The sequence below is a fragment of the Glycine soja genome, chromosome 10 (genome assembly GCF_004193775.1).
Source record: "Glycine soja cultivar W05 chromosome 10, ASM419377v2, whole genome shotgun sequence".
NCBI lineage: Eukaryota > Viridiplantae > Streptophyta > Magnoliopsida > Fabales > Fabaceae > Glycine > Glycine soja.
In genome coordinates this window covers 1734037-1804187 of record NC_041011.1, presented here as the reverse complement: position 1 = coordinate 1804187, position 70151 = coordinate 1734037, and the positions used below count along the sequence as shown (strand labels likewise).

The window sequence follows — 70151 nt, the reverse complement described above, 5'->3', positions numbered from 1 at the left end:
GAATACCACATTGTTTAACAATGACGAGAGAAAGACAATAAAGATTGAATCCAAATGGAGAGTTTTTTTTTAGCACAAAGTTTGCATCTTGGCATGAAAAAAGTCTTTGAATTTCCTGATTCAAATGTTAACTATGCTTTGTTTTGAGCATGTTTATAAATTGATTACAATGTGAACGTGACAATTGTAAATTTTTGTAAATTGAACAGTAATTTGATGTCATGCTTTTGCTACAATATTTTTAACATTATGACTTTGTTATTTTCATTTTGATATATAATATTATTTTCTTTTGCTTCATCTTCAAATTAGTTTATATGTAATGATGATTCATTTTTTTCTTATATTAATTTTTTTTCTCATAAACTTGCTTTCAAATTTTATAAATAACAATATTGTACAATATTATAATTATATAATCCACATATATATTATAATTTTTATTTGTCAGTTTATCCATGAGTACTGAACTAGTTGTATTATGTGTCACTATGCTTAACATTTTGTTAGAAAGAGATTAATTATAAATGCTACTATGCTTAACATTTTGTTGAGATTAATTATGTGTCACTTACATTGTACATGGTCCTTCTGAGTGTAGGCATTCAAGAATCAACTAAGGACGTGGTCACTATTGTGTTATGCCTCGACTATTTTTAAAGTTAGAATATATGCACTCATAAGATACTTATGGAATTAGAATAATCATTATATTATTATTAATATTATATGTATTGGGATGGACCAAGTTTAGCAAATTTGAAACTACCTATCCCAATTATAATTGGGGGCAACCAAAATAAATTCAAATCAACTCAACAACCTAACCTATTTGACTAAAATATAATTAGATGGAATTGATCGGATTTGTTGATGGATCGCAAACACACTTACATTCTTAATAAATTTCAATTTTTTTTTTGTTTAAATTCATAATTGGGCATATACTACATTCATATATATTATTTATTAAATTGATGCGGATATATATATGTTTAGAACTTCTTGGTACCAGAGCCTTAAAATGTTTCTGCTTTTCCTTACAGAAAAGATTATGAGTACAAATTATCAATTAACCAGCCAGAGCCAAATTCTTTTACAACTACCAATCACTTGAGGTTTGAGGCAATCAATAAGACACCATACATAATAATCCTCAAGTTGAACACATCTTAGGGGACCATTTGGGATCCCTAGGGCTGAAGAAAGACGCTGTAACTTTAGACTTGAGTAACTTGAGTGCTTTCTTAGACTTGATGCACCTTGGAGTCTTGTACTGATTGATGGAAGCACCTTGGCTAATAAACAAGTCCATCAATGCATCAAACGTCCCTGGCTCCACCACACGTATCTCAAGTGGCCCCACAGACTTGTCATAGCTACGGCATCGTCTATATACGTAGTCCAATTGTTCCTCCACCGCAATGCAACATTCCTCAAGCACGTTTGCGTCAAGAAGTTGAAGTTGTTGTGATGACTCTGTCGTCTTTATCCCGCAATGAAGAATTTCCCAGTACAATACGTAGTGTCCTGGTATCGAAGAAGTGTCGGGGTAGCTTGTGTACTCCACTAAGAGAGCATCGTAGGGCTCCAGCAACTTTTTTGCCATTGTCACGCCCCTGTGCAAGTCCTCCTCGTTGGTCTTCTCGGTGTCGACGCTGATCACAACGTTTCTCCTGCAGATGAAACGGACTTGTGGGGCGTTGTTGTAAAATCCTACCACCTGAAGCACGTCACCAACGCGGTATCGATACAGCCCTAGATGTTGGATTCATGGTAGTTTGTGTGGAAGAAGAAGAAGATGACATAAAGTTGCATTAGTAATAAATGGATGTTATCATGATAATAGCAAAAGGGTTACTCCTCGCTCCCAAAATGACATGTTTAAGATAGTACAAGAAAACAAATATTTCAAGATTTATTAGGGAATTATTTCAATAAATATAGTATTAAGTCTTTTAAGATAATATTATTTTTTATAAAGGTAAATTAAAATAAATATTTAAATATTTCATTAAAAAGTAAAAATATTAATTAATTTTAAATTTTTTTATAAAAATTAAAACTACAATTATTTGGAGATGTAGGGAAACTATTATTTGAAATCCACTTTTTTCTACTTCCTATAAAATGGTCTGATGACAAGGATACATCATCATTTTGAGGTGTAAATATAATATATATTTTGAATTTTTACTGTATATGAAGTAGACTATTTTTGTTTAGGAACAACAAGAGGAAGTACAATGATTAACCTTTACATGAATAACTAAGATCAAAATGTACAATTTATAATTATATAATTGTGTTTTGCTCTTTTTGCTCTCAAGTAAAACTAATCATCTCACACACCTAACTCATTAATAATAAATATGAGTTCAAATATATTAAAATAATCAATTTTAATGGTACAATTATACAATAAAATTAATTAGTGAATAAAAGGATAATTAATCGAGTAAAATATGTGAACATTTTTTGATAATTCAATTTTCACATATAAAAAAATATTTATTAGTGTATGTGAAAAAATATCTATTAGAGTCAATTTCTTTAACATGAATTCTAGTTCCTCTTCAATAATTAGTTATTGACTTCCCACAAAGAGATACTTCGGCTTCAACAAAAAAATTAATTATTTATTTATATTTAATTGTATAATTAAAATTATTTACTCTCTTTTCTCGCTGTCTCACTGTCTCACCACATGTACCCGTTATGAGTACAACACCTGGCTGCTTTAAGTCCAATTAATACACCAACACAGATAATTAGTGTGTTTAAGTACATCATTAGGAAAAAGGCTTCTAAAAGTAACGGTTGTGTTAGTTAAATAACTTCATTAACTATTTGGCAATACCCTTATGTGCATGCATGGACTAGCTAGCTAAGAAATGGATCAGTTAATCGGGGAACTCACCAGCAAAAGTAGTGACCACAGGCTCATAAAAGCAACCAAGCTTAACATGCACCAAATCCACAAGCTTATCATTGGGAACCTGCTCCCCTTCATCAAAGTCCATCAACAGCGTCCCGTTATGTCCAAGAGGAAGGAACTCAAAGTAACCCATGTTAGGCAAGAGCGTAAAAGCAACATCACCAGGATCACAAAGAGGCTTCAGATTAACCCCAAAGTAGCACTCAGAAGAAGCATACATGGTACAAACCAAAGGCAATTTCCCATCACTGTAGTGCTTAAGAGCAGGAACATACTGAGCCATGGAGCCAGTAACCACAGCCTCAATGAACTTTGCCTTAGGCCAAAGCTGGCACAGAATTCCCTTCCAAGACTTCTGGCTACAGATTCTCGTGATTTCATCAGCGAGACGAGGGTCAGGGGATGAAAGCAATGTGGACATGCATGAACGGCATGAAGGGTCTGTTATGAAGGAACTGAGTTGGCCAGTTCGAATGTCCTCACAAAGGTGCCTCCAGTTTCGTTCCAGGAAGGAAATGGCTCTCAGAAGTGCGGAGGCGAAGACGGCACCGAGGCGTAGGACGTGGCGGCGGTGGACCAAACCTGAGAGAAGCTGGCAATGCATGCTTTGGTTGCTGTCATTGCATAGAATGGTTTGGTCAGGGCTTGTGTAGTCGTTCCAAGGATCGTGTGTGCGGCACTTGAAGTGCTTGCTCTTGTAGTAGCTTGTTAACACTGTTCTGGCTGGTAGGCCACATGGAGTGCACATTTCTGCTTTTACAAAGTACAGATACATTGCCTTGCCCTCGTCAAGATCAGAAACGTACCTGAAATTAATTAATTACTAATTGAATCATAACTCAAGTTGGAGATATGGTTGGAAAAATGGATTGATATAATTGATTATGTGATGTGATAAGAAAAAAAATATATATCAATAGAGTGTTTGATGGAATGCAGGCATAGTACTACTTAGTACCAGCATGCTAGTTTAATAGAACGGGTAGGCATGCTAATACTACTTAGTACCACCAGGAAGAACACAAATGACATATTATCTGATAAACGAGGTAATAGTGCGAATTTAACTAGAGTTAGATAGATGTGTTTTGGCGTTCTGGTATTGGCATGGTAAATGATAGCTTGGTAAGATTAATGAGATTTGAATATATGCATATAAATGAAATACATGTCAAGATGCACTAGCTAGGTAGCATGCACTATATGTGATCCTTTTGTACAACGCAAATATAGCAAGCAAAGAATCATCTTATAGATATAATATCATCATCAGTTTTTTTTATTAAAAAAAATAAATATAAACGTAATCGATGCATGGTAATGGGCCCTCCACCCGCCTACACTTATGAATAGTTGTCACGTCATATCTTTTTCATCTTATCTTTTTCATTTGGCCGTATACTTAGAATGGAGAATCATCATAACCCAAGCGTATTGATGACATCAAACACAACAAAGAATCAAGTTGCTAAACAAAAAAATCAAGCGAGTTCTCTAACCTTCAACCATGTTGAAATTTTAGATAACTGCTGATAAACATTGAAATATTAATTCAAATGCAACAAAAAAAAGGGTGTGACAAATTAATAGGAGTCTAAGGGCATAATCAAGGCCAAGAAGAAATAAAAAAAGATGTGGAGATGTTACTATTATTATTAACTGATTTATGATTGGCGTGATAAGATTGTACACAAAGGTACGGCGTTCTAGATCTTCCACAATCGATGGCATCATTTTAGGCTCTCCAGCTGATGTCCCTGAACTGCACATACCATAAAATATATATATATATATATATGATTAAGATTGTTAATATAAATACTAGAAATTAACTTATAATAAAGGAATGAATGAACCAATTATATACTAGTGGTTGCAGAGAGTTATAGTACCTGCATAACATTTCTGTTATTGGGTGACTGGTGATGAGAGTAGAGTCTTCCCCATTTGCAATCCTCTGGATATAAGGGAAGATTCTTTCATAAGTGATTACTGGAACACACCTCTTAAACTCTGCTACGTCTGTTATATTTTTTTCTCCCCTCATATACTTACTCAAATACTCAGTTTCCCTGTTCTGAGTTAAGATCTGTTTCAAAAGGCCTTCTTGAACTTCAGCAGCCTTCATTGTCAGCCTCTCTATCTCCTTTAGTGCTTCCTCACCTTTGTACTCTAATTTCTTTCCATCCATGGCCACAGAAAGGAACAGAAGAAGAACTCACGCAAGAGTAGTGTATAACACTTAATGTTCACTTGGTGTGAAATGCATTTAGTGTGTTTATTTATAGATAGGTATGTGTATATTATAGCATAAAGTTTGTTTGATGCTTGTAATGTTATTTTTCAATAAAAACATGTGTATTATTTTTTTAGTCAATGTCCTTCATTTTAATGGTCCTAAATTGAGGTAAATAAAATAATACACGTATTATTATTTTTTATTGGAGTATAATACCTTAAGTACTTTTTTTTAGATAATGCCATAAATACCTTAAAATCTTTTTTTGCAAGTTTTGTCCTATTGTTGATATGGCCAGATACAACTCTTCTTAAAAAAATCTTCTCTCTCTTTTTTGTTTAATTTATCTATCCTCTCTTGTTGTCACTAAATCAGTGCAACCCAATTGGAAACAAACAATTAATGCTGATGCCATTCATTGTGTGGCCCCCATAAAACATTTACTTGATTTCAGCTTAATGATTTCAGAATTGAGGTTCTACGAAAACAAAAATTTTATAGGGTACATTCTATGGAAACAATCATGCAAAAGGTTGCATAATGGATAACAAAACTTCCAAAAGCTTAGCTGTGCTAAGTAACAATGAGAATTAGACAGAGCACATGATCTGAAAAATTTTATGGTTTTATGATTAAGATGCTCCCCTACATCACTCGTTTCCATTGGCGTGTGAAAACATCTTGTACACGGTACTATTGTCCTCCTAGATTAGAATAAACACCTTAGCTGGTTCAATAGAATAATTTCATTGGTACAGTATCATAACTGACACTCACAACTATGTGAGGGACTTTTGTAACTTTGCATAATTTGAGTGAAAGACAAATACAATGCAAAGAATAAGCTAAAGCATTAGCCAACAGTATTCTCATTTCTGAATAATCAATCTACAGTACAAGGATGCGAGGTTCGATTTTATATCTTTGATACTGCATTGGTGGTTAAACAAGGAAGTTATTATGTCTATTCTTCAGATTTGCTAGCAGAAACATCAGACACCGAAGATGGTGGTGTGTATGTATTACAAAAGTATCTGGTTCTAGTTCATGATTGGACATGTATATATTCTTCTCTGCACTTTTAAAATTGTGATATATTCGTGTTCTCTCCGTGTTTGAAATTGAAGCTTGGTCTACCTGAAATTGAAACCATTAAGTAATTTTCTTTCTATAACCAAGCCTGTACTTAACTTGATGCTAGTCCTAAAAATATCACTGAGGCAAAATAAGTTGCAAGCATCATAAGATCTTTGATAGCGTCCATTAATTAAAAAATAAAAAAAGTTATTCTTCATAGCTTTCAAAGATATACAGAGGGAAATTTCAACTTTCTGAGTAGTAATGAGTTTGATTTCGATGTTGGACTTGAGTATTGTGAATAGAAAAAAGATATGATTAAAAGAGAAGAGATCAAAGAAGCGAACGGTATCTAATAAATATTAATTATCAGTGAAATTGGTAAACAATGTACACACTGATAAACAATGTACATCAATATCATAGGAAAAAAAAAGATAAAGTGAAACGTTAGATTTGTTAGGGATGGATTAAACATCACAAAGAAATATAGAGCACCAAACATAGCTAGCCGACTAGAATGAAGCACGCACATATCCTTATCCACAAGGAGAACAACTAATGTGACTGTCCAAGATGTCATCAAGGAAAAGTGTCACAACACTCTTTGCACGTCATGTCAATGCCTTTACTCATTTGTGTTTTTAGTTGCTTAATGAGTGTATAGGTGTTCTGCTTGTTATCCACATGAAAATTCTAGCGTGACAATAATGGTAAGGTGGTAAAATTTTCTTTCCTATTTCTAGGAAGTGTTGATGGTGCAAGGGAAAGTGATGGGGTTTAGGGGTCGGTTTTGCATGACTAGGTGAGCACATAGCTTTACCATCACAAAGGATTTGTGTGTCCTCCAAAAGCTTAGTAGAAATATTCTATTTGACAAACGTTTCATAATGCAAAATGAAAAAAAAATAAAAATCCGTAACCTGATGAGTGGGTTAGCATTCTTGTCCACAACTAACTTAGTGGATTAAACCTTTAGGACAGAGTGATGGAAGGGAAACATGTGCCAAATGAGGAGTGTGGTATGGCCATCTTTAATGAGAAAAGTAAGGCATCTTTAATTTGTTTTTGAATTATGGGTGTCATGTGACGTATACCATTACTTAATATGTGATACATATATGCTTACTCTTTCCTCTATCATGGAAGGTGTTTGATATTGTTGGTAAAACATGAAATGCTACGGTGTATCTTTAACATCTATGACTATGATATCATATGGTCTTAGTGGAATTCATTATTTTGGGTGAAGTCTTGTGAAAATACCTCTCTAGCCTTCTTCACCAATAAATGCGGCGAATAAAGACTGCCACACCTATACAACTTGTAGGGACTATGGAGGCCTTTTTCATCATGATATCAGTATAAAATAATTTTTTTAATAAATAATGACTAATTTTTATCAAAAATAGTAAATATACATATAAAATAAATATTTTTCTATTAACATAATTTATTTCATACTCAAAATCAAATTCAAACCCTAAAATAAGAATGTTTATATTATATCATATAAAATATTATATTATATAGATAAGATGGAATATCAGAAACAAAAATTAAGGTATTTAGCAAAACTCTTCATGAAATATCTTTGTACGGAGATCGTCTCTGCTCTTGATAACCATCTGCAATGTCACTCACAAAAAAGCATAAATGTTCTCCTGCAACTTTTTGTTTGAGACGTTGCTTTTTTTTCGGCTTTGAATTAACAGTGTCTTTTTTGTCGCCAACAAAAGCATATATAAAATGTGTTACCCGACCACGGGTAAGTTTCAACTGAGAATCGAGATGCTTCCTTATAACATTATATATTATTTGAACTAAAAAATATAAATCAAATCAAAGGTATCAACTTGTAACATTCAAGTTGAGTGTTTTAGCAGCACAGTAAGTGGAAGATGAATCAACGCTAAGAAACAAAAACATGTTAAACTAGCAATTAATTAATATTTGCTTGTGACCTAAGGCAGAGATGAATGAATTGAATATGATTCATCTAATTTTATTTAAGCAACTTTTAATTTCAGCTAGCAATGTATTTGTTCAACTCAAATTCCTAGTTTTCTACCAAAAGTTATTGGCACAAGAGGTTTGACAGTTGAGTTCCTTAACCAATATCTGAGATTTGATTTCCAACTTGAATATGAAGTGAAAACTGAAGGTAGTATTTTATCCAAAAAATGAACCAACCGGTGGGAGGACAATTACACCTCCTCATCATACAAAAAATTCCTCAGTCTCTCAAGCCCTGTTTAGTATGATTGTCAGTTCTATATTTTGAAATTTTTAAAAACTAAAATCAGTTTTTACTAATATAATTTTTAATTTCAATATGTAGCTTTTAAGGTTTCAAATTCTGATTGCAATTTTCTCAGTTTGTATTTGAAAACTAAGAATTTAAAATTGCAATCAGCCTATCACGACGGTGTGATCTTAAATAAATGATCATTGACTTAGTCCTAAATTTGGGTGTTTGAAAAAGATCGTGCTTTCAGCATGAAAGATTAGTCTTTGTAGTGATGGGAAATAAAAAAAGAAAAACGTAGTTGCGTAAGGGAGCATTCTACAATAAGACCATCACCTTCAAAATGAAGGTCCAAATCATCACTTCTTAGTAAGGTGCGTTTAACAATAATAACAGTAACCGACGATGGATATGAAACTTGTCAAGGGTTGCCCTGCGCCTGCAATTCCTCTGCTTCTCAATCAAATAGGAGAACTAGAATAAGGCCACCACTTCCATTCTTTTGCTTTAGTAAAAAGGTTGAATTTTTACTCGTTTCACACTCCTTTCAGACCCCAGCTGCTAAAGAAACGGCAGAATCTCGCGTTAATTTGGGTCTCTTGAGAACAACTGTTGACTACATATGTTTCATGCATATGCTTTGCTTATATGGATAAGGGACGAACCATAATAACCTATACAATATGAGTGTTGAAGCTCAAGGATTTTTACCTGAATTGGGTACTGTAACAGTATTGTTTGATTTTTTTAAAGGTAATATTACAATGTAAAAAGTTTTACACTTTCAATTTATAGGCATTTAACTATTGTTTCATGATGAAACACATTTAACACCGTAGGATTCGAGTTAAAAATGTTTTAACTCTTTAAAATACCACTTTCCTCAGATCCCAATCCAACTTAGGAAGGCAACACCTTACCCTCAGAGTCGGATGCCCCTCCATGTTCGTAGATTGCAGAATCTCAAATGGTAAAATCCCACATTATATGAATGAATGCAGCATTTTCCTCAGCAATTGGATAACTTAGAACTTGAAAATGGCGTAATTTTCGGGAGAATAAAATTTCACATTAGCTAAGACTCTGATTTTAAAGTTTATAAAATCAAATTTTATCAAAGAATGAACAGTTTGGCTTTGCACCATAGGGATGGAAGGTCAAAGAATGGCAACATATTTGAGTAACAGTGCACGGGCAGGAGAGGGCTTTATCATGAGGGTGGAGCTGAATTTAAATACAGAATCGCAAATCCCGCAATGCCATTGGTAAATTGGTTTTGCAATGTCTTACATAGAGGCATATTGCATTCATATGTGCGCCTTTAGTCTTAGCTTTCTTTCAAAAGTTTGAAAATGGACAAGGCTATAAAAATTAGAAATAGTGAGTACAGCAACCCCTGGATTTGGGGCCGTGGATTCGCCCACCCAGAGCATGCTGAGCAAAAAATGGACATGATGACATTGGCAACAAAGTAATCGCAACATAAAGTATAGGTGTACCCATAAGTCATAAAAAAAATACGAGTTAGCTACAAATAATCAGATGCACTCATAGCTATACAGCACATCTGTTTTCTGAACCACTACAGCAGACAAAAGTAGATGCATAACATCAATCCTTGTGCAATACAATACATGAATAACGAGCAACTGAAATCAGAACACGCCACTTAAGCTGAACCCTCTTCTTTGGTGATTTCCTCTGTTGGCTTAGCAGGGGTCGCAGGTGATGGAGAGGACTCCACTCCCATCTCTGCTCTTAGGTCATTGATGCTTTGTTCCAACTCATTTATGCGACTTCCCATATCATCAAGTGCATTGACGTCAAGAAAAAAAAATTCCATAGTTTACATATTTGACAAGTCTACAATTCCCATGCAATAAAATTGAAAGCAATGTCCAACCTGCTGCCTCGGCCAATAACATGATATCACATATACACAAACCATATACAAATTGCACTAGGTGATGAGTCACAAATTGTGCACAACCACATAGGTGGTCGCATTGTGTTCACGAGAAAAGGTCAGATGCAGTTGTGCACAGTTGCAATTTATCACCCATGCTGTTGTGTATGCCAGGGAACTATCCTCCCAACAGCTTAAGTTAATGGGTGAAGGCATATAAGATGGATACTAACGGTGTATGCAGCCATCATGTTATTGGCTTGAGTATTGATGACATGAACCCATTTTTAGGGGCATTGGAGCATAGCCAGTGGGTTAAAAACGGAAAAAGGATTTATATATTGGTATCAAAACAACACAAATAATCAAATGAAACAATGTGAAATGAAGCCAAAATAGATTATAGTTTCAACATCATAAACCAAACTTCAAGGTTCATTTAACTCCTTAACTAAAATGTCCAAAGTGATTCCTACACGACTGTTAAGTAAAATATATAGGTTAACAGAATGAAAGTTTAGGGCATGTTGGTTTTAAGAAAAACTTCTCTGTTTTCACTTTTAGTTATAAAAAATGCTATCTTATTTTCACTCTCTCCTGATTTCAAAAATTTGATCAGGAAATGATGAGAATAGAAAATAAAAACAATTAAAAAAAATTGTTTTCACTGTTTCCTATACAAACTTTTGAAAATAGAAAACAAAAAACATTTTCTCAAACCAAACACCCCCACTTAGATCTCCTATCATCCAACCATACTAACGCTTTAAATCAAATACTATTTTTGGAAGGGATAAAAAAACACAAAAGCACAAATTACCATTGCCTGAAATTAATTTCCTTAACAAATTCCAGTCTAGGGCTAGCTTATATTAAGAACTTCAAGGACAAACCAAAAGGATATTCTTTGTAACAATGGAGTCGGACATTGTCTGGAACCTATTTTGCTGGAAACAAAATTCTCCAGTTAGCAACAGTGAAACATATTCTAAAAGTCAGAAAATGCAGCTCTAAGAACCTAGACTACACAACTCACCATCTGCTGGAGAAGATTTTGCACCTGGAAACAGAGAAATTGCGATAGACAAATGTCAGAAAACGATCAACATTAATTAAATCACCAGGAAACTAAAGCAAAGTGCAGCAAATAGGAATAAATTATGTAAGGTGGCGGCTACATTGACAACATCAAGAGAAACCAGTCACATCGAAGATCAAAATCAATAAACAGCAGAATTGAAGGGAACAATTACAACAAGAGACGAACAATAACAAATAATTGATTTATGAAAACGAGATCAACTTACAAAGGCAGTCATGTCAGCAGGGCTCTGCTTCGGGTCTTGTGAATCGTGTCCGTCCTGCAATAATGAAGGAAAACAATGAGCGGAATGCCTCTCCTCGCTTAACAACCAGATTTATTGATGAATGAGATCCAAGATTCAGAAAACCCTAATTTCAAAACTATGGAGTATGACAAGACAATACATTGCATTGTATAATAAAGCCATGAAACGAAGGAGATAAACAAATTAATGATAAAAAGGGGAAGGAGTTGGAGAAAGAACCCTAACCATGAGGTGACGATGATCGATGATGCAGCTGCAAACTCTCCGCGGTTTCAATTCAAAATGAATTGAAATGAAATGCGCATGAATGAGACCCGTTTAAATTTGATCTGATCCCACGAGCTAGATTTAATTACCAAATTGCCCTTCCAATTTTTGAAGTCTTCTTTCAGTTAATTTTGGATTTGGATCGCGTTATTCTTTTACACTATTTTTGGTTTTGCTATTTCCACTCCCCATTGTTACTAGTACACTCTCCTTTTGAATTTTTTGCCAAAAATACCCAGAAAATACACTCCCCTTTGCATCATCCATAAGTCTTGCATTTCAGAAATTGAGACTTGCATTCAAGAAATTGCTCTAGAGATTATAATAAAATCCTTATTCCTCAAATCAAGTAAGTTTGCCCCCAAATCAAGAAAAATCATTAAACTCACACAACCACCTAAGTCTGCTTCTATAAAAACTACAACCACAGTGCAAAAATTGGTTTTGGAATGACAATTTCAAAATAGAAATAAGTGATCCAAAACTATTATGGAAGGTAATTTTTATTACCTTTCAGGATAACTATTCTGAAATAGAAATAAGTGTTCCAAAAATATTGCGGAATAGTTATTCCAAAATAAAAATAAGTGTTCCAAAACTAATCTAAAAAAGTTATTCTAGAAGGTGAAAATTACCTTACTTTCTAAAATGACCATTCTAGAATAAAGTGCTCCAAAACTATTTCGAAATAGAAATAAGTATTCCATGTTGTGAATGCATATCATGCAGGTTTTGATGATGCCAAAGCATTACTTGATGAGCACGGATTGAATATAGTCAAAGAACAAGATCAAGAAAATCCAAGATAAGGACTTAGTAAATTTGTTAAAAGAATCTCAATTTGATTGCTATAGTTTGACCTCAAAATCTTTATTTACTGCCAAAATTCTTTTATTAAACTTAAATCAGTTCAGAAATCAATTTTTGAATTGGTAATCGATCATCAGGTTCGTGTAATCGATTACCAGAGAGTTTGTGAAAATGACATATTGAAAATTTTAACTAATGAACAACGACACAAATTATTTGCATTTTGATCTATGTCAAGGGTGGAAATGAGTCGAGTCAAGCCAAGCTTTACTAGGCTTGAGCTCGGCTTGAATTGAATACGCAAGGTTTGAGATTGGCTCATTATCTGTCATAGACTTTTTTCAAAGGCTCGGCTCGGCTTACATAAAAATATGACTTGGCCTACGAGCCTATTTAAAAGCTTGCTTAAAGATGTCTTTGATCAATTAATTATTTTAAAACCTAGTGAAATACTAACTAAAAAAAAGAAACTTATAAAATTTCGTATAAATAATGTACAAATCCAAAAATAATCGATAAACAAAATCATATTGAATTCAAGTCGTTAAAACACAAAGTATATCAAAAGAAAATGAAAAAAAAACATAATATTAAAAAATGTATGGATTAGAGATGATTTATACTAATATAGCCAAACAAAAATATTTAAATTTTCTGAAAATGTCTTTACAAAACATTCTTTTCCTTGGAAGTATAAATCTCATTGCATTATCCTTTTAGCTTGAGTCTCTTTCTTTTTAAAAATTTTCACATGTAAGTGAACTTTCTAAGTACTTTATATCATTTCATCCCGTTATTCATAATGTCATAAAAATGGTATAAATAATCATCGTTAATCTGTCACTTACAATACAACTTAAAAGTACTTTTATTTTCTATTTATTATTTTATAAGAATCTGAAGAGTTTTAAAAGTTTTTTATTTAATAATAACAATAGTTGTTGTTATTATTATTATTATTATTATTATTATTATTATTATTATTATTATTACTACTACTACTACTTAAACAGACCAATTTGTCAAGCTTAACAAGCTTTTTTTATAGTTTGAGTTTGACCTTTTTACCTAAAAAAACTTTTTAAGAAACTTGAGTTTGGCCTTTATAGTAAACAAGTCAAGCTGAACTGAGCCTTAAATAGGCCGAGCCAAAGGCCCTTGACAAGCTCCTCGGTTCATTTTCATCCCTATGTGTAATCGATTACAAGAATCATATAATCGATAACCAGCGAAGAGATTTTCAGAAAAACTATTGAAAAGTCACAACCCTTCAAAGATATGACTGTGTAATCGATTACAAGTGTCATGTAATCGATTACCAGTGAAAAACTTTCAAAAAATCTTTTGAAAAAACACATCTTTTCAAATTGTTTTGAACAGGTACAATGGACCTATATATATGTGTGTGTCCTTACTTCGAAAATATGAGAATTCTTAGAGAACTTAACTTTCAAAACCTTTCTAAACATCTTTGGCCAAACTCTTGCAAATCATTGAGAATTCATTTAGGAACTTTAAGTTGTATCATTTGCTCTAAAAGAGAGAAATCATTTTGTTCATCTTATAAAACTCAGTTGTAATCAAGAGATTGCTTGTCTCTTGGTGTGTGAGAAACTCAAACACAAGGGTGAGGGATCCCAAGGTGTGTTCAAAGATTGTAAAAGATTTACAAGGACAATGGAAAATCTCAAGTGGGTTACTTCAGGACTGGACGTAGACACAGGCACGGAAAGTGGTCGAACCAGTATAAATCAAATTTGCAATTTTCTCTTCCTTTATCTTGTTTATTTTTATTGCAATTTACTTTGTCTTGCACATTTAAAGAACATTATTAAATTGATTGTTGCTTCTTCTTTTACATTCTAAATCTATAACATATCATTTAAAAGGGGGATTAAAACTTGTTAGTCTAAAAAAAATTTAAGACTTAATTCACCCCCCTCTTAAGTTATTGAGGCTATTTATTCAACACAAGTTCCCCTTGTTCCCCTTATGTTTACGTTATTAAGTCAAATTTATAAATGTGTTGGTGGGGGCATGGTGGTGTTGTGGAGGCGTGTGATGGTGTTGGTTGAGGCGCAACAGTGAGATGTGGTGGTGGCAGAGGGAGTTGTTGTTGGCCGATGGAGGTCGTCCATGGTGGGGAAGGGAAGTGTTAAGTCATAAGTCATTTTGGGGTATTTTTGTCCACACAATTAAAATGGGAGGTACAAGATTCTAATGTCAATAAGATAAGGAGGAGTAAAACGCTCTCTTCTTACCTGGGCTACTTTCTCGGGCCATGATTTTGTTGCATTATTGTTGCCCTCACCTTTTCTTCACTCTTCACTTTGGATTGTTGTTTCCTCTAACTCCAAATTGCTTCCTGCACATCTTTTTTGGCTTCTAGAATGATCAATCCAAAATATAAAATTACATTTTGGAATGATTATAGATTTTGGTTTTCAAAATGGTCAATTTGCAAGGTTAGAAAACATTCTAAAAAGCGTGCAAGAAGCAACTTGAAGGTGCAAGAGAAGCAACAATCTTTGCTAGGGGAATTTCACTTTGTCTAGTACCGGCAAATGATGAATGGGCATGTTGGGTTTTGTTTGTTTGGCTTGAATTCTTGTTGGTTGTAAATATTGAGCATTTTTTTCTATTTGAAAATATTTTCTATTTTTTTAATCATATAAATGTCATCTTACTTGTTAACAAGTCATCAGCCTGAGTAAAATTGGATTTGATTCTCTTAAACAAAGTTTTAGATTTGAGTTTTGTGGATAAAAAATGTGATTGAAAGAAGAAATTATACTAAAAGTGGTCAATCATGTTTTTCAGCGAAAATTAGTCATCGGTGAATATGAACTAATGTTATGGTGACAAAAAAAAAATTATTTTTATTTTATTTTTTCATATTTGTATAGAAAATTACAAAATATAAGAATTTATTTTTTTTTACAAATTTTAATAATAAAAAATGAAATTATATTTTTATATTCAAAAGTGAATAATGAACTCCTGATGCTAAAATGATTACTTGAAACCCTCCTCTAAGTTGTTAACTTTAAACTCAACATGGATGATGATTCCATATTTCCATTGATAATCTTGAAAGGGTAAGATTTGGAGAGTCGTAACAAATCATCTTTGAATAAAATGGTTTAGGAAGCTTGTTCACTAGATCTCACCCGTGGTTTTCACTTTACAAAATTTGGTGCTGTGCAAAAAAAAAAAAAATTACAAATTTTGGTTTTCTCCTTGCTTTGCTTTTTTCTCACTGCACTGTATCAAAAGATAAACTTAAAGGTCCTTATTTCCTCAAGTCATACAGATTTCATTCGTACATAATCTAAAAAAATAGAACCAAGCAGCGTTCACACAAGCTAGCTAGAAAAATGCTTTAATTTGTAAACAATCAGTGTTCATACTATCTGTTTGAGAGCCTGTGTTTTGCTTCTTCATTAATTTGAACACAGATGAAGTCATCGTAGATAATTAGATATCATACAACAGCATAAATGATGCACACATACGTGTAAATATTGTCTTTTACTTGTTTTTATTATTAAATAGAAGGTACTGTTTGATGGCTTATTTTATCTTTTAAGGAGCCATGTTACTTTTTGATTAGTAACAATTGGGCAGTCATGTTACTAAAATTATAGGAAATTAAAAGGGTTTGAATAAACTAAAAAAATAAAATAAAAATTCATACGCCCATGCCAAGCAATAGTTATAACTAACAATAAGTAAAGATAGCCATAACAGCCACCACTTAAGTCTAAATTCTAAATTAAACTTGTGTCTTCTAAGAAATTAAGGAAGTTCTACTATACAACATGCACATGCTTAATGATTAGATCGGGGTTGTTTAAATCTTATTTAATCAGGTCTTCACATGTGTTAGATCCAATTAAACATGACAATGATTGGACCTAATCCAAAACAATGCATGATTAGGAGTCAGTGGCTCCTTCTTTACCTCTACCTTTATAGCGGGGTGCATATGATATGATTTGCTTCCAATATGCCTTACCTGTTAATTAAATTTAAATTATTATTAATTTCCAAGATCAATGTCTTTACTCCGGGGATAGGATAACTACTGGATTGACCTAAGCACGAAGTGTGTGTAAAATGAGAATCTGAAAGAAATAGCAAACTGTCATTGTGTATGACAATTTTTTTAAAAAAGTGTGAATGTGTGAGCTCCTGTAGGTTCAGTGTAAGAAAATTAGGTCAATTTTACGTGACAACGAAGGTTATCCTAATCTAAATCAATTCTCATATTTTATGTTGTTGCGCCTGTCAACACCGGGTTGTGTAATTGTTGCATTTAAAAAGTTATATTTATATGGATTATTTGTATCACATTTAAGTAGTCAGTTGTTTGGTGGGCTGGCATCAAATAGAAATTTGGGGCAAAATTTATAAAGTCGATATATAAGGTTCGAATATATGTATGTAGACGTGGTGTTTAACAATTAAGGATTACTTCTAACACTATTTAGTAGCATAAAAATATGTTAGAAATTGAGAAGAAAGAGTGGAAATAGAAACCAATATTAAAATACGGAGTTTGTGTCGGTATTAGGTGAATTAGTAAGGGTATTATTATAGTGTATGTTTAAATTTTGGATCAACTTATCCTGAATAAGTCCCAAAAGAATATTCACATAGATAATAAGACACGACCCAAAAGATCAAGACCAAACACAAGGTTCAAGAAGTTGAAGTTAAGGTAGAGAAAATTATAAAAAGATTTATGCTTCATAAATTATAGAATTTTAATTCACTCACATAATACAATAACCAACATCATTCAAAGATGACTCTAACATGAAATCTTTCATAGATCTCACATCGCACAATAGCCACAAGCATATCACCGACACACCAAAGCTTGGATTTTCATTATTGTTGAACTTACATCACACCATAACTCAATATGCATGTCATTCTATTTATGCAAAACCTCTCGATAATGAATGTGCATATATGAATAGTGTGCTCAAGGCCCCTTGTGCTTTGCCCAATAAATGAACCACATGCATTTTGTAATTCACATTGCATACGTGACTCTCTTGGAAAGATCATGGACATTGAAAAGAAGACTGCTTCTATCGTGGGAAACTTTATTTCCTTTCTCAAGCTGGGAAACTTTTTTAATACAGTTGAATGAAGATACTTTTAATATGATGGTTAGAAATAGAGTTTGTATGCATATTATTTAACTGTTAATTAGAGTAATTAAGGACAAATACAATGCATATTAAGGTCAATTTCGGGTGATCGCCAGTGCGATATCGACAAGGCAAGGGTTTCATCGCTAACACCAAGAGCCACTTGTCATTCAACCCGGTGATCGTGCTTTGGGGACTGGGGGAGGACTAAGAGAGCAATTTTGTGCTATGCTACAACGAGAGGCTTCGCCTATTGTCATTGACAATGTCAGAGTTTTTGCTCAGATTGAGATTCAATTGACTATTGGAGTAGGTTTCACAGATCAAGATCAACAACTTTGGGAGAGCAAAGAATTTGTCGATGTTGAAGACGACGATAAAGTTAAAGCCAATGGTGGAAACCAACGAGTCTCATGTTGTGAAGGAGATGCATTGCGTCGTGTGCAAGGAAGCCTTTGAGTTAGGAGTGTTGGCGCGTGAGATGCTGTGCAAGCTCCATTACCACTTTGATTGCATTCTCCTATGGCTCTCAATGCGAAACTCGTGTCCTGTGTGTCACTATGAGCTGTCGTCGGAGCAGCCCACATATAAAAATAGAGTCACTGGTAAGATTGAGGAGGTGGTTATAAGGTTGACCATATGGAGGTTGTTGAGTAGCAAATTCGCTGTTAGGAGGCTTGCCAACGAGAACCACTTGTCGATGATGTACACCTGTTTTAGTTAGCAAACACATGATTTTGTCCTTAATTATCCTAATTATCACTTAAGTAGTTCGCAAACAAACTTTATTTCTAACCGTCAGATTAAAAACACCTTCATCCAACAGTATTCAAAAGTTTCCCAACTTGAGAAATGAAACAAAGTTTTTCACTATAGAAGTAGTCTGAAAAGAAACACAAAAGCATGAAAACACAAATGACTTCTATTATGGTAGGTTTGTATTAACAATACAAACATAGAACACAACCCAACTAAGACAAAGTGATGAAAAACTAATTAAGTTGTTGTTAACTCGACAATGACACTATCCATAAAATGTAAAACCACTATTCTCTTTTAATTTCTCACAAATTTTCTTTTTTTCCTCAAAAAGAGAAAGTACTTAAAATCCTTCTTCTAACTAAATCATAATATTATATTATCATTCACTAATAATTGAACTATATAAAAAATATTTAAATTTTATATTTTTTAATTTTTACTTAGTTTATACCTGTTATTTATTAGTATTATATTTTTTATATTAAAATGTAAAAAACCCACTGAAGTCCGTGGATTAACATGTTTAACTCCATGTTAAGTGGATCAGGCTATAATTCAAACAAACTCAAAATATTAAGACTTGTATATTATGTTGGTTATAAGTTTAAAACATAATTTTTTATTGGGACTAAAAGCAGAATTTCTAAGATTTTAAAATGCAAAGTTTATACAAGTATAAAGATTAAATAAACAGTCAAACTTTAAAAAAATGTCATTAGAATGCGATTGAAATTCATTAAAAATTATCTATTGACTCACAAGACTCCAGCTTCAACAGACGCTCAATGACTGCATGGTTGGCTGCTTGTCCTTTCCTTTCACACACACTTACCGTAAATTTTCATCTAATTTAACCATTCACTAACCCTCACTCCCTCCAATTCATTTTTGCAAATTGCAATTCCGTTTTGTCGACATGTAAATTGCGGTTCCCATTTGCCAAATTGCAAGTTACAACCTCCCGCACAACTACCTCTTTTTCTACTCCCCACTTCACCTCTCTCTCTCCCTGTATTTAAAAGTGGCAACAATCAACAACCAAAAAAGAAGAAATCATAATCATACGAATTAATTATTAAACTTTTTGTTTATCCCTTCTTCTCTCCTATAAAAACACCAACACACAAATCTTCACAACATTTGCATGATCTGACTCACAAATCATCCTCCTATTCCTCGGTCGTAGCCTGTTGTTCCCTCTTTCATCTCTCTTCGCCGTCACAACAGCCACCACCATGGTCGAAACCAGACGCGGCGCCTCTTCTTCCAAGCGTTCTCTCTCTTCGCCTTCTTCTGCGTCCAACACCAAACGATCCAAGGTACAAACTTTCCTCACCTTCTTCGCTACCCACCTCTCATATTCGATGCGGATTCCCTTGTTCCTCATCTGGGTATCCGATTTGAACCTCAATTCGAGATGGGTAGGTCTTGAAATTAATCGATTCTTTGTTTGTTTGTGGTGACTTAGGTGTCTGAGGATTCCTCTGTGGCGGCTCCGGTCAACGAATCTGGAACCGGAAATGAATCTGGGGAACCGGAGCTACGACCCTCTGATCTGCCAGATACGGCGTCGTTGAAGGTCGCGGGTGTTTGTGATAAGTCTCCTTCTGAAGGCGAGGCTTTGGTGCCTCCACTGTGTGCAGGTGCGTTTTTTGTTATTTGTTCTGTGCATGTATGCGGTTTTTGCATTGGTTGAATTTATTAATTTGTGGAAACCTCAGGTGAAACTGCGGAGAAATCGAAGGTGGCTGGTCTTCCCCCAAGGAGCGTGAAGAAACGTGCTGCGAAATCGTGCCCCAAGACTGCATGGGGAAAGCTTCTCTCTCAGTGTTCTAAGGTTTTTGCTTCTGAGAGTTTTACTGTTTACTTGAGATTTTCTGGGAATGAGGTGCATGGTCTAATCAGATCCTGGGGTTTTAGTTTTGTATAAAGTCTAGGGAGTTTGCTGACCTAGGGCTTGTTGTCTTGCATTTCTATATTCTTGTCAAGGTTTTAAACTTTGGTTGTGTTGAGATCAATGGAATCATGGAAAAATTAGAGGCAAAAGCCGCCGAGGCAGCTGGCATTGCGGTTGCTTAGGCCTCCGAAGCCTTAATGTTGTGGTTGGGTTTATGAAATTGTGATTCTAGTTAGGGCGACTCATGGCATTGGCATGAGGCTCCCACCGTGTACAAGTATAGATGTATGCAGCTGCTTTATCCACTTGGAAGCAGAAAGGCTGTTTCCAAGGTTTGAATATGTGGCCTAAGAGTGCAAAGCAGCAAACTTTCTGTAGCCCCATGGCTCTCTCACCTTCGAAGTGATGATCATAGTAGAACCAAACCAAACCGAGCGTAAAACCAAAAACCGACCCAAAAAGCCGAAAACCACAAAATCCGATTTTTGTCATTGGTTTGGTTTTTTTATTTTCCAAACCGTGCGGTTTGGTTTGGTTTGGTTAGCGGTTTGACATGTGGAAACCAAACCAAACCACATCGCGAACACCCCTAGAAACTATTGTTGCAATTAGTGTTTTGTTGTGGATATCTATGTTCTAAATTTTCATGGTTGGAAGCAAGTATTATGAAGTTTTACTATTTTATGTATTGTTCTGTTGTTGGAACTTGGAAATAAGTATTATGTATTGTTTTTACTTTTAAGTTGAATGATTATTATTCAAGTATTATTCAACTTGAAAACAATTACTGTTTTACTTTAAGTTCAATTGTTGAAACTTTTGTTGTCCATTTATACCATTGATGGTTGAACTAGTTATTATTCATGTTTTGTCCAAATAGTAACAAGCTTTTTAAGCATTTTTTAATACTTACTAGCAGAATTTTCAAACCGCAAAAACTGAATCGAACCAACCTACAAAATATTGGTTTGGATTTCATAAATAATTTAAAGTGCACCAAACCGTACTGCAAACACCCCTAGATCGTAGTATTGGTAGATAGCTAATGCTTTCTGCATGCTGGGCTCTCTGAAATTCTTCGAGCTAACTGAATTTGCTAAAAACATTGTTGGATAGTTGCCTTAATTGCAGTTGTCCCTAGCCTGCCTTTAGTGCAGTCTCTTTGGGTTGCCTAATTTCAGTCTCACATCAATTGAAGATATAGTCAATATAATCCTTATAAAAGGCTTCAACAATCTTGACCTTACAAGCCAATTGGGTTGGGTCAAGTTAACCCTAAGCCCAAATTCTAAGAGGCATTGTTTTGCATTGTCAAGTGCAGTGTAAATATAACCTGACATTAGTGTTTATAACACACTACACTGGCATCCTTTCTTGTTTTGAAATTTTTTGTTGTGTTGTTTTCTAGTAGTGGAAATGATGTAGGAAGTGTACAAAAGAGTGTCGTGTCTGAGAAGAATACATTAAGCAAGTGATGCAGGTTAATTTCCCAGATACGAGGGGTGTTGTGGCATAATAAACACAAAACTTGGGAGGTTGGTGTGAGTTACGCTAAGTTGTGTTTGTTTTAACTTTTAAGGTATAAAAAAGGATTCCTCGAAAAGTGAACTTGGGAGTATCACATTTCCATGTTTGGTACAAGTCTTGAATAAATATTTTCTAGAGTTGTTGATGCCTAGAATATAAAATGTTCATATTTCTCTTGCTTCTATTCCCATGGTGAAAGCTGGGTATCTTAGAGTGGATATGGAATTTATTTTTTAGAATAACTACCTATCCTCACTCCATTCTTCCTTCCTTTTTTTAAAAATTAAGTAAATTTTAAAATAATTAAATGTCAACCAAACATGTTCTCGTGAATAATATTTTTGGGCATAATATTCCTGAGAATACAATATTATACCTTGAAACAAATGCCCCCTAAGTTATAAGATTGGAACGACAGGCCTAAGTTGTCCAAGTCTTTTTTTCTTCAGTGGAATAAGATGATTAGTTGAATTAGTCATATCTGTTTGGAGCTTAGCTGTAACAATGACAATCTATGTTGGAGAAGCAAACCTAGTGGGATAAGGATTTTTTTTTGGTTGCTGTATGTAGGAGAAGCAAATTGGTGAGAACTGATAAACAAAAATATCTGATGCAACACAGCAGTCTCAACATCCTTTTAATTTGGGGTTAAATTTTATAACTTAGGCAGATTTGGATTTTTTTTATTGTGCATAGCCAACAAGATAAAATCTTGTTTTATGCTATATAACATGTTGCACTCACTACCAGATTATAGGTTGCATCATCAATGGTGCCTAGCAGCAAATAAGATTTGGTGCTCCTCAGTGAAAACTAATGTTATATTTGATTTTTAGTATATAAAAACATAATGATGCTTTGTAATATCGCTCTATTTGTCGTTCTCTTTAAATGGGGACCGTGAGCTGATTTATTCTTCTGTTTTCTCTTTAACTCTTACATTTCTGATGGTATTGCTGTAGGTTTGGAATTAATCTTTTTGTTATTCATGCTTCTCCAGACTCCTCATGTGTGCATGACTGAACCTTTCTTCACCGTTGGTCAAGGACGACATTGTAATTTATGGCTTAAAGATCCCACCATTGGTAGTGTTTTGTGCAAGCTGAGCCACATAGAGGTAGAGTTTCCTCTTTAATCTTTTGAAACTTGAAATGTCAGCTAAATAACCATGGGTCCATCTTATTTCAGATTTGTTATAACAGAAAAATCATTTGCCAAGCAAAAAACAAATCTATTTTAGATGTTTTGTGAAAGATATTAATGAAAAGAATGGAATTTTATCTCATTATCGTAGATGCTTCCCAAAATGTTCCTGACCGAAGAAAATTGCTGTAAAACATTTCTGTTTTTCTAGATTACTGACCACAGTTATCATTTGAACTCTGCACAGCGTGGAGGTTCATCGGGTGCATTACTGGAAATCACAGGGGGAAAAGGTTCTATTCACGTTAATGGAAAGACTTATAGAAAGAATGCCCGCCTAATTTTAAGTGGAGGTGATGAGGTTGTCTTTGGTTCTTCTGCCAAGTATGCTTATGTATCCTTTATTTACATATGGTTCCTTGGGAAGAATTTATCTGTTTTCGCTTTTAATTCTTGTGTCCTCCTTCCTTCTTTCTTGGCATGCATCTGTGGTCACTTTTACGAGGATATCAGTTAGTCATATGCTTTATGTATTTACATTATAAACTACTATACTTTTTCAATTCTAAACTTTGTTCGTTGATATATTTTGGGTTCCTTAGCATGGAATTTAGATCTTTCAGCAGCTGTCGAATAGTAATATTAGTACTGCTGATATAGCTTCTTCCGTGAGTATTTTGGAAGCCCAGAGTGCTCCATTAAATGGAATGCAAGTTGAAGCCAGATCTGGAGACCCTTCTGCTGTTGCTGGAGCATCTATATTGGCATCTTTATCTAATAATATTTGTAAAGAATTATCTCTCCTACCACCTGCTGCTAAAACTGGCAAGAATGTGCAGAACACTGACATTTCATCACTACATTCTGGCTGCGGGGATGATATCCCAGACAATGAAATGAATGATACCACCAATAATGCTGAACCAGCTGGAGATTTTTCTGCTGATAAAACTGTTCTTGCATCCTCTACCACTGTTAACGAAAATCCTAACCTTGACTCAGTGGAAGTCGATACCAATATTGATGCAAATGTTGGGAAGATGACTGCTGCTGCATATGAGTTGAGGCCATTACTGCGCATGCTTACTGGATCATGTCCTGAATTTGATTTAAGTGGTAGCATTTCCAAGATATTGGAAGGGCGAAGGGAATTAAGAGAACTTCTTAAAGATGTTGATACCCCAACAGTATTGGCATCAACCAAGCGGGAAGCATTTAAGGACATTTTACAGCAGAGAATTCTCATAGCTGAGAAGATTGATGTCTCATTTGAAACTTTTCCATATTATCTAAGGTGCAAACAAGTACTTCTTGTTATTAATTTATCTCTTGATTATGCTACCTGAACTATGCTTACCTTGATTATGGTCACAAATAGCTACACTTATATTCTTTGTTGCTATATTGTTGGCTTGAATAGCTTGTAGTTACTGTTATGAGATAGATAAGAGATCATTTATAGCTACTTGGTTATGATGTTTTGTATTATTGCAGTGATACTACAAAGAACGTCTTGATTGCTTCTACATTTATTCATTTGAAGTGCAATGGCTTTGGAAAATATGCTTCAGACCTCCCATCCGTGTCGCCACGAATATTGTTATCTGGTCCTGCAGGTAGTTCCGTAGTTCCATAGTTTTTGTTTATGCTTCTACTTTCCCCTTCTTGCGGTAGAGAAGTGATATAATTTTACATAATTCTTGTGTAGGTTCAGAAATATACCAGGAGACTTTGTCCAAGGCACTTGTGAAGCATTTTGGTGCCAGACTACTAATTGTGGATTCTCTTTCACTGCCTGGTGTATGTTTTCTTAGATATTCTGCTTTTGTTACAATTATAGAGGTTTTGCAGAATTTTTCCTTACTAGTCTAAATTCTTTGTTGCTTCACATCTTTCCTGGCATAGTGGCATTGTTTGCTTGCTTCTGTAGATTGTTTGTTGCTAAATTAGGATTTGGGATTAATATACACACAGTTGTTCTCATTGTGCAATTGGTTTTTCAGGGATCACCATCAAAGGAAGTTGATTCTGCCAAAGAAAGTTATTGTGCTGAAAAACCATCTGTGTTTTCTAGGAAGAAAAATCTCCATACTGCCATGTTACAACATAAGAAACCAGCCTCTAGTGTTAATGCTGAAATTATTGGGGGACCCATGCTTATTTCTAGTGCATCATCAAAAGGCACTACTCTTAAAAAGGGTATTCTGTTATGTCCTAAAAAATGAGCACCTATCTGCAAATTTACTTTCTATTTTCTTGTTATTTTATGTAATGTTAGGTAGCATTTTGAAGGCTTTCATGGCATGATGCTTGATTAATGTGCAGGTGATCGAGTAAAATTTATTGGTAGCTTTCCTTCTGCTGTCTCATCGTTACCAAATTATATTTCAAGGTAATGTGTTGTGGATGAATTATACTTCATAATATTTTTACAGTTTGAGTAATATTTTTTTTAATTTGTGGAGGATATACATGAAAATTCTTTAAATATGGCTTTAAGAAACATTGTGAATATACTACAAAAAGTAATATGATTTAGTGACTGAAGTGTCATCATTTGCAGAGGTTATAACTTTTGAAAAAATTTACTCGAGCAGTTTCTCTTGGTTCAGTTCAGATGTTTGGTTATATTATGTTTTTTTTTTTTCAATTCTCCTCTGTATTTCATTGGGGCAGAACACAATGATCTCTTCATTTTTTTTCGGGTTAAAAGTGTTTGTGTCTTCTCTAGTGAATTGCTTGGCTGTTTCAAAGGAACTTCAATTTCTGTTATGTGGAGAGACTAGACACTTTTGGTGTTTGTTTATTTATTTTTTCTTTTTTGCATTTTTTAGTTACTTGTTTTGGTGGATATTTTATTCTCCCACTAATTGTTCTTTTATCTTCTGTTCTTTCTGATAACACTTCTTTCTATTTCAAATCCATTAGTTTACTTTTTTGTTTTTCTGAGAAATGGATTTTATTGTTCTTCTATATTGTGCAGGGGACCAAGCTATGGCTCCCGGGGCAAAGTTCTCCTAGCTTTTGAAGATAACGGGTCTTCAAAAATTGGGGTTAGGTTTGATAAATCAATTCCAGATGGCAATGATCTTGGTGGCCTTTGTGAAGATGACCGTGGGTTCTTCTGTTCTGGTAATTCACTGTATTTGATTGAACTTTTGTTTCTTAAGCTGCATATTAATACATTGTATGCTATAATTTTGGCACGTATAATTCATTGATGATTCATAATGCAGCAAATCATTTACTACGAGTAGACGGCTCTGGAGGGGATGATCTTGACAAAGTTGCAATTAATGAAATCTTTGAGGTTGCCCCAGTTCCATACTTGTCCAAAAGTTGTCTCTATTCCTAAAGAAATATTTAACACCCGTCTCTGTTATAGGTTGTCTCTAATCAGAGTAAAAGTGGTGCACTCGTGTTGTTCATTAAAGATATAGAGAAGGCAATGATTGGCAACTATGAAATTTTAAAAAGTAAATTTGAAAGCTTGCCACCAAATGTTGTGGTAGTTGGTTCTCACACCCAGTTGGATAATCGTAAGGAGAAGGTACTGTTTCATTATTATAATAATTTGTTAGCTTGCATTTGGTTATAGTTGTCTCATTAGTAGAGCAAAGTTTTGTATTTGATGACTGCATTTTTATGCTTACAGACTCAACCCGGCAGTCTTCTGTTTACCAAGTTTGGAAGCAATCAGACAGCACTGCTTGATCTTGCTTTTCCGGTACAAGAATCATATCCATTGCTCTTCATACTTTGATTTAAAGCATGGTGAAGTTCTAGCATGGAAGTTCCAGTGCTTTTCTTTCCCTGTACCTTTTTTTTTTGGCTGAGTTGGATATCTGAATATTTGTTAATACCATTACATGCATCATATTTTGGTTTTTTCTGGTTCCTTAAGGAATCAATTATCCATCTACTACAATTTGGTCCTTTCATCCTCTGTTTAGGATAACTTTAGTAGACTGCATGATAGAAGCAAAGAAATCTCAAAAGTTATGAAGCAACTTAGTCGCCTTTTTCCAAACAAAGTGACCATACAGTTGCCTCAGGTATCATGTTATATTATTTTGGTTTTGCAAATTATAATGTTGTTAACTCGCTATTTACCATTCATATATTGTTTGGTTCCAAACTTGTACAGGACGAGGCTTTACTCTCTGACTGGAAGCAGCAGTTAGATTGTGACATTGAAACTATGAAAGCTCAGTCCAATGTTGTCAGCATTCGCTTAGTGAGTCTAGCAACATCTCTTTGATAATATTCAATGCTTTATCTTGCTGCACTTTTTGTGTTTGTTTCCAGTTTTTGTGCTTATTCTTGGATGAGAATAGTTATTCTGGGCCTTTGGAGCATGTGACATCACATGCATTTGATTTGTGGAAATTTCCCCACTGGGTTAATTTTGTCTTTCTAAAGATTGTTTGTGTGGGTAAAGTTCTTTTCTGTTTCTTGGTTTTCAAAGCTGCCCATCCTGGCCTCCATAATCAATTGTTGTTTGGTTCATATTCATAGCCCCTTTCTACCAGGGCCTGTTATTGCTATCATATATGTAAATGCTCTATTTACACAATAAAAAAGCCACTTATGCACAATTTTTTTACAATATGCTCCATTCTATCATGTCTCTGGCTTGACTTTGGTATATTCAATTTATAATTTATATTTGCTTTGCATTTGTCAAACATTTGATGAGATTCTTCTATTGATTCAGGTTCTTGGCAGAATTGGATTGGATTGCCCTGACCTTGAGACTCTCTGCATCAAAGACCACACCCTAACGACTGAGAGTCAGTTTCTTTTTGTTTAATGTTTGAAATAATTTGTCCTGCTAATTATGATATCTCAAGATTTGCTGTAATATTACTGATGATACTCTGTCAACTCTGTTTACTAGGTGTGGAGAAGATCATTGGATGGGCTATAAGTTACCATTTTATGCATTCATCTGAAGCTTCAATCAGATATTCTAAGCTTGTAATATCTGCAGAAAGGTTGTTCTCAGAACAAATATAGCAAACTTATCTGCCCTTTATTGTTAATTTTAACACTACTTTTTGGTTCGTTGGTGCAGCATTAAGTATGGACATAATATTCTACAGGGCATTCAAAATGAGAACAAGAACATGAAAAAATCACTTAAGGTAATTTAACAAAAGCTATTTGACATGTTTTAAAATTTAGAGCATTAACCTTTGTATATACTAATCATAATCCAAATCTTGATAAGATAATGAAATATGGTAATCAATCCTAAGAGATGATGAGGAAAATAAGGAAGCTACTCCTAGAGGTTAATCTAAGATTAAGATATTTTCGTATATTCTAACACAAGTATTTAGCATACTGGTTTCTCTAGTTTATTTACACTGTAATGGTTTGAATTGAATTGTTTTCCCAGGATGTGGTTACTGAGAATGAATTTGAGAAAAAACTACTTACTGATGTTATTCCACCGACTGATATTGGGGTCACATTTGATGATATTGGAGCTTTAGAAAATGTTAAGGAAACCTTGAAGGAATTAGTCATGCTTCCTCTTCAGAGGCCTGAATTGTTTGGCAAAGGACAGCTGGCTAAGGTGAAAGATTTTCATTTTAGTTGTTTAAATGACTTGTGAAAGAAATTGTTGAGTAGATCATGCCATGTGTGTAGCACCTAATTGTAATTACTTTGGGTATAGCCTTGCAAAGGAATATTGCTTTTTGGCCCTCCTGGCACAGGAAAAACAATGCTTGCAAAGGCTGTAGCAACTGAAGCTGGAGCAAATTTTATTAACATTTCAATGTCCAGCATTACGTCCAAGGTATTAGTTGCAAATTTAAACAGTTTTGCTCTACTTTGTATTTCCTTTCATTCATAAGTGACAGGACAGATATTGTTTTTTTGTTGCAGTGGTTTGGTGAAGGAGAAAAATATGTCAAAGCAGTCTTTTCTCTGGCCAGCAAAATTGCTCCAAGTGTTATTTTTGTTGATGAGGTTGGTATAACATATATCTTCCTTTTTTTTACTTTGTTTTAAATATTCTAAATTTCTTTACATTTTGACCGTTTTATAATGTCCATTTGTGTTGTCAGTTCAGTCTATAATTTTTTGTTTTGTCATTCTCACTATTTAAAGGGTGGTTTTATGGTCATGTAAGTTGTAACTTGTGGCTGTTGACATGTCATGCTAATGTGGAATATCAGCTCAGCATGACGAAGATGTAATAGCTGAGGATGCTTAATGGTTTAGATGATGTACATATGACCCTATTTTTGCAGTTTCCCTTAACTGGTTTCTTTGTTTGGCTTTTGAAGGGGTAGCTTGCCGTATAATATATCTTGGTATAAATACCAATGTAAACTCCTTAACATGAACATGCAACTTGGATTTTTGCTGGTGTAATTAACAAACGTGATTGGTTTGAGGCTTGTGATTTTGGGCAAAAAATTCCCGAGCTCTTTGAAGTTTCAACTGTTTTCTATACAATTCACTAATTTCTCAATGTCCCAGATTTAGGTGGAGTTTCCATGGCCTTCCAAATAGATGTATTAACTACTGCAAAGGCTAGACTTTACATAAGAGTTTCTACTTTTCTCATATACCTTGCATAAACTGTTAACCATTATGATAAGCAGCTTAGCACTTGAAGAACCCACTCTTAAAAGATAGTTGTTAAGGGAGGAGAACCAAACACTTAAATACTCCACCAAGTATCCCATACTACTCGATATGGGGCTTAGGCGCCCCATAATACCCAAGTCCTTATCACATTATTTAAAGATCCAATTGAAGACAATGAGAACTCAAATCTAAATTGATATGATTTTGCCAATGGAGCCAGAGTTTTCATGTCTTTGGGGAAGAAATTAAGAAAATCACTTCAGGCAAACCATTGATGGGTTGGTTGAGAGGATACATATGAGAATCTAATGTGGAGAGACTGGGTAAAGCTATCCGCTGAAGGCATTCATGGCTTGCAATGTGATGGGGAAAATAATGGAGGGCTTTGGAGTGGTAAATTAGGTTTTACATTTGCTAATACATTGTGGGTTAAAAGAAGGGCTTAGCTGCTTAGGGAATTGTGAAGCTGAAGGAGAGAGGCAATAGTACATCTAACAGTGTTTGTTATAAATTGGGTTAAAAGAACTGGTGGGTTGTGATTTGAAATAAATTCTAAACAGATCAGAACCAAAAGCTCAATAGTGAAGCTGATTTTTTTACTGAATACCTTAGCATATAGTTTGTGATTGTTATCTACAGAGGTAATTGCTTAAATGAGCTCCAAATTTTCAATTCTAAGCATTCAGAAAAGAAAAAAATCAAGGCTTAAACATATTCAAATCTAGTGTTTTTCTTTGGTAGCTTCTACGGATATTCTTAGTTTCAATTATCTGTGTTTGATTTGCTGTGTTACTGGTGGCAGGTTGATAGTATGTTAGGAAGACGTGAAAATCCTGGTGAGCATGAGGCTATGCGTAAAATGAAGAATGAATTCATGGTTAATTGGGATGGTTTGCGAACAAAAGATAAAGAGCGTATACTTGTTCTTGCGGCTACAAATAGACCTTTTGATCTTGATGAGGCTGTTATTAGGAGACTTCCACGAAGGTAAACTCATTATGTTTGATGTCAGCTTCTTTTATTTCGTGTTTCACAAATGAGATCTATGCTAATTTGTGTTCTTTCTTGAAAAAAATTGTAGATTGATGGTTAATTTGCCCGATGCTCCAAACAGAGAAAAAATTGTTAGTGTTATTTTAGCAAAAGAAGAATTGGCACCTGATGTTGATTTCGAAGCAATAGCAAATATGACTGATGGATATTCTGGGAGTGACCTAAAGGTTGTATTTCTATGTATCTTCTACTTCAATTCTTGATCGCTGGGGAAGATGACATGATTTTACATGAAATACTCATTGACTCATTGTTATCTTTTCACTGCAGAATCTATGTGTCACAGCAGCTCACTGTCCAATAAGAGAGATCTTGGAGAAGGAAAAGAAGGTTAGTGATATGTGTGTATGAGGGTGTATCTAGTGAGAAGTGAGAGGAGTTGGTCTTGGTCATACAACCATATATGGATGACTAAAATTATTTTTCTTAAATCTAATATTGACTGTTGACTTAGGTTATATAGTCAAGATTAGTTCTTTTCAAACACACATATATGGGGGGCGGGGGTGGGGGATTTGCTAACGTATACTCATTTTTAAAAGGAGGATTTTGGAAAGCTACATCTTGAGTGTATTTTAAGAAAACCGAAGTTATACTTGCATAATAGTTCAGAGCTTGCTGTGCAAAAAAAAAAATAATAGTTCAGAGCTTGGCAATCTCTTACTCACTTTGACATGAAATGTATTTCAGGAGAGAAGCTTAGCATTGACTGAGAACCAACCATTACCTCAGTTGTGTAGCAGTACCGACATTCGTCCCTTAAAGATGGAAGATTTTATATATGCACATGAGCAGGTATATTAGTTTTATTTCATTATCTATGAATTTTCTTTACAATTTATTCTCTTTGGAATAGTGGGTGAGCCATTGCATAGCACAACAATAAGATTGCTGCCTTGTGACCTGGTTGGTCTGGGTTTAAGTCTTGCAAACATTTTTGGGTCAATAGGGCAAGATTGTGTATATATGACATGTGACTCTGCTTTAACCCCACGGCAGAGGGAGCCTCATGCACTGTTCCACATCTTTTTATCCTAAAAGAAGCAAGGTGACTTGACACATGCACACTAGAAAAAACTGCTGACTGCTGATTATAATAAATAAATAAATAAAATATTTGTCAAGAACAATAAATAAAATTAATCTAAGGTAACAACTTGTAGGATAATATCACAAGCCTCATAAGGTCACTTGAAATTAGAAACTATCGACTAACAATAAATTAACTAAGAACATGACAAAGCTAAATTAAAAATCTAATCCTCCTACTACTTTTCCTCCCTAATGTAGTCATTTACATTGTCATCTAGTGAGGTATATCCCTATTCCTTCTCTCCCTTCAATTCTTCAAAATTAAATAGGTTAAATATGTTTTTAGTCCCCTACAAATAGGAAATGTTTGCTGTTAGTCCCTAAAAAATAAATTATCTCCTTTTAATCCCTTGTTGATGGAAATGTGTTGTGTGTGGTCTTTATTTTCATAAATGAGGAGCCAAAAGGACACAGATTTTTGTGAAGGACAAAGATCACATCTGACACATTTATCTTTTAGGGACTAAAAACATACATCATATTTGTATGGACTAAAATATATTTTGGACATTATCCGTGTCCTGATATGTGTTGGAATCAGTGCTTCATAACAAGCCACATGTATTGGGTTATGATGTTGGCTAGTTCATCTGTTATCGTTGATGGTAAGCACATCTCTGTTTCTTTTGATGTTGTTGAACAACTTCATATTGTTAACATTAACTTTTTCTTGCCGTATCGATTTCTTAAAAAGTTTAAGCCATAGCTGGTTTTTGTCACCATTAATTGGTTGACTCACTCGAATAAGGGGAGCTAACTTTGTATAAATCACACCAAAATGAATGGTAAGTAGCAAATAGAGTGATTGCATGCTTTGCCAATTCCTTCTTTTTTGTGAAGTGCCTCAACAAGCCCAAGGTACTTAAATGACTCTAGTTAAAAACTAAAGACAACAAGAGTCATTCCCTTTGAATTGTCTTCTTTATCAAAGGAAGCTTTTCACTGTCTGCAAGGATTAAGTGTATGGAGTATGGACTACAGAATGGGTTGCACAAGGAGCTGGTTAATGATGTATTTTATCATCCAACATTTACTGACTAAAACATAGTTGCTTCCATCATTAATGATACCTTGAAAATTTTTCCTCCTTCAAACTTCTCCAGAAGAGAATCAAGCAGCACAAACTGTTATTGCCAGTCTTCACAAGTTTAGATCCATCAATCGATAATTGCTTAAAAATATTGTTCCAATGGGAGAGTTTACCAAGAAATTGATCAAACGTCTTTCCTTCCCATCAGTCCTTACATCTAACATAAGGGAGCAGCCTTGTTTTTCCCACTAATCCTTCTACAAACAGATTTAGAATACTCCACCTCATTGTTGGGAATTGGAACTCTTGTGACGTAATATCTTGTATAGCTTGCAAATTTGACCAAAACTTCCAACATTTGTAAGCTTTTCTTTGAAGTTCTTCAATTTGATAACATTTAATGATATTGAAACCAAGATATATATTGAGGGACCCTAGCTCTTTCTCATTTGTTGCATGCCTCTCTTATGTTAGTTTCCCGCAACCTCCCTTTTCCTTTTCTATGACTGTTGCTGGTTTTCTAAGAAACAAATTCATTGGCCTTTTCTTAGCAACATTTGTGCCCCCCTCCCCCCCCTCCTTTTATAATACTACTAGGTGCTTTAATTTCCGTTAGGTTTGTCAAGTTCCTCCTCAGTTTAACCACATTCCAACTTGTCAAGGTCAAGATCCCTCACATCTGGAATCTCTATGCAATTTGCTTCTTTATCTTGCTCACACATGTTCACAAATCACAACCCTTCTCTAATTGGTGCAAGTTGCAACATTACTTATCTTCCCCATCAGTAGTTGTCTGGCTTCTGCTTTCGTAATCCCTCTTTTAATTTTTTTTCCACAATTGTAATTGTACACAATAGTTTTCATGTCATTTTCTTCCATTTAGTGGCAATGTTGGACTCTGGGGATGTCTTGCCACCAGTCCAGGAACTCTGATTATCAACACCTTCATTTGCCATTATTCTAGAATCACTAAGTGCAAAGAGAAAAGTTAGTGTCACTGAGGAGCAAACCAAAAAATTGAGGGAGAGTGAACAAAAACAAATAGAATCACATAGACACCGTAAATAATGGAAAACAGGAAAGAACAGAAATGAAAACAGAAACGTTGAGAAGAACAGGCAGGAACAAAGAAAACAAGGAAGAGAAGGAACTCAGAAACAAGGAAACACATGAAGGCACAAGTGGTCAGAGAGGTTGTGCTAAGAAATCAATGACAAAGAAAAGTTTGATGGGTTGTTTGCCATAGGTGGAACTCAAACTCTGGATTATGCATATTGTTGTTTGGTTTTTGTAGTGCACAAATCGTGGAGTAGGTTGTTCCAGTTCCTTTAAAACAGTGAATTGTTGGGATGCTTAAATGTGTGTGTGTGTGTTTGCAATACATATATCAACAAAATCTAAACCTTTTCACCATTGCATAATTCAAAATGTACAATGCCATTGACACCTGGGAGTTAATTTCATGAGAGTCCATTTTATGGCCAGCAAGGGTAGTGTATAATGTTTCATATGTATGCATTTATGCAGGTTTGTGTTAGTGTATCATCGGAGTCAACAAACATGAATGAACTACTCCAATGGAACGACCTTTACGGAGAAGGTGGATCAAGAAAAATGAGATCTTTGAGCTATTTCATGTAAAGCTTCCTGTATAGCATTTATTGGTTAGGCAATTCTTCTATCACCTAAATGGTGTGTGTAACAAGGTCAGAAGTGACCAATTGATGTGAAAATCCCATCATTGGCAATGCCTTTATTGTGTCGTAGGTTTTCCCTTTTTCCCCTCCCTCCAACCCTCACCATCCTCTGTTCTGCCTCCAATTTTTTTCAAAGTATAATTTGTTTGACAAATTCACTGAGGTCAAGCTTAACGTTAGGTCCCCTTCTGATCCAACTCTGCTCTCGGCTTGTAAATACCCAGTTAATTTTTAAAAACAAGTCTAATTTTTGCTAATTCCACTAACAAATCGTATGACATTGTATTTGTGCTTTGCAGTGTAAAACCCCCATCCCTGGATAAAAAAGTGTATATCTGAAAATTATATGCACACTTTTCTGCACATCCATCATGGAAAGTGAATATGCTGTCTTTGTTCAATTTGATTTTAAATTACCTTGATCATTGCTTTTCTATTGTCTTCTGGAAATGGAAAGTTTAGTTATACTAGAGTTCGTTGATTGAGTTCATGGCCGAATATCCTACTCTTATTAGAAATGATCACTTTCCCGCAGTGTGTCTGTTCTGTCTGTCCATGAAATTATCATTGATGATTATGAAATACTGTGTTTTAAGTTAGTTTGATTCTGTCTCGTTTATGACTGGATTCCTCTGCTTGCTGTTTATGTCCGCATGATGTTTCTAAAGTTGAATTTCTCTTAGATGGTATTTGTGTTAAAATATGTGGTAAGGCAGATTCTACATCAACAATTAATGTTTGTAGTGAATTCATTATTAATGTTGTTGCCTTTTTTTTGTTGAAAATTAATTTTCTTGCCTTTTATTATGTTTTTAAGAGGCTTTTTTAGTCTACTTTAGTATTTTAATGTTTTGTGAGGTGCGTGGAATCAGATTCAGTTGGACTGAGGTTTAAGCATCCTGTGTATGATGGATTCTGATTAGTGATTTTCATGTGTTACAATGTGATTTCCATGTTGTATCTAAGCAAGAAAAATGTTAAGTAGAAACACACTCTTTTAAATATACTATTTCTTTTTCTTTGGTCAGAATTTATTCAAAATGACAATTTTGTGGCTTTCATATCATATTTAATTGTTCTTTCTTTTTCTCTTTTTTTTTACGTACGATTGTTCTCTTTTTTATTACGTGATTTTTAATGAATTTTAACCAATTAAAAAAGTATTTGAAGAACATTGTTAAAGAAAATTTTAGTTGATCATGTTGATGTTTGAACACATGTTATATATGTATAATATTAATTAATTATTGAATTTTAATTAATTGGGATTTGTTACCTCTAATTCTAAAGCAAATTGCTCATTTTAAATAATTTAGCCCATGATTATAGTTTGCATTTCTTAAAGAGTGGACAAAATTAATATGCCTCTAAATTGAAATACTAAATAAAATTGATACCTCTCAAAGTGAAAATAATTGACAAGTACATACATGGAAAAATCTTTTTGAAAATTAAAATATCAGAAAGGCTTTTTAAAAAATAAAAAACTCGAAATGGCTTTCAAAAATAGATTTACAAGAAAAAATGTTTGAGAAATTTTTTTAACTATGAATCTTACAAAATTATTGTCATGGAGACGAGAGAATCTAACTTCTATGAGTTAAAAAAAATATTTATTGTAATAAAAATATCAGTTATTTGATTACCGGGATAAATATTTTTAGAAATATTTATGATGAATTAAACAGATTTTAGTCATTGGAAACTTAAAGTATGTGCACACATGAGTTAGTGTGATTCTCTAAATTACTTCTGTTAAAAAAATATTTTTTATTTATTTATTTTAATAAATAAATTCTGTCTGTTTATTTAAACGTATTTTTTTTAAAAATTATTTATTTTAAATTTAAACAAACTAGTCCTATATCATTCATTAGTAATAATCTTAAAGAAGAGTAATAATGATAATTTAAATAATTTAGATCGTGATAATTAATTTTTTTTTTAAATTTGATGGTCATGTTGGGTTTAAATGAAGTATTTTGATTTGAGGTATGCATTTTTATTTGATGATTGTTATTTTGTTTTTAATTAACTATGTATGAATGTATATTGATATTGATTTATTTGGAGGCAAATTGAAAATAAATAAAATATTAAAAAAGGATAAACACTTCATAAATCTATACAGCATTTGTGATATGGATTGTGCCGTGTTTAAGTGAATCTAACTTAATCTTCGACTAATTAAAAATATTATATTGTACCATTATTTTATTTTTAATTCAAAAAATTAGTTTTGAAAGACAAATTAATATAATTTTAAATTAGAGTATGGAATAGTATTTAAGAATCCCTTCAACGGCTAATTTATGCAAGGAGCTTATAAATACATAAAGACTCTTATACGAGGATATATATAGTCTTTGTTGAACAAGCGCCCAATCTTTCTAAGTTTTGCGAAAACTTCTTTTCTTCTGAGTTATCTCTTGTAATATCCTATATCAAAGAAGATAGTTGTAGTGTTCTATACATAAGATTTTTTATTTTATTTTTTTTGTGAATTGCATTCAAAGGAGGCTTAAAAATTTATAGGAAAATGGGTCTGAGCTAAATCAGCTCGTAAAGCATTAACAATACAAGAAGGTGGAAATTCAAAACCACACAAGAAGCCTCCCAAGTGGTCTCTAACAACTTCTCCACACCCAGCAATGGTTCCACCAACTGAGACTGAACCATCACAGTTTACTGCTACTTCATCAACGACTTGGTTCTCAGACTGCAACAGGTTCACATGCTTCAGAGATTTTGCCGCTTCTGCACTTTGGAAGTACTCCATAGCCAAATGACAGGAGTTTGAAGAGGTTTATTGCAAAGATCATTTTGGAGTTTTGCTTGGAAAGACAATCAAAACACTAATTTAGTGAAGTCAACTATATAATATTCATAGCTTAAAAATAGTTAATTTTTTTAAAATGATGAAAAATTTAACAGAAAAATAATTTGTCTGATCAATCTATTTTTTGATAAAAATAAGATTTAGAATTAGTTCCTGGATAATCGCAATGTAGAAATTACATATCCTCATTATAAATTGAAACTATTGACATAAGATTATCTTATAATCACATCATGAATAAAAATAATTTATTTAATGAAACTATGAAAGAGAAACAATATTAATTTTTACTATGTAAAAAAAATAAAATTGGATCAACAACAACACATCACCACCGCAAGTATGACTACTCTCTGATGTAATAAATTGAAAAATACATCTATCTCTAATTAAGTTTAAAAATATTTAATATTTTTATTCATTAAATTTGTAGTAACTCTTAATTTTTTTTCCCGTGTAACAGTATATTAATCGTGCACTGAGCATTCTTCCTTTTTTGTGTGAAGGCTTTGAACATTCTTCTCATGGTAGTAGATTAATTTTTTCAAAGTGTAAATATTGTTAAAATATCTTTAAAAAATCACTAATTTTTTTTACATCTCATAATAAAGTATTTTCCCAATACATAATCAGAAATTAAAATTATCATAAATTTGCTTAAAGAATCAGCGATTTACTAATTGTGTTTGACTGAATTGGTGTAAACTCTACTTTCATTCCCGAACACATTATTTAATTATAACATTAACTTAAAATTATTCTAATTTATATGAAGAAAAACAAACACGGTTATATTGAAATAAAAATAAAACACAAGAAAAACGTGATTGAAAGTTTTTTAAAATAATTTTTAAATATCATTTAACGGATTTAGCCTTAGTTATCGTGAGTGGGTTACATACAATGAAAAATAAATTTGGATTAGACACTGACCGCGAGACTAGACTCATCCTAAAACTGCCCCCACTGCGCTGCGTCATACATCATCAATGTGTGTGCCCTCTTTTTTCAGTTTTTCTTTTCTTTCACACTCTCACACATAACATATTCACTTTTACCCACCCCAAAAACAATTTGGTATCTCAATTCCTAATCACTAATCTGCGATGATGCCATTCCCCATTTGGCATTTCCAACTTCCACACACTCCAAAGTCCAAACACCATCCTTTTTTTTCATACTCTCCATTCTGCCTTCTTCCCACCTCTTCACAGATTACAGCCTCCTATGCCCTCCCTCACCTTCTCCTCTTTTTTATTAACTCATCAGAAATAATCTTCATCAATTAATATGATTGAATTTTCTCTGACACAATTTTAAGGAATTGAAATGTATTAGTATAATGTAACATGATCAACAACTAACTTTATTATTTGTTAAATATGTGATTAAAAATTTGATTATTAAATTTATGTGTATAAAAAAATATTTATTAAAAATTCGATCATTTTGGTCACAATACTAAAAAATAAAATCCTAAAATACCACCTTATATATATACAAATGTATAAGGATACTCATATTCTAATTCTTATTAGAATTGCTTGTTTTTTTTTATCATAAACTTATGATTTAGTTTATTTAAATATTTCAATAACTTATTGTTTGACTTTTGAAAATAAAAATAAAAATATACTAATACAATATGATTATTAAGTAACTTTATCAATATTAATATATATGAAATCTTTTTATTAAAAAAGTAAATCCCTTTAAATAATTAAATTTAATATTTCATAATTAGTGTTTGGTTTTTGACTTAACATAACTTGATATTATATATAACTTTTATGATAATTATTATAAAAGTGAATATTTTATAATATATTACTTTTTATAATTGGATAGTAAAATAAAATTCTATCAATGTATTAATTAATATTGTTACTATATACATATTATTGTTATTTTTTTGTATTGATTGATTATATCCCCCACAATTACATAAAAAGCAGCAGCACACAAACCTTCACAAACAACATTCACATGATCTGCCTCAATCATTCTTAGTCATAACCTGCGTTTTTCTCATCTTCTTCCCCGAAAAAGGACACCGCCCCAGCCATGGTCGAAACCAGACGCAGCAGCTCCTCCTCTTCCAAGCGCTCTCTCTCTTCGCCCTCTCCCCCCAACAACACCAAACGGTGCAAGGTACCATCTTTCCATCCCAATTACCCTTTTCCTCATCTGGGTATCCGATTCTAATCTCAATTCCAGATGGGTACGTTGTTGATCGATTCTCTCTCACTCTCTCTCTCTGATGACGTAGGTGTCCGAGGATTCCTCATCCACCACCGTGCCTTCGGTTGCTCCGGTCAACGAATCTGGAACCGCTAATGAATCCGCGGAACCGGAGCTGATGCTCTCTGATCTGCCTGAAACGGCGTCGTTGAAGGCCGTCGATGGCTGTGTTGCGATGTCGCCCAATAAGTCTCCCTCTGCGCCCGTTGAAGGTGAGGCCTTGGTGTCCCCTCAGTGTCAAGGTGAGAAAAATTGACACCTTTTGTGCATGCATGTGGTTTTTGGATTGGTGGGACTTATGAATTTGCGGGAAATTCAGGTGAGACCGCGGAGAAATCGAAGGGGGTGCTGATGGCGGCGGCGACGACGACGGGTGGTCGATCGAAGAAACAACGCCCTTCGAAATTGAGCCCCAAGGTTGCGTGGGGAAAGCTTCTCTCTCAGTGTTCTCAGGTTTGGTTTTATTGTTCCTAGTTGTTGGGTGTTTACCTTGCTTGCTTGGGTTGGGTTTTGTGTGTATCTTTGAGTACTTTGTTTTCTAATTTTGCAAGGGGAATGCATGGCAATTTTATTCCTTGAAGTTTACTACTTTACTTTACTTTTTACACAAGGGTGTCTAGCTAAGTTCGTTGAGAAAAAGTGTTTGAATTGTCGTAAACCTGTTTTCGATTCCTATGGATAAAAAAAAAAAGAAGACTAGTGATTTTTATGACTCAGTAGCTGTTGTGTTTGTGCTTTTGTACGCTTGTATTGGTAGGTATACTTAATGTCTCTACATTCGGCGGTTGCTTAGTTGCCGATCCCAAATAGCGGGACGGAGTGACTGCCCCCTAACTGATGTATAGTGGAAAGCAGGATCACTTCTTAATACTAGTGAAATAGTTTATACTGCACGTATGTAATTGCTAAAAGATAATTTCTTTTACCAGAAACTAAAAAGCATATTCATAATTAATAAGTGTTGTCCTAGGCTATAGTGCTATTGCATTGCGGAATTTCTTGGATCTGCGTTTGCAACTCCATCTGCTATTTGTGGGCTCTGTGAGTGTTGTGATTGTGGCATATGTCCTGCATCCTCTTGCGAGTCTCTGGCCAATTGAACTTTTGAGTTAACATTATGCCAATTTTTATGCATTTTTAATTTTGTTTGCACACAACTTAAAAACGCAACTGCACACTTTTGCTGACAAATTTGTCACATAAAGGAGGGGAGAGCGCTCATTATTTCATTGCTGGAAATCCAGTTAGGAAACTTGCCAGATGGATTGTCTTAGAGTTTACTGTGAAAACATGTCCGGCCGTAACAGCATAGAGCTTCTGTGCCCTTTATAATAAGTGTTTTGGCTACAAGGGCTCTACTTGGTTTTTGCTATTGATTTCCATTATGGACCTTTTCTACCACTGGAAGCTCATCCGGTCAAGGGTGGTGGAAACCAAGACAGAGTCCAGATGGTTCTGGTGCTCACTGTTCTGTAGTCTGGGTGACACCCATTTGAGGCGAACCACTCTTCTAGTTTTAAATGGCTGCTTCTGTAGAGGAAACTGGAAGGGGGGAAGGGAACTCAAACTTTTGGGTTTGGTAGATCTTTAAGTATTTGACTAAAATATGGTGAAATTCTTCTGCTTCTTCCAATTATTGAGAAGGGGACTGCCTTTGGGTTGTAAACAGTGCTTCTCTTTTTCACTGTTATGGGCTGCTATACAGCTTTGCATTAATCTCAATCAAACCCTCACACAGTTTACATGCATATGTGCAAAAGAAAGGAAAAAAGAGGGTTTGGAGACGAGGGGATTGAGGAAAGGATATGGAAAAGGTGGAAGATCCTACTACTTTAACCAATCTATGGCCTACTTGTATTGCTGTTCAAACTAAGCACCACCATGTAGGCAAATCCCTTTGCGCGTGATTGTTGACAGCCTTAACAGCAACATTGCTGGAGGAGGAAGAAGGGAGCACAGATAGTGATGGACCTTAGGAGGAGTGTGCTATGAACATTTGAGCTGGAAGTTGGTGTTGGTGCACGAGCACTGGCTGAGCGCACAGAGGTGCGGATGTGGTTTGTAACAGTGGTAGGCAGCAGCAATAAGGTGTTCAGCATTGCAGATGCTGCTTTGCAGTCGGCATTGGAGGGAGGTAAGTGAGTTTGCAGATTGAGAAGGACATGGATGGGTGTTGTTTCACAAGATGCAGGTGAGGAAAGCGGTGATGCTGTTTTAAAGGCTGTTGGGGAAGAGATGATGATGGGTGGTGTTTGGCGTAATAAGTACTAATGTCATGGGAGGTTTGTGTAAGTAGCCCTAAGTTATAAGATTGGAATGACTGGCCTTAGTCGTCAAGGGCCCTTGCTTATTTGTATAATAGTGAGAGCTAATTACTTGATTTAGTCTGTTTGAAACTTATCATTGCATTGTCTTAAACTATGATATAATCCATGCAGGATAAGCAAGTTAGTTTGGGAAAATTTCACAAAGTCCATAATGAAACTTATCATTGCATTGTCTTAAACTATGATATAATCCATGTGTAAGTAGCCCTAAGTCTTAAACTTATCATTACATTGCATTATCTGATTAACATAATAACACAACAAAGTGTCTTGACATCATTTTTTGGGGTTGAATCTAGTAACTTTGGGAAATTTCAATCTTTTGTGCATTACCAAACCAGAAGATTTTGTTTATTCTATATCTCACGCAGTGCGTTTGGTCGAGGTGTAATAACATGATACCATAGGACATGTAGTTCTATTGCAATTACATTTTCCAATTATAAGATTTCTCATCAACTATGCAGAGAAGATTTGAAGTTGCTTGGTGAAAAAAAATACTACTTTGTTTGATTTCATTGGAAAAAATAATATTGATGGTATACTTGAGTAGTATTCACATACATTTTGAAGTTTGTCCTGTTTGTGGCTTACCACGGGGAGGGGGGATTGTGGGCTGATTTATTTTTGTCTTATTAACTCTTCTATTTCTGACTGTACTATTGTAGGTTTGGGATTAATCATTTTGTTATTCATCTTTCTGCAGAATCCTCACGTGTCCATGAGTGATCTTATCTTCACTGTTGGTCAAGGTCGTAATTGTAATTTATGGCTTAAAGATCCCACTGTTGGTAATGTTTTGTGCAAGTTGAGCCACATAGAGGTAGACTTTCCTCTTTTATCTTTTGAAACTTAAAATGAACTGAGTAACTAATGGTCCATCTGCTTTCCAGCTTTATTATGACGGAATAGTCATTTCTAAAAAAAAACTATTTTAAATGTTTGATTAAAGATATTATTGAAAAGAATTAATTTTTGTTCGGTTATGGTAGATGCTTCCTAAAAATATCCCCACTGAAGAAATTTACAGTTGAGCATTTCTATGTCTTTCAATATTACTTACCGGTTGTTATTTGGACTCTGTACAGCGTGGAGGCTCATCTGTTGCATTACTTGAAATCACAGGGGGCAAAGGTTCTATTCAAGTTAATGGCAAGACATATCGAAAGAATGCCCGTCTGATTTTAAGTGGAGGTGATGAGGTGGTCTTTGGTTCTTCTGGCAAGCATGCTTATGTATCCTTTACATATGGTTCACAGGGAAGACTTTATCTGTTTCCCCTTTTAGTTCCTGTTTCTCTTTCCTTCTTTTTTTTGCAAGCATATGTGGTCACTTTTACATATTTCAAGGATATTAGCTAGTCATGTGTTCTGTGTATTCATTATAAATTGCTTTTTATTTTCCATTCCTAAATTTCTTTTATTGATGTATTATGGGTTCCTTAATATTGAATTCAGATCTTTCAGCTGCTCACAAATAATAATATTAGTCCTGCTGTTATACCTTCTTCTGTGAGCATTTTAGAAGCCCAGAGTGCTCCAATAAATGGAACGCAAGTTGAAGCTAGATCTGGTGATCCTTCTGCTGTTGCTGGAGCATCGATATTGGCCTCCTTATCTAATCTTCCTAAAGATTTATCTCTCCTTTCACCTCCTGCTAAAACTGGAAAGAATGTGCAACAGAACTCTGACATTTCATCACTACCTTCTGGCAACGAGGATGATATGCCAATCAGTGAAATGAAGGATGCCACCAATGATGTAGCATCTGAAGTTTGCTCTGCTGACAAAACTGTTAATGAAAATCCTAGTCTTGACACAGCAGAAGTCGACATCAATGTGGATGCCGATGTTAGGAAGGTTACTGCTGCTACATATGAATTGAGGCCATTACTGCGCTTGCTTGCTGGTTCATGTCCTGAACTTGATTTAAGTTGTGGCATTACCAAGATATTGGAGGAGCGAAGGGAATTAAGAGAGCTCCTTAAAGATGTTGATACCCCAACAATATTGGCATCAACCAGGCGACAAGCATTTAGGGACAGTTTAGAACAGAGAATTCTCAAATCTAAGAATATTGATGTCTCTTTTGAAACTTTCCCATATTATCTAAGGTGAATACCACTACTTGTTATTGTTTTATCTCTTGATTATGCTGCCTGAACTACATGTGAACTGTAGCTATGTTGATATTCTTTGCTGCTATTTTGCTGGGTTGAGATAGATAAGAGTTAATTTATGGCTACTTGCTTATGATGTTTTGTATTATACAGTGATACAACAAAGAGCGTTTTGATTGCTTCTACATTTATTCATTTGAAGTGCATGGGCTTTGGAAAATATGCTTCTGACCTCTCATCAGTGTCTCCACGAATATTGTTATCTGGTCCTGCAGGTAGTTACATAATTCTCGCTTATGCTTCCACTTTTCCCTTTTTGTAATAGAGAAGTGATATTTTATATGATTCCTGTGTAGGTTCGGAAATATATCAGGAGACTTTGTGCAAGGCACTTGCGAAGCATTTTGGTGCCAGGCTTCTGATTGTCGATTCTCTCTCATTGCCTGGCGTATGTTTTCTTAGATATTCTTATTTTTTTTATGGTTATAGAGGTTTTGCAGAATTGCCTTACTAATCTAAATTGTTTCCTGTTCATGGTCTTTTCTGGTGCCTGTTTCTGTTGAGATGGTTTCTTGCTAAATCAGGATTAATATACACTCAATTGTTCTTAACTATGCAATTGGTTTTTCAGGGAGCACCATCAAAGGAAGTTGATTCTGCCAAAGAAAGTTCCAGACCTGAAAAACCATCATCTGTGTTTACTAAGAGAAGTTCCCAGACTGCCACATTACAACATAAGAAACCAGCTTCTAGTGTTGATGCTGAAATTGTAGGTGGATCAACGATAAGTTCTCAGGCTATGCTGAAGCAAGAGGTTTCTACCGCATCGTCAAAGGGCACTACTCTTAAAGAGGGTATGCTGTTGTGACCTAGAAATGAAGTCATCTGCAAATTTACCTTCCCATTGCCTCGTTTTATTATGAACGCTAGGCAACCTTTTTTAAGGCTTTAATGACATGATGCTTGCTTAATTTGCAGGTGATCGAGTAAAATTTGTTGGTAACTTTCCTTCTGCCGTCTCATCACTGCCAAATTATCCTTCAAGGTAATTTTTCTAATGGAATAATTATACTTATAATATTTTTACAGTTTATGAGTAATATAGGTTGACCTGTTCTTGTTGAGATTTAAGATTTGTATTTTATTCTTTGTTATTGAGGAGGATGCACATGAAAATTCCTTTAATATGGCTTTTAAAACATGGTGAACTTTTAGTAAATAGTAATGAGATTTTAATGGCAGTTCTCTTTTGCAGAGGTTATAACTTCAGAAAAATTCACACTTTTTGGACCAAAAAAAGAAATAATTCGCCTTTTGAGTCATTTCTCAGTATTTCAGTTAAGATATTTTTATGTTTTTGCTATTTCTCCGTTGTGTTTAATTAAAGCTAAATGCACTTAAGTTCTAGATTTACTGGTGTTATGTGTTTTTATGGTTTTTCTCTGGTGCATTGCTCACAGCTATTCAAAAGGTGTTTCCATTTCTGTTATGCAGACTGACTAGAGAGCTTTGCTGTTTATTTATTTCAGTTTCACATTTTTTAAGTATTTGTTCATGTTGATATTTTATCCTCCTGCTAATTTTTTATATCTAATCCTTTAGTTTATATTTTTTTCTTATTCTGGAAAATTAAGATTTTATTCTTCTTCTATATTGGTCAGGGGACCTAGCTATGGCTCCCGAGGCAAAGTTCTGCTTGCTTTTGAAGATAATAGGTCTTCAAAAATTGGGGTTAGGTTTGATAAATCAATTCCAGATGGCAATGATCTTGGAGGCCTTTGTGAGGATGACCGTGGGTTCTTTTGTTCAGGTAATTCACTTTATTTTATTGAAATTTTGTTGCCTTAGCTGCAAGTTAGCATATTGTATGCTATAATTTTAGCATGTATAACTCGTTGAGGATTTATACTGCAGCAAATCATTTACTACGGGTAGATGGTTCTGGAGGGGATGACGCGGACAAAGTTGCAATTAGTGATATCTTTGAGGTTGTGCCAGTTCTTTACCGGTCCAAAATATGCCTCTATTCCTGAAGAAGTATATCTAACACCCTTCTCTGCTTTGTGCATAGGTTACCTCCAATCAGAGTAAAAGTGGTCCACTGGTGTTGTTCATTAAAGATATAGAGAAGGCAATGGTTGGGAACTATGAAGTTTTGAAAAATAAATTTGAAAGCTTGCCACCAAATGTTGTGGTAATTGGCTCTCATACTCTGCTTGACAATCGGAAGGAGAAGGTACTGTCCCATTATTAGATTGTGGTGATCTTATGCTTGGAGGAATGTTTTTGCTGCTGTATTTACTGACTGCATGATTATGTTTCCAGACTCAACCTGGTGGCCTTCTGTTTACCAAGTTTGGGAGCAATCAGACAGCACTACTTGATCTTGCTTTTCCGGTATAAGAACCACTGTCATTGCTCTTCTTACCTTGGTTTAAAGCTTGTGCATTTCTAGCATGGAAGTTACAGTTCTTGTCTTTTTCTGTACCTTCACACTATTCATAGCTTTTTCTAAATTATTGTTAATATTGTTATATGTACATTGTAGCTTGGTTGCTTCTGGTTCCTTGAGTTAATTATCAATCCACTACTATTTGTTCTCTTTTTAGGATAACTTTGGTAGACTGCATGATCGGAGCAAAGAAACCCCTAAAGTAATGAAGCAACTTGGTCGTCTTTTCCCAAACAAAGTGACAATACAGCTGCCTCAGGTTTGATGCTAGATTAACTTTATTATGAAATTTATTCCGTTGCTATATACAGTTCAAGTATCCATTTTAATTCAACTTGTACAGGACGAGGGTATACTTTCTGATTGGAAGCAACAATTAGAACGTGATATTGAAACTATGAAAGCTCAGTCCAATATTGTCAGCATTCGCACAGTGAGTCCGGAAACATCTGATCATTTTTATGTGCCTTTTTTGCTTTTATTATTCTGTGCTTCCTCTTGTTGCATTTTTTCTACATGTTTCAATTTTTTTCACTTGCTGTGCATTAGTTGTGATATGCCTTTTGAATATGTAGCATCTCTTGCATTGGCTTTGTGAAATTTTCCTAACTGCGCTTAAAAATGCTCAATGTCATTTTAAGAGTTGTTTCTGTGGATAAAATTCTCTTTTGTTTCCTGTTTTTTCAAGCCTACCCATCCTGGCCATCCATATCCATTGTTTGATTTACACTGCCTTTCTAATATGGCCAATTACTGCTAACAAAATGATTACTTGATTTTCATTTTTCAAATAATATAGAGCTCCATTTTCTGACCTGTATCTGACTTAAGTTTCATTTCTTAAATATTAAAATTCATTTTTGCCATGCCATTTTGTCAAACATCTGATAAGATTCTTCTAATGATTCAGGTTCTCAACAGGATTGGATTGGATTGCCCTGACCTTGAGACTCTTAGCATCAAAGACCAAACCCTAACAACTGAAAGTCAGTTCCTTTTTTCTTTTTTAATATTATGTATGAAATTATTTTTCCAGGTAAATAAAAGATGTTTAGATTTGCTGCCTTATCACTGATAACATCCTATGAACTCCATTTCCTAGGTGTGGAGAAGATCATTGGCTGGGCTATAAGTTACCATTTTATGCATTCATCTAAAGCTTCTATCAAAGATTCCAAGCTTGTGATATCTGCAGAAAGGTTGTGTTTGTCATTTTTGGGCATGTCGATAATCTCAACCCTAAAATTTAAGCAATGAAATATATAGTACCATGTAAAAAATTGTTGTTATTGCATTAATTTTATTAACACTACTTTTCATTTCACTGGTGCAGCCTTAATTATGGAATTAACATTCTACAGGGCATTCAAAATGAGAACAAAAACTTGAAAAAATCACTGAAGGTAATTTAATATAAGATGTTACAAACTTAAACCTTTTTCCATCATATTTTGTGGAGATATTTTGCATTACTACTGGTATCCATCTAGTTTCTTTACCTTGTCATTTTTTGAATTGTGGGATTGTCACCTGTATTCTTGGAATTGTTTTTCCAGGATGTGGTTACTGAGAATGAATTTGAGAAAAAACTTCTTGCTGATGTTATTCCACCAACTGATATTGGGGTCACATTTGATGATATTGGAGCTTTAGAAAATGTGAAGGACACCTTGAAGGAATTGGTTATGCTTCCTCTACAGAGGCCTGAATTGTTTTGCAAAGGACAGCTGGCTAAGGTTGGTAGATTTTCTTTTTAGTTGCTTTAAATGACTTGTGGAACACATTTTTTAGTAGATGATATTCATATCATGTGTGTAGCACCTCATTGTAATTACTTTGGATATAGCCTTGCAAGGGAATATTGCTTTTTGGGCCCCCTGGCACAGGAAAAACAATGCTTGCAAAGGCTGTAGCAACTGAAGCTGGAGCAAATTTCATTAACATTTCAATGTCCAGCATTACTTCAAAGGTATTAATGTTGTAAGTTACTTTTTTTTGTGGTGTATTTCCTTGTATGCTTCAGTGACAAGAAAAATATGGTTTTGTTTGTTGCAGTGGTTTGGTGAAGGAGAGAAGTATGTCAAAGCTGTCTTTTCTCTAGCCAGCAAAATTGCTCCAAGTGTTATTTTTGTTGACGAGGTTGCTTTATCATGTCATTTGTTTATATTCCTTTGAAGTTCTCTTTTCCTTTATTTTAAATATTTTTTTTAATACTTTTTAGAATTCATATGAGCCATTTCCGGACTAGTTTGAGAGGATAGTATGCCCATCAAATGGGGAAAGCAAAGTCATGTTTTATATAATGATGTTTAAGGGATGTAAAAAGGTGTCTGTGGCTTACAATGTGATGGGGACAATAATAGATTGCTCTGAAGTGCTTTTTAGGTTTACTGAAGTTAATAGATTGTAGATTATAAAATGGGCTAGACCTCTTAGGGCTTTGCTAAGCTGAAGGAGAATGGCAAAGGTGCCTGGAAGTCTGGAACAGTGTTTATGAAGGGTTGAATGAATATCTAGTAGATTTGAACCAAAAGATCTAAGGCTGATTTTTTACTGAATTTCTCAGTTATACTGTTTCTGTGATTATTTTCTATAAGGCAAGTGAAAAACTGTCTGAATTGAAGACCTAAACATTTAAATCTCCAATTTTTTATGATAGCTACTATGAATTTTCTTAGTTTCAATTATCTGTGTTGATTTGTTGTGGCAATTGTGGCAGGTTGATAGTATGCTAGGGAGACGTGAAAACCCTAGTGAGCATGAGGCTATGCGAAAAATGAAAAATGAGTTTATGGTAAATTGGGATGGTCTGCGTACAAAAGATAAAGAGCGTGTACTTGTTCTTGCTGCTACAAACAGGCCTTTTGATCTTGATGAGGCTGTTATTAGGAGGCTTCCTCGACGGTGAGCATGTTATGTTTAATGTTAACTTGTATTTTCATGTTTTACAGATGACATCTATTCTAATGCATGGTCTGACTTCATTTTTTTTTTGTAGATTGATGGTTAATTTGCCAGATGCTCCAAACAGAGAAAAAATTCTCAGAGTCATTTTAGTGAAAGAAGATTTGGCACCTGACGTTGATTTTGAAGCAATAGCTAATATGACTGATGGATATTCTGGGAGTGACCTAAAGGTTGTATGTATATTTATGTATTTTTCACTTCCTTTCTTGGTTTCTGGAGAAGGTACCATCTGTTTCTACATAAAATATTCTCATTGTTATCTTTTGATTGCAGAATCTGTGTGTCACAGCAGCTCACTGTCCAATACGAGAGATCTTGGAGAAGGAAAAGAAGGTTAGTGATTCTCTCTCTATATCTATCTATATGTGTGTGTGTGTGTGTGTGTGTGTGTGTATTACTCATGCAGAAATCTCAGTTCAGTTCTAAATATAAATCTGCGCACTTTAATGGGTTTGCATTATAGTCCAAGGATTGGTAATCTCTTCCTCACTTTGATATGAAATGTCTTTCAGGAGAGAAGCTTAGCTTTGTCTGAGAGCAAACCTTTACCTGGATTGTGTGGCAGTGGTGACATTCGTCCCTTAAAGATGGATGATTTTAGATATGCACATGAGCAGGTATATTATTTTATTTCCATTCTTCTTAAAATAATGTGTTCACTTTGGAGTATAGGGTGTCCTCAAAAGTAAGATAGCTGCCTTGTGACACCTAGTTTTGGAAATATCCTTTGGACACTGGGGAAAGGGTGTTTAAAATAAATATGGCATGACCCCCCCTTTTCCCTACAACCGCACATGGTGGGAGGCTTATGCACTTACCTGCATTTTATTAATTTACTTTGGTGGAAAGGCCTTTTGCATTATTGGTGGAGGGCATTTATAATAAATGGATGCAATCCCTGTCTGGCTTGTGAACTTAAATTTGGAGGTTGGGTTGGGGGTGGTGAAAAAAGCATTGTTGTCCTCTTCAGTCCTGGGGGTTGGCTTTTTAGGATGGGCACTTCTTATTGTCACAGATGAAGAACTAAAGTGTAAACATGATACTGTCACATGCACTTTCAGCTTCTTGTTTAAACATGATGAAGCTTCATTCTAGGTTGCTAGCTTACAAGAAATTGAAGTTTGCAAGGCTTGACGGGCTATATTGATGAGATCTTTTGGAGAGGGGGTAATCTTGACTCTAGGTGTTGCTTTATAAAATTGGCTCACTGAGTTATAAGATGACTTGAATTAGCAAATGGAATTTCAATGTTTAATGACTTGAATTATAAGATGTTGTTCAGTGGATGGATGGGAGTTTTAGGCAAATGATGCTGAATCTGGCTCGGCCCAAAGAATTATTAAAATAATGTTACTTCATTGAACATTAAGCTACTACCTTTGTAGACAAAATCGGTTGTTTTTCATGGTGATCATGTAATTGCTCGATAGAGTCCTTTTAGTGGTAATTACAATGTTTGATGTATTTTGTTGCAGGTGTGTGCAAGCGTGTCATCAGAGTCAACAAATATGAATGAGCTACTCCAATGGAATGACCTCTATGGAGAAGGAGGATCAAGAAAAATGAGATCTCTGAGCTATTTCATGTAAAGCTCTCTCTCTGTATAGCATTTCTTGCTTAGGCTATTCTTATATCACCAACTATTGATGTGGAAATCCCATCATTGGTTCTGCCTCTCTCTATTGTATTATATCATCATAGGTTTTCTTTCCCCTTTTTCCAACCCTCACCATCCTCTCCAAATTTTTTCACATATTAGTAGAATTTGTTGACAATTTCACTTGAGATAAAAAAAAAGTTTAATTTAGGTTCCCTACTGATCCAACTCTCCCTCCCCTTATTCTTGCTTGTATATATCAAGTTTTTTTTCTCGTAAAAATAAAATAAATATTTATTTTTATTAATTTCTTGTGGCTGAATGGCATTGTATTTCTGATTTTCAGTTTGTGGTGTGTATGAATATATATGAACGCTACTCAATTTTTCTAATTGTATTGTAGATACTGAACCTAAAAATTGCAGATATCTAATGAAAATTGCATATAGGGCAAAAAAAGTTTCAGTAGTACATTTTTAGGGATTAGAATTTAGTTTCATTCGGATGACATGTTGGTATCTTGAGTTAAAAATGATAAAAGATTGAAAAACGCAAATTATTTTTTAAATGATCATGTGACATTAAAATATTCACTTTTTCTTTAAAATAAAAATATTGACTTTGTATGTATGGTTATAAGATTTAGATTTATTGTTCTTACTAACAACATTTTCACTGGATATGTCTAGCATATATACTAATGGTTAAATAACCTCAATTTGTTATGTGTGTTTAATTTAATATTTTATCACAATTATAACTGTTTAATTTAAAAAAAGGAAATGTTAAGATAACGTTGCCATAATGTAAATGTTCTTGATTAATTTTTTTTTTTGTAGAAAATATTTGTAGTCATGAAAAATATGAAAAAAAATTATAAGCAAAGAAGTTTTTATTGATATAAATATTTGGCAAAAGCACAAGATGGGCACCGCCTACAATATGCTCGTAACTATGGTTTTTTTTTTCTCTTTCCAAAGTACCCCGTATGTAACTAAAAGTAAGTATTGAGGTTTTCTATGGAGGCGCAGACATCATCAAAGTAATTTGTTTTTTCATATATAAGTGACATAAGTTCATAATTATGCTTAAGTTTAAGGAAAAAATAAACAAAACATGATTATCAGAAAAAATTTCATTAAAAGTGTTTAGTCTGATTAATATTATTAGTTATTAATAAAATTAGTGAATATTTTACACAAATATCATGTGACTAAAAAAAATAAAATAATATATTAATTTAAATTTAAATATGTTGTCATTTATAACTTTTTTTTTAAAATTGTATGCATTGAATCGGGGTGAACAATAAAAATTATAATTGGATCTTAAAATAATATTTGACTAACCAAAACCTTAAGCCATGTTTGGAAGAAATAAAATAAAGTCCAAACTTTATTGTAATTTAGGCTTATTTGTAGTTTTTTCTTCTTTTAGTTAGATTGTGTAAGATTTTAATCCTTCGATTTTTTTTATAAGTTAACTCGGTTTCTTTATTTTTATAATTTAGTAAATCCCAGCCCTCCCATCAATTTCTTACAACTAAAATATTTATTTACTTAAATCTTTATAAACTGAGATGATTACACCTTTCAATTTTTTATATTTTTAATGTGACATATATTTCTAAATATTTAGATAGAAAATATTAATTATAAAATTTTGCTTAAAAAAATGATATATGATACTTAAGAGAACAAATTTACTTCTTTTTTTAAAATCAATTAAAATTCAACAAATTGCTTAGCAATCAAGATCAAAATCAAAATTGAAAAGAACAATGGATTGGTTTATTCACTTCAATCCAATCTAGAAGAGTAAAATTAAGAGCGAAACAGAGGTTTATACTTTATAGTTTATACTTATTTTACTCTTTCCCGTTTATGCGCGCTTTTGTGGCTGTTGGCGCTTCAGTTTTGGCGGCAAAATTGTCAGGTTTTGCGCGTCGATTTGTATGGTGGTTTCGGTAATCGAGTGTGTGAAGAAGCACCGAAGCAGCAATGGTAGTTGAAGCTCAAATAATCAAGCCCATCGGCAAGGGCATCGTTCACAGAATCTGCGCCGGTCAAGTCATCCTCGACCTCTCCTCCGCCGTCAAGGAACTTGTCGAAAACAGTTTGGACGCCGGCGCCACCAGCATCGAAATCTCCCTCAAAGACTTCGGCGAACAGTGGTTTCAAGTCATCGACAACGGTTGCGGCATTTCCCCAAACAATTTCAAGGTGTTTATTTAATTATCACTCAACGCCGAAATCGTCGTTATTAGGTTTCAGTAGGGTTTAGCTTCTTTTTTAACCGTTTTTATTTTTATTTTGCAGGTTCTTGCGCTGAAGCATCACACGTCAAAGTTAGCGGAATTTCACGATCTTCAGTCTCTGACGACTTTTGGATTCCGAGGGGAGGCGCTGAGTTCGCTCTGCGCGTTGGGGAACTTGACAGTTGAAACCAGAACGGCGAGCGAACCGGTCGCTACGCACTTGACTTTTGACAGTTCCGGTGTCCTTGTGGCGGAAAGAAAAACGGCACGGCAAATTGGTACCACTGTTATGGTTAAGAAGTTGTTCTCCAGTTTGCCTGTGAGAAGCAAAGAGTTTAGTCGTAACATACGTAGGGAATATGGCAAGTTGGTTTCTCTGTTGAATGTGAGTCTCTGTTTTCTGTGTGATAATGTTTAGGCCCTATTTGGATGAAATTTTGAATAAGCACTTAGAGAAGAAAATAAGAAGATTAGATAAGTTAAGTTTAGCCCATAAACTAAAAATAACTTATGCATAAGTTAAAATCAGCGTTTGAAAAAGCTAAATGACAGAGCTTCTACAAATTATGAGAACTTTCTTAGATTCTTTTTTTGTAATTTTAGTTATTGTATGTTACTTTAATTTGTTACTGTGAACTTTTACTTTCTTCAGGCTTATGCCCTTATAGCGAAAGGAGTCCGTTTTGTCTGCACCAACACGACTGGTAAAAATGTGAGGTCTGTGGTTCTTAAAACGCAAGGAAGTGGTTCTCTTAAGGATAACATCATAACAGTGCTTGGCATGAACACTTTCAGCTGCTTAGAGCCCGTGACATTGTCTATATCTGATTCTTGCAAGGTTGAAGGATTTCTTTCTAAGTCTGGACAGGGCAATGGACGCAATTTGGTGGATAGACAGTATTTTTTTGTGAATGGTAGACCGGTGGATATGCCTAAAGTTAGCAAAGTTGTGAATGAGTTGTACAGGGGTGCAAATTCCAAACAGTATCCCATTGTTATTTTGAATTTTACGGTTCCTACAAGAACGTATGATGTCAATGTGACTCCTGACAAGAGGAAAATATTTTTTTCTGAAGAAAATGCCCTATTGCAAGCCCTGAGAGAGGGATTGCAACAAATTTATTCTGCTAGTAACGTCTGTTACTCTGTTAATGAAGTTGTGTTGCCTGCTGAAAAAGAAGCATGTGTTGAGTTGTGTTCCTCTCATGGGAAGTCTCCTATTGTAATGAAACTATTGTCCCCAAATGGCAGTCGTCCTCAGAAAGAGCAATGTAGTGAAAGTAACAATGGCAGTATTTCTTTAGATGAAATTAATGCTGAGTGCAACAATGATACTATTTCTCAGGATGAACATGAGGAGAAACATATTACTCATTCCAAAAATGCTTCTGAATCGATTAATGAATATCTGTACTCAGATGTTGATGAAGGGCTAATTCGTGAGAATGATGGGAATTTAATGAACCAGGAGTTCACACTCAGAGCGCATTGCACTTCAAAGGATGACAATAGTGGAAGACAGTCAGCGAGTCCTAGTAGTATTATACCTGATCAAACTACCCTTGTCTCAAGGACAGTTGAGAGTGGCAGCTCTTCTAGTAAATATTCATTTAACCATTCAAGACATGTTCAGTCCACTCTTAACAACTTTGTTTCTGTAAATAAAAGAAATCGGGATAGTGTCATTAGAGCCTTATCTGAAGTGCCTGTTCTTAGAAATCCTCATTGTCAATTGAAGACTGCAAATACTGAAACACATGACTTGATTACAAGATCATCACTTTGTTTTGACCAATGTGATGAACTTGCTAGGGCGAGCGAGATTGAAGCTTTGAAGCAACTTAATCCTGATAATGTCTTCCACAAAAATGAAAATTCAGTTTCTTTTAAGGGTGACTCCTCTGATAGAGAACCTAAATCTAATATGGTAAGTGTTTGAACTTCTAAAATTTCATATATTCATAATTTTAGTTCTTGAAGTGTAATATTGCATGCAATTGTACTATATGTTGATATTGGTTTATAAAAATATTTGATATTTTATTATTAATGGCATTTTCAGAAGGTTTAATTACTCATTCGGTTCTTATAGTTAAAAAAAATTCCCTTTTAGTCCCTATACTTAAAAATATCGCCTTTTAGTCCCCACATATACCATTTTTTATCCCTTCTAGTCCTTGCCGTAGGGATTAAAAGGGATTACAATGATATGTTTAAGGACTAAAAGGTATTAAAATTATATGTCTAGGAACTAAAAGGGATTAAAAATGGTATGTATGTGGACTAAAAGGAGATGTTTTTAAGTATAAGGACTAAAAGAAAAAGGTTTTGTAACTATAGGGACCAAATTAGTGATAAACCTTTCCAGAAATTTCTGTTTTTGAACACTGGATACCAATAAAAGAAAGAACTAAATGCAGTATTAATGTCTTTACCTTATTCATTCTACATTTTTATGTTGCTTTGTCTAAGGAGAAGACCAATCCTCCTTTCCTTTATACTGCTTCATTCTTTCCAATAAAATTTCTACCTTTATCCAAAAGAAACGGAAAATTAAATAAAAATAAAAAAACCCTTTATGCTGATTTACAGGAATTAGATCTAAAGAATAATACACCTATAGGGGATACAGCATCTATTAATCCTTCTAGCATTGATATGATCACTGCGGATGTTTTTGCCTCAGACCCTCCATTACATTCATCACCTGTACGGTTAGATTCTTCCAAGTCTTCCAGGAAGAAGATATGCTCCAACATGCAATTTTCTTTTCAAGAGCTTAAGAAAAGAAGAGAGAAGAGACTTTCTCTGTTGCAATCCAGTAAATTTGGATGTGGAAAAGCTAAAGTCAAAAGGTTTTTATTTCTGTACCCTTTGTATGAAATAGGAAAATATTTATGTGCTGACTTTTTCTCATAATTATTTCTAGTTGCTATTCGGATGCAACTTTGGAGCTTTCACGATCAGAAATTGCAGAGCAGAAAGAAAGGGCCTTGGCAGCAGCAGCTACCGAACTTGAAAGATTTTTCAAGAAGGAAGACTTCAGCAGAATGAAGGTCCTTACTTAGTATGCTTCATATTGTTTTTTTACTTTTTTTATAAACATGTAAGGCTTGGCTTTGCACAAATGTCAATAGTTGATTCTATTTTGTAAATGGTTATACAGCTGCTGTTTGGTTGTTTGCTATCCCAGTAATGTTGTGCTCAGTAGAAATGAAATGGAGTGGAAAGGAAGGGGAATTTTTAAAAATTAGTGTGGATCCCACACCCTCACAACACTACTTTAATTTAAATATTTCTTCTCTATTTCATTTCATTCCATTCTACTCCACTCTACTAAACACACCATAAATGGTCAAGCTAAGCTGTTTAGGGTTTTTTTGTTGGGGGGGGGGGGGGGGGTTCCTCCATAAAACCCTAGTCGTTTTTGTTTTTGTATTTGGAATACCTTGTCAGATATGTAATTTATCATGCCAAAATTAAAATATATTCTTTAACAGCTCAATCATATCTGCACATTCAGATTACATATATACTGTATTTACTGATGATTACTGAGACAACATGTTTGAACAGGTGATTGGGCAATTCAATCTTGGATTTATCATTTGTAAATTGGATCAAGATTTATTCATTGTGGATCAGGTAATTTCCAATATACTAACTATTGAATACGTGGTTTCTTCCACCATTCCCTTGAATGATTAATTCACATAGATGCATCCTTTTGCTAAATTTAATTGTTTCTTTTACCAAAATTTAATTTTCAGCATGCTGCTGATGAGAAGTATAATTTTGAGCGTCTATCACAGTCAACCATCTTGAACCAACAACCTCTTCTTAGGTGAGGAGATTATATCATTATTCACTAACCATCATTATACATATTATTCCTGTTTCTTTGTCTGGATTGGTGGAGACTTTCAAAAACACGGTACAAGGAAATTGCGTATTCTGATGCAAACTTCCAGAGAAGGTAAAAGGGTCTTGCTGAGTTCAAAAGATTACAGAGTGTGCTTAGAGCAGAAACTGATTGTTTATGTACAATTACTGTAAATGGATGATATAATTCCGACATTGATCAGATAGCACATGACAGAGCAATTTATCTCTTCTCTTTTGTTCATTATCTAAATTCTACCAATAAAAATTTCATATGTAGGCCAATAAAATTGGAGTTATCCCCCGAAGAAGAAATAGTTGCTTCAATGCACATGGACATTATCAGGTAAAATTAGAGCCATGTTGATTAAGTAGTGATATGTTGATTTTACTTCTGGTTATTGCAAGAAGCTAGATTTCATTTACAGGATCCTGCTGTCAATCCTGCATCAATCGAACAATTTATGTTTCCTGTTTTCTGTTGCCGGAACAGAAATGAGCTGCAACGATATCTCTTATTTACCTTCTCATACAGTTGATTTGATTGTAATAACAAATTGCCTCAGATGGTCAACTTTGAAAAACGACCAGTTTGATTATCTTTCCTTGTGTACTTAAGAATCTTTTATAGTAGCTGTGATCTAATGTCACCTTAGCAAATCATTTCCTGATGTACCAGTCATGAATTTCTCTGCTATATAAAAATCAATAACCAGATGTCTCTTCTGGCCCACATGAAATTTGTGCTCAAAATACTGCACTATGTTAATGCTAAGTCATTCAATGGGTGACCTGTGCTGCCTTAATTGGTAATAAATAGATAGTTTCAGCATTTATATCTATCTATCAAAGCTTGAAACGGCTTGTATGAACAGAAATCACTGCTGTAAACTCTGAGCTTGACATCTTCCAAATTATTGTTGCATGCATATTAGAAATTTTAACTTTTGCATAATCACTGAAAGATTGTCTTGCTTAGGGGTACACTATGGTCCATTATGCTTCATCTAGTGCATCTTGTAGTGTTGGTTACTTTTGTCTATGGAGGTTTCAATGAAATTGAATTCAGTTTTCTAGTTACAACGTTTCATCATGTTAAACTTTTGTCTTGTTTTTGCTTCTATAAAAAGTAGCGTGGTTAGTAACATGCATTTGCATTATCCACATTTTCAGGAAGAATGGATTTACCTTGGAAGAGGATCCAAATGCACCGCCTGGATGCCGTTTTAAATTAAAGTCTGTTCCCTTCAGTAAAAACACTATGTTTGGAATTGAAGGCAGGTGATTTTGTAGATTTTATCCATGATTAGTTTAGGGATTTTGTTGAATGATATGATCATATCACTTTAGGTCAAGGAAAAGCATCTTCATTGGTCCATGTTACTCAACTTATTTTTTTGATTATATTTGAAGTGGAAGATAACTCAGGCCAAAGCTGGATGTCTAGCTAAGTAAACATGGTTTAAGTTGATATATGATGCAAGTAATATCAAGACAATTTAGGATCTTAACAATTGTGTAGGTTTTTCATCTTCTGATGGCTTTGGTACTTAAAAACAGTAACTTAGTTATTGGAGACATCCTCAACTGACTTATTATACATGTTAAACCTACAATATTCTGCATGAACATGCTTTAGGATGCATAAATGATGCTCACATTGAGGTTAAGCTTTATAAAAGCCCTCAACCCTTGTAAGGATCTGTGGAGCCTGGCCTGCTTCACCTTGTAAATCATTATAAGCACTTTTTAGTACCCTTTGAATTGAGATTGTTTCCATTCCATTATACGAGTTGTTATATTTTCATATTTATTTATACCTCGGTCTAAGCTATGGTCTACAGATTGACACATATTTGAATCTTGTGAATGTCTAGTTCCGTTGTGCATAATCATTCTATTTAGAATTTCTGTTCAATCAACTTGAATTACTTGCTTGTTTGCATTGATGTATTGAAGACTTTCATTAAGGTAAAAAAAAAGATGTATTGAAGTGATTAATGATAAACATTTTTCCCCAACCCAACAGATGTTAAGGAGCTGATCTCTATCCTGTCTGATGGTGATGGTCATGTGGAATGTTCCATAGTTGGTAGCTATAAACTGGACACCTCAGATTCTGTTTGCCCTTCAAGAGTTCGTGCAATGTTGGCATCACGTGCATGTCGATCATCAATTATGGTTGGTGATGCACTTGGAAGAAATGAAATGCAGAAGGTAGTAAAGCATAATACATTTGGCCCTGCCCCCTCCCCTTCATTAATAAGTAATAACACATGATAAACAATGCAGGAGTGGGGCGATAAGCATCTGTTTTTTGGGGACTAAATCTGAATAAATTGAATTTCAAATATTTCACCCTCACAGACTGATTTGTAGTTTACATTAATGTTTCAGATACTTGAGCATATGGCTGAGCTGAAATCCCCATGGAATTGCCCCCATGGCAGACCAACCATGCGCCATTTAGTTGAATTGACAAAAATTCACAAGAGCTCTGAACTTACAATGCCGATCTAATTAATAATAGACTTTTGCCCTTACCGCCATTGTTATGTTAGAAGTCAAGGGAATTATGTAACTTATTTTGTACAAATACCTGTAAAAATATTTGTTTTCAAATGTTACTGCAGATTTAATGAGCCTAGACATGTTGAGTGTCTTTACATAAGCATGCTTGATGTGCTGATCTTGTTGGACAGTCTTCCTGCTTTACTTTGGTAATGGTCTCTGCAAAAATGCTATAGCTGCATAACTTCTGAACCTTCATTTCAATTTACTTTGGTTTTGGATCAGAGCTATTTTACTTGGGGTGGGAAAATTTGTATGTAGTGGTAGGTTTTGTTTCTGTTAAAAAGTTTAAACAAGGGAGCCATCTGTATTAAGCAATTCAAAATAACGATGATATAATATTTGAATTAGAGGATATCGTAATGTAATTTTTTCAAACATCAGATGAAGTTGAGATGAATACTGGAGAAGCCCAAGATTCTCCTGGAGACAACATTCCTCTTTTTAAGTGTAATTATTGGTACTTTGATTAATTTACTCCGGTTCTTTTAGCTCTTCCAGTTTTAGGCTAAGTTTTTCAATTACGTCCATAGTTGTATTTAGGATAAACTTTGCTATGATGCATGCATATCCTTTGAAGCGTGGTTGCTTAAAAAAATAAAAAGTAAAGAGAACTGCACCATAGAGAATGTTTTATGCAGTATTATTGTCAGTCAAGTCCCGCAATTTTTAGTCTGGACACTTTGGAACACTGATTTGTGTAACGGCGCAAGTTTGTTCCTACCAATCTTTCATAATGTATTCTCTAAGTTTTATTATTTATTGAATCAAAAAAAAGTTATATTATTTATATAATATTTTGTTTATAGGAAACTTATCAAGTGAGAAGTCTTTATCATAAGAAACGGAAACTTTAAATCTAAGTCATATATCTGTATATAAATAATCAAGATTAAAAATTAAATGAGAATCCCTTGATCATTTTAAATAAGTCATACACATTTTTTTAATCTTAATCGTTTGAATAAAATATAATAGTCTACGATTATAATATTTAGGTTTAATTATTCGAAGTTTTATCAAATTTTTAATTAGATTTTTAAACTTTTTTCGTTTCAATTGGATTCCTGAATTTATGTTTTTTAATTAAGTTCCAAAAATTGTATTTGTTTTTTAATTTAGGTACTTAAACTTATGTGTTTGATAATTGGAGAGCTAATTAAGGACCTAAATAAAAAAGAACAAATGCAAGTTCAGGTATTTAATTGAAAAAAAATAAAAAAATAAAATAAAAAATATCAAATAGTTCAATGACTACAAATTAATTTAATCTAATTTTGATTTATCAGAATAAAAAATGATCATTTTATCTAATTTAATTGTCATTTGATTGCGGCTAAATATTTTAAATGGTTATTTATTATTTTTTCTTCTAAATAGTACTAACTATTTTTTTTTGAAAGGAAACTAATTTTCTTCTCTCACAATCTTTTATCTTTCTTTAGTTTCTTATAAATTTTCTCCGCTTATTTACGGGGTTTGCGTGTGCATTACACATAGAAAATGTTAATTATATAAAAATAAATATTTATAAAAGAAATCTTGTAGCATAATTTTATCAAACTTTAAAAATATGAGCGTGATTAAAAAAAAAACAGCTGAAATTACTGGTGAATAAATAATAAATAGGCTATATAACTAATTTGATAAACGAAATAGGACTATAGGAGTAGAGTCGCCTAAGATTAAAAAAGAAAGTAGGAACAGAAGAGAGGTCTGATTAATAGTTTTCTCTGTGAAATCGCAAAGAAACAGTGACACTTATTAGCACCGTCAACTCTGCAATCACCGATTCCGACCATGGTAATGCTCTCTCTCTTTCTCTCTCTCTAAGTTTGTTCCTTTCAGCCCTAACACGAATGGATACATAGATCTCGTCAAGTTCATTCCTTTTCCTAAGATATATTGTTTTTAACCTAAAACATTAAAACCCAATAACTTCCCCCTGACTAATCATGCGCACCAATGCCCTATTTGTTACTATTAGGGTTACATTCTCTCACTGTTTACTCTCTTTCTTTTTTTTGCAGCTGCCCCTTTCCCTTCTCAAGACTGCCCAAGGCCACCCTATGGTGAGTTAAACCCTCTTTTGCTTTATTTTTATCCTCTTTTTTTAGGGTTACGTTATTGTTATATGTATAGAAATTATGTTAATACTGCTTGATTTGTAACTTGTGACATATTGTAACAGCTAGTGGAACTGAAAAATGGGGAGACTTATAACGGGCACTTGGTTAATTGTGATACATGGATGAACATTCATCTCCGAGAAGTCATTTGTACCTCTAAAGTAACGATCTTTTTTCACTGTTCTCCCTGCATTCACTCTCAGATATTGTCTTCTCATATGTGAATGTCTGTTACAACTTAACTTACAATTTGAAATTGGCAATTCAGGATGGAGATAGATTTTGGCGTATGCCCGAGTGCTACATTCGCGGCAATACCATAAAGTACCTTCGGGTTCCTGATGAGGTGTGTGCTGCTGGTGCTTCAGTCGTTTTATGTTTTTTTCTCTTTCAGTGAATAAGGTTCAGAACTTCTTAGTGAATGTGGTAAGCTCTTAGTGATGCATTCATTTATCCACTGATCTAGCTTTACTTCCTGTTGATTTAGGTTATTGACAAAGTCCAGGAAGAAACAAAGAGCCGCACTGGTAAGCCTTGTTTTTGACAACTAAATGACTAGGTGATTTAAGAGGTTAAGAAAAAGAAAAAAACTGGTAGGCTTGTTTGTCATACTAAAGATGAATAAAAGAAAATTAAAGATGCATATAGTTTATATGCTTGAACCTAACAGTTTCAGAGGCAAACTTGTTTCTTTCATAAATCAGCAAGGGAAAGTTTCATCACTGTTAACAAGTTATTGTTTCATATTCTTTTTCAATTACCAAAAAGTTAAAAAATTCTTTGGTTGATGTGACTTTTTTTTAAAGATCGCAAACCCCCTGGTGTGGGACGTGGAAGAGGAAGAGGTAGGGAGGATGGTCCTGGTGGACGTCAACCAAAAGGAATTGGGCGTGGCCTTGATGAAGGTGGACCTAAAGGACAAGGAGGACGAGGTAGGGGTGGTCCCGGTGGAAAGCCTGGTGGAAACAGAGGTAAATCATTCCTATTGTCATTTCAAAATGCAAGTATTGCATGTATACCAATTATTCTTTTGTTGGTTTCTATCCCTCAAATTCACCTTCTTGCTATCTGTGCTTTTGTTGTCTCTTGGATGATCTGTTTATGGACCAAACATTTTTTTTTCAATGTAAAAAGTAAATTAAATTATTATTGAAGGAACTTGGAGAGTCTTATTCTTTCTTTTGCTTGGATGTTTATGGAAAATTAATTTGGTAGTTCAGGTTATATTTGAGAGAATTTGGTAGTCCATTTTGTAATTTTATATCACTCAGACCTAGGGGTAAGAGTGGCTTCCCTTCCTCTTTAAAATTCTCCCCCAAACAACAGTTTAGGCCACTTTTGTCATTTGCATCCTCATCTTTACCTCCCATCCGACATATTGTGTAAAATAGATATTGTTGATGAATCTCATCCAAAAATTTTCCTTCTGTGGTAGGTGGAGGGCGAGGTAGAGGTTGATTTGGGTACTGATATGGAACTACAGATGGGCCAGTTGCTGCTTTTAAAGGCATTGGTGCCCGTTCAGAACAGTTACTATTTATGTTATGTTTCCTGTGTATTATTGATTTTAGGTTTCCAATTATTTTCCTGCATTTATAGTCACAAAAATGGTGTTTATTATGGACCTCACCAAAGCTTCTATGCCAACATCGTTTTCCGATGCCTTCTCAGGTTAAAAACTTGCCTTTGTAGTTCTTTGTTCCTGAGGCTATGTTTAGGTCTCTAGTGATGAGTGAAATGAAATGGAATCATGGAGTGGAATGAAATAAAATTAGCATTCTATTGCCTGGATAGTTTTATTGGAGGGGAAGGAATAGAATACAAAGCATGAGGTTTCATTCCATCCTATTCTAATATAAACTACCCAAATAATGGAACCTAGTCTTAATTCTATTTCATTACATTTTATTACATTCTTTTCCTTCAATTCAAACATAGTCTCGGGACGGCGAGAAGTAATCATGGTGGTACATGTTAATTGTTGAATAGTAAATGCCTCCCAATCTTGGTAAGTTTTTAAATGTTACGTTGAATCTCAAGTTTGTTAGTACTTGTTTTTAACTAAAATGTTTTAAAAATTATAATGATTGTACAAGTCATTATAAAAACTTGGCAAGATTGATGCATTTACTATTCAACGTAACATTTAAAAATAATGTAATAAAACATTTTAGTTAAAAACAAGTACTAACAAACTAGCTGGTCAAAAAAGTTTAAAAATCATTAGAAAGTTATTTTAGTGATTTTCTCAATAGATAAAAATAATAGCTGGTCAAAAAAGAAGAAAAAATAAAGTTGAACTAAACAGGCCGTAATTCTTGGCACTGATGATTGGTGTAATTATCATGAAAGTAATTTGCTTAGCATATGCTTATATGGCAAAAATGTGATGTGATGAAATATATATATATATATATAGCAAGATATGTCATAAGTTATTTTGTCTTTATTTCATTACTTGACATTGCTATCTTAGTACCATCTCGATTTCAAATCCTTTAATTTATTATAAAAAAAAAAAAAAACACCCTTGACTTTATGCTGGATTACACCCTCAACTTTGTTTTTTATACCTCCAGTCCGCAAATTTTCTATATGCTAGTGTAATTGAATACAAAGTTATTAACTAAAAAAGCATTAACATGAAAACAAGCAGTACATAATTTTATTGGTACAAACTTGTAATACACAAGACAAATCTAAAACTTTCCTAAGAAAACGAAGACAAATTTAAAACTTATGCAGTATTTTTTACAACGTTAAAATTATTTGATAGCATGCACAAGCTAGATAGGTCCTGCACCGTGCGAAAAAATTCTGGACTGTATGACGATTGATGTTCGTAGACATGCTTAAAAGTTATGTTTTGGTCTCTATTAACATTGGAGAAACTTTCTGGCGTTTTAAAATTGGAACAAATATTCCTAGCGGTGATAATCTGTGCAGCAAACTGTGAGGGGATTAAAATTCAATCTACATTTTTAATTTTTAATAAAAAAACATATTTTAATGTAATTTTTCTGTTTTTTCAAAATTAATTCTGACCGGTGATAATCTTCTCCGCCCCTCCTGTCTAGCCAAAATGCCTAGGCTAGCGTGAAGTCCCAAGAATTGTTTCTTCACATTCTGTTGCCAATTCTCTCATAATTATATCAAAATAAATAGCCCGCAATATCATCATTAATACCACCAATCACCTTTAGTTGTTCAGCTTCTATCCGACAATGACAATCAGCAAAAGAAAAAAAAAAATTGACTGTGAAAGTGTTTAAGTTCAAGAGCAATGGTGTTTAGTGAAAAACGGTCTCTCTGTTGTTCTTTCATATGTTATTTCTGTGTTGTTCCATTAAAATAACAATACACAATTGTGTTAATATTTAATGGTGACATTTAATTTTAAAAATCATGAAAACTATATAATTTAAATGGGACAGCACAATGACAGCATGAGAAAATACCGCTGAGAAGTCAAATTCATGAAAAATTGTGAAGTTTACCGTGAAAGAAAAAAATCTAGTATCTTAAAAATAATGTATTACTAACATTTTTCATAGCCATATTAGTATTTCTTTTGAGCTGCCGTGGCCACAAAACTTATGCGTGTTTTTTTTTTTAAGAAACTCATATGCGTGTTTGAAACAATCAAATAAGGAAGAACTTGTATAACCCAAAGTCTAATTCATTTCCAGCATGTTGGCCGTCCCAGACATTACTAGGCAACAATCAATAATAAAATATTAGGTTTTAATAAACTTCAAGTTTACAAGGAAGAAGAGGAAAGAACTAATATATATAAAGGCAAACCCGTCTTTTAATAAACCTACTAACAATCTTTTGGTCCTAACAATATGTTTTTGGTCAAGATAAGGACCATGATTATTTCAATATATGTTGCATTTGGAATTCCTTATCAGAAAATATGATTCTAAAAATAATATAATTTTCAAAAAACATGATTCTCGAGAAGAAAGAAAAAGATTCTATATACATATAAGGAAAATAATTTATGGACACTCAATATAATATATGACGTGATAAGAGGAAAGAAATAGAAAAAAAAATAGGTGTTGAAAAAGAATGAATATTTATATATCATTCTTCAAATATCTCCACTTTAAATTAATTCGTTTTAAGCTTCAAAAAAGTATTTTGAGGAAACTAAATTTAGGAATGTGGCACGTTCCTACTTTTGGAATAAGTTTTAAAACAATGTTTGAGCATGATTGCTCTCTAAAAAGTGACATTTTCGTCTTTTACTTAACCCATACTTCTATTATGAAAGCTGAGTATGTTGCATTATCATAGAAATGTTAGACGTTACCTTATATTAATGCGATAGTAATTTTCCTACTGATTATAATACTAAAAAATTATCATTCAATGTAAAAGCATACGGTAAAACAAACACTAACAAGTAACAACTCAGACCTGACACACCACCCACTCTCTCGCACACACAAATGACACAATTTGACTATAACATTCTCAATTATAATATTCTAAAATATTGTCAACTCAATGCAAAAGTATACGTTAAAAAAAATACGTACACCCTTGAATTTTTAAACAACTATAGTTGGTGTAGTCTCTCATTTCATGCTGTATCAAAAAAATCTCTCATCATGATTGACAATTTCTAACCACTTTTTCAAATTATTTCAATTTTCAGATCTCGTGTAGTTTGAAAAACAATTAATGATGGATATTCATCCGTCAAATATGGAATAAAATCAACTTCTATTTTGATTCTTCAAATTATGAGTATTATTATATCATTCATTCTATTTCTTGTTTTTGTAAAATTTTCATTTTGCTTTAATTTTTTTCTACGGTCTTTCATTGATATTGATATAATAATATTAAAACGAATAAAAATTTAATATTATATTAAGCATAAATAAAATATTTATAAATTTAAGTACTAAAATAAATCAGTTATAAAATATAACCCCATGAATCATGTCATCTTCATCCGAATAACACATTATAAAATATTTATTTTTTATAATTTAAGCAACTTATTTCTCTAATCTAACAAGTCAAATCTAAAACTTTATTAAATGATTCTCACTAATAACCTCATATTGTTATATTTTATCTAAAAAGAATACACACGACAGCCATGATAACTCTTAATAATAAATATTTTTCCTTGTAACTTGTAAGATTCGGAGAGTTGGAAATAGCCTGAAAATCAGGTTTACTGGTCAAATAGAAAGCATGCAGGAGCACGACTCTGTTTGTGTATATATATAAAACTTGTGGTTGTGGACACCAACAACCAACTTGACTAAGACTTAGATCTTAATTGATTGGAGAAACTGAAATGAAAATGAACGAACTATAATATACCAGCAAAGAGAAATCATATCATACACCTTTTTAAAATAACTACGAATTGCTGGATCCGTGCAATACACGGGTTATCTTTTAAATTATTATAATTTATATAAATATAAATGACAAATAAGCATGGATATAAAAAAATTCATAAAAATATTTGTCATTTTCTTATACTTTATACATATATGTGTTAAAGAATTTGAATCAATTAATTATTCTTTTTAAAAAAATTAAATTTATAATTTTTGGAAAAGAAAGAATACTAGCATTTTATATTTTATTTTTTCTTTTGTTTTATATTCAAACCAAATCGATATTTTCCAATACATATATGTTATTATGCGTTTCATACGTGACCTTTATATGTTTTATTAGGTTGTTTGACGTTTCACCCAAAAAAAAATCATGTATAATGTAGTAGAATTATAATATATTCATGTTCTCTTAGACTTTTATTTTGAATACACACATTCCTGTTCCTTTAAAAAAAATAACTATGTTGTAATAATTAATCGATTGATTGGCACGCTTCCTTTTGATATTTTTTATTCTATTTTTAAACAAGTTATTAGAAAACTAACCTAAATATAATTCACTTATTTTGAAAAAAAAATGTTCAATATTTAAATCTAAAGACATCTAATAAAAGAAAATTAAGATGACAATAACAACCTGAATCCTCCAATTCAATCCAAACCATCTTTTATTATATTGGATTGGATCACTTTTTGTTTTAAGATAGCAATTCAAACTGATTCACGAAAATCACTACTTAAAATTTTGTATTAGGCTTCGTTGCTTTTGAACAACGATAGTAATTTTGTGGTTTTTAAAATAAACCACCACTCTGTGAAGTGTACAACATAGTCTCGTTAGTTCCTGAAATTTAGTAATAAACTCCAAATAAGTCCATAAAAATTTCAGTTGTTTAATTTCATTTAAGTCGCAAAGTTTAATCACTTACTATCATTTTTATCCCTAAGTATTATGTTAATATTATTGCTTAACTTATTTTTTAAAATTCTGGATTAATTTGATTAATCAATTGTACTTCTAAGAACTTCTTTGAAATTTTCTCAGTTTCAAAAACTAATGCAACAACATTATATATTTACATGGATTAAAATAGTAATTTACTCTTATTTTCCGGTAGGCAATATGGACCCATATGAGTTCGAATTATTGGTTCATAATAATAATTATAATTTTTAATAATTGTTATTTAATAATTAATATTTTGTATTAGACTAGTTTTAAAGCAATATATAATACTTAACAAAATTTGATATAACTGGCAAATAGCCATGTTACAAAAATGAAAATAGGGTTACCAGCAAAAAAAAAAAAAAAAAACTTATACAGAGCAAAAAGTTAGCGAAAAAAAGTTATAGGAGGTGAAATTTGAAAACAAAATTCACGATATTGTATAAACTGAGAGAAAAATTATAATTAATCTAAAAATAAAATATAACTTACAGAATAGATAGATTATTAAACTATGACTGCAGCCTGCAGGATCGTACATGGAGGGGATCCTGCTGGATTGTCTGGTCCCTCTTATTAAGTTACTATCATCTTACTTTATGTGAACGTACAAACAAATGCAATGAATCCGAGTCAAAAATAAATATATTATAATAGTTAATCACTGCATTAGATTTTAATGTAGGAAAATGTTGACATCATGCCTGACGAACCTCTGCTTGGACTTTTATTCTTGCATTTTGTTGAAGGAGAATTTTTCTTTGAAAGGAAAAGGAGGATTTCTTTTCACAATAGAAGTGAGATACCCGTGCTCTTCTATTATTGTTTGATTGGAAGGAGAAAAATAGAATAGATAAAATAAAAGTATGAGTAAAAATTAAAGTATGAGCAGAAATATAAAAGGAAAAAGTAAAAATAAGTGAAAAAATAAATAATGTTTAAATATTTGGTCTAAAAATATAATTATTTCTATAATAAAGATTATAAAAGAAAAAAAAACCTTTAAATAAAAAAAATGAAAGAATGTCGTTAACTTCATAATAAAACTATAACGAAGACAATAAAATATTCCATAAAAATTAAACAAGTAAATGACACTTAAGTATCTTTATCTGATCCCAAAATAGAAATAATTACTTTAATATTAAGATATCATATATATTAAAAAAAATTAAAATTAGAAATAATTGGGGAGGCCAAAACTCCTCCGTTCCAATTTACTACGTCCATACGTCCCTGCAAACCACATGAAAAATTATTGGCTCACAAGGAATAGATGCAGAAAACATTTTGGAAAGAATATGTTTTGGTGCCAAACAAACGTCACACCAAGAAGAATAAAAATAAAATAAGTTTCATAGTGTGATAGTGAGGAAAAGAATAGGCATCATAGAGTTATGGCCACGAGTTTGCTTAATTTGTATTTTGTGATGATGATGATAATGATTTGATCGATGTTGTTGTTGATGACGATGATTCTATCATAATTCATATGAGTATCTTTAACATTCTGATCACTCTTGATCCCTTCCTCATGTTATCTACATATATAGTAAGCATGCATTTCGGTATAACTAAACAAGTTTGAGTACATGCTATCTAATGTTGCGCTCTCTGAGAAGGAAGAACTTGTG

The 70151-nt window shown here is 33.7% G+C and overlaps 6 protein-coding genes across 11 annotated transcripts; 4 read left to right on the top strand and 2 right to left on the bottom strand.

Annotated features, from left to right (window-relative positions):
* Window positions 1-958: 958 nt before the first annotated feature.
* LOC114369704 (putative indole-3-acetic acid-amido synthetase GH3.9) lies at window positions 959-5211 on the bottom strand. 2 transcript variants are annotated; one of them, XM_028326946.1, is made up of 4 exons: window positions 4831-5211; window positions 4599-4700; window positions 2921-3744; window positions 959-1758 (listed from the first exon to the last, which is right to left on the bottom strand). In XM_028326946.1, exons 1-4 carry the CDS (start codon window positions 5127-5129, stop codon window positions 1157-1159), a joined length of 1827 nt encoding a protein of 608 aa, XP_028182747.1. In that variant the 5' UTR covers window positions 5130-5211; the 3' UTR covers window positions 959-1156. The 2 variants fall into 2 exon arrangements, with proteins under 2 accessions (XP_028182747.1, XP_028182748.1); XM_028326947.1 differs by lacking the exons at window positions 4599-4700; window positions 4831-5211 and adding an exon at window positions 4107-4566.
* Window positions 5212-9962: 4751 nt separating this feature from the next.
* Window positions 9963-12122, bottom strand: LOC114369651 (heat shock factor-binding protein-like). Its single transcript, XM_028326886.1, has 5 exons — window positions 11983-12122; window positions 11716-11769; window positions 11445-11468; window positions 11313-11355; window positions 9963-10314 (listed from the first exon to the last, which is right to left on the bottom strand). Exons 1-5 carry the CDS (start codon window positions 11983-11985, stop codon window positions 10172-10174), a joined length of 267 nt encoding a protein of 88 aa, XP_028182687.1. The 5' UTR covers window positions 11986-12122; the 3' UTR covers window positions 9963-10171.
* Window positions 12123-19651: 7529 nt separating this feature from the next.
* Window positions 19652-35234, top strand: LOC114369193. Its single transcript, XM_028326387.1, has 27 exons — window positions 19652-20080; window positions 20230-20404; window positions 20483-20598; window positions 23186-23302; window positions 23576-23722; window positions 23943-24622; window positions 24823-24944; window positions 25037-25128; window positions 25332-25527; window positions 25654-25720; window positions 26312-26460; window positions 26565-26638; window positions 26714-26878; window positions 26984-27055; window positions 27282-27383; window positions 27476-27565; window positions 28046-28121; window positions 28229-28325; window positions 28406-28475; window positions 28733-28912; window positions 29015-29137; window positions 29227-29310; window positions 30740-30924; window positions 31019-31157; window positions 31261-31320; window positions 31681-31785; window positions 34640-35234. The coding sequence occupies exons 1-27, from the start codon at window positions 19997-19999 to the stop codon at window positions 34751-34753; spliced, it is 3681 nt and encodes a 1226-aa protein (XP_028182188.1). The 5' UTR covers window positions 19652-19996; the 3' UTR covers window positions 34754-35234.
* Window positions 35235-39602: 4368 nt separating this feature from the next.
* Window positions 39603-51669, top strand: LOC114369192. Of its 2 annotated transcripts, none has more exons than XM_028326386.1 (27): window positions 39603-39799; window positions 39918-40101; window positions 40209-40342; window positions 42923-43039; window positions 43305-43451; window positions 43674-44329; window positions 44489-44610; window positions 44692-44783; window positions 44967-45189; window positions 45314-45380; window positions 45997-46145; window positions 46250-46323; window positions 46407-46571; window positions 46661-46732; window positions 46945-47046; window positions 47131-47220; window positions 47698-47773; window positions 47890-47986; window positions 48121-48190; window positions 48344-48523; window positions 48634-48756; window positions 48843-48926; window positions 49507-49691; window positions 49786-49924; window positions 50028-50087; window positions 50267-50371; window positions 51230-51370. In XM_028326386.1, exons 1-27 carry the CDS (start codon window positions 39713-39715, stop codon window positions 51341-51343), a joined length of 3714 nt encoding a protein of 1237 aa, XP_028182187.1. In that variant the 5' UTR covers window positions 39603-39712; the 3' UTR covers window positions 51344-51370. The 2 variants fall into 2 exon arrangements, with proteins under 2 accessions (XP_028182187.1, XP_028182186.1); XM_028326385.1 differs by having other exon boundaries at window positions 39713-39799; window positions 39918-40131; window positions 51230-51669.
* A 1493-nt stretch (window positions 51670-53162) lies between these two features.
* Window positions 53163-60245, top strand: LOC114372650 (DNA mismatch repair protein PMS1-like). 4 transcript variants are annotated; one of them, XM_028330329.1, is made up of 11 exons: window positions 53166-53573; window positions 53670-53993; window positions 54261-55535; window positions 56201-56463; window positions 56538-56664; window positions 57185-57253; window positions 57379-57452; window positions 57771-57836; window positions 58664-58767; window positions 59520-59707; window positions 59888-60245. In XM_028330329.1, exons 1-11 carry the CDS (start codon window positions 53352-53354, stop codon window positions 60008-60010), a joined length of 2835 nt encoding a protein of 944 aa, XP_028186130.1. In that variant the 5' UTR covers window positions 53166-53351; the 3' UTR covers window positions 60011-60245. The 4 variants fall into 4 exon arrangements, 3 of the variants coding, with proteins under 3 accessions (XP_028186131.1, XP_028186132.1, XP_028186130.1); XM_028330330.1 differs by lacking the exon at window positions 59888-60245 and having other exon boundaries at window positions 53163-53573; window positions 58664-58771; window positions 59520-59624; XR_003658234.1 differs by lacking the exons at window positions 59520-59707; window positions 59888-60245 and having other exon boundaries at window positions 53163-53573; window positions 57379-57584; window positions 58664-58731.
* Window positions 60246-61706: 1461 nt separating this feature from the next.
* On the top strand, window positions 61707-64117 carry LOC114369857 (probable U6 snRNA-associated Sm-like protein LSm4). The gene is made up of 7 exons (XM_028327125.1): window positions 61707-61864; window positions 62092-62133; window positions 62253-62351; window positions 62459-62536; window positions 62678-62717; window positions 62997-63161; window positions 63626-64117. Exons 1-7 carry the CDS (start codon window positions 61862-61864, stop codon window positions 63646-63648), a joined length of 450 nt encoding a protein of 149 aa, XP_028182926.1. The 5' UTR covers window positions 61707-61861; the 3' UTR covers window positions 63649-64117.
* The last annotated feature ends 6034 nt before the right edge of the window (window positions 64118-70151 follow it).

Bases quoted from the DNA above. Each gene is read 5' to 3' on its own strand.
- LOC114369704 (XM_028326946.1), bottom strand. From the start codon at position 5,129: ATGGATGGAAAGAAATTAGAGTACAAAGGTGAGGAAGCACTAAAGGAG. The intron at 4,701-4,830 runs GTACTATAACTC...TGGTATGTGCAG, and splicing joins ATAACAGAAATGTTATGCAG to TTCAGGGACATCAGCTGGAG. The intron at 3,745-4,598 runs GTTAATAATAAT...AATTAATTTCAG, and splicing joins ATCACGCCAATCATAAATCA to GTACGTTTCTGATCTTGACG.
- LOC114369651 (XM_028326886.1), bottom strand. The intron at 11,469-11,715 runs GTAAGTTGATCT...CTCTGTTTCCAG, and splicing joins CTGCTGACATGACTGCCTTT to GTGCAAAATCTTCTCCAGCA. The intron at 11,356-11,444 runs GTGAGTTGTGTA...TTTTGTTTCCAG, and splicing joins AAAATCTTCTCCAGCAGATG to CAAAATAGGTTCCAGACAAT.
- LOC114369193 (XM_028326387.1), top strand. From the start codon at position 19,997: ATGGTCGAAACCAGACGCGGCGCCTCTTCTTCCAAGCGTTCTCTCTCT. The intron at 25,129-25,331 runs GTATGTTTTCTT...TTGGTTTTTCAG, and splicing joins ATTCTCTTTCACTGCCTGGT to GGATCACCATCAAAGGAAGT. The intron at 28,913-29,014 runs GTGAAAGATTTT...CTTTGGGTATAG, and splicing joins GCAAAGGACAGCTGGCTAAG to CCTTGCAAAGGAATATTGCT.
- LOC114369192 (XM_028326385.1), top strand. From the start codon at position 39,713: ATGGTCGAAACCAGACGCAGCAGCTCCTCCTCTTCCAAGCGCTCTCTC. The intron at 48,191-48,343 runs GTAATTTAATAT...TTGTTTTTCCAG, and splicing joins ACTTGAAAAAATCACTGAAG to GATGTGGTTACTGAGAATGA. The intron at 48,927-49,506 runs GTTGCTTTATCA...CAATTGTGGCAG, and splicing joins GTGTTATTTTTGTTGACGAG to GTTGATAGTATGCTAGGGAG.
- LOC114372650 (XM_028330329.1), top strand. From the start codon at position 53,352: ATGGTAGTTGAAGCTCAAATAATCAAGCCCATCGGCAAGGGCATCGTT. The intron at 55,536-56,200 runs GTAAGTGTTTGA...GCTGATTTACAG, and splicing joins GAGAACCTAAATCTAATATG to GAATTAGATCTAAAGAATAA. The intron at 57,837-58,663 runs GTAAAATTAGAG...CCACATTTTCAG, and splicing joins ATGCACATGGACATTATCAG to GAAGAATGGATTTACCTTGG.
- LOC114369857 (XM_028327125.1), top strand. The intron at 62,134-62,252 runs GTGAGTTAAACC...ATATTGTAACAG, and splicing joins CTGCCCAAGGCCACCCTATG to CTAGTGGAACTGAAAAATGG. The intron at 62,718-62,996 runs GTAAGCCTTGTT...TTTTTTTTAAAG, and splicing joins AGAAACAAAGAGCCGCACTG to ATCGCAAACCCCCTGGTGTG.